This window comes from Buteo buteo, chromosome 22 (assembly GCF_964188355.1).
Source record: "Buteo buteo chromosome 22, bButBut1.hap1.1, whole genome shotgun sequence".
NCBI classification, from domain to species: domain Eukaryota; kingdom Metazoa; phylum Chordata; class Aves; order Accipitriformes; family Accipitridae; genus Buteo; species Buteo buteo.
This window is the reverse complement of record NC_134192.1, coordinates 8,858,318-8,919,265: the sequence shown is the minus strand read 5'-3', so window position 1 is coordinate 8,919,265 and position 60,948 is coordinate 8,858,318. Positions and strand designations below refer to the sequence as shown.

The window sequence follows — 60,948 nt, the reverse complement described above, 5'->3', positions numbered from 1 at the left end:
GCCGGTAGGTACCCCGTCTCCGAGGGGTCGGATCCCACCGACCCCCCCCCCCCCCTCCCCGCCGCCGTTGCCGCGCGGTGGCGCCATCGCACCGGAGAGCGCGCCCGCTGCCCCGCACCGGGCAACCCCCCCCCCGCCTCCCGCCTCCCGCCTCCCGCCCCGCCCCGGGACGGGGACCGAGGTGCGCTCGGTCTGCCGTCGGGGCGGGAGGAGGAGGAGGAGGAGGAGGAGGAGGAGGAGGAGGAGCCCCGGCGGCAGCGGGTAGAGGAGCGCATGGAGGGACCGGGGAGTAACGGGAGCTGCCCGGGTTGCCGGCTGGAGGAAGGTCCGTCGGTGCGGGCGGCTACAGCCCTGGCGGCCGTGCTTATCTTCACCATCGTGGTAGACGTGTTGGGCAACGCGCTGGTCATCCTCTCGGTGCTGAGGAATAAGAAGCTGCGGAACGCCGGTGAGAGCGGGGAGGGAGCGGGGGAGGCGGGGCGGCCGCGCTGGCGACTTGCCGACGGCAAGGAGCGGAGCGGCACCGTACGGTACGGTACGGTACGGTACGGCACGGTACGGTACCGCACCGGGGCTCCGCCGGCCCCGCACGGCAGCGCTCCCCGCCCGCGCCCGGGGGGGAGCCTGCGGGGAGCCAGCGGCGGACGGGCCCGCAGCCCCTCGGCTTGGCCACCGGAGCGGTAAAAGGGCATCTCGGGACCCCCGGGGCCCGGCCCGGCCCGGGTGGAGGGGCGGCGAGTCGCTCGTCTTTTTTCTCCGGTGACCCGAGTCACAGCGCGGGGGTCCCGGCTCGCCGTCCGTCCGTCCCGTCGCGCTGCTTCTGTCCGCCAACTTCTCGGAACTTGTGTCTCCAGCTGGAAATCGAGGAGCTCCCAGCTCGCGTCGCCACTCAGGTAAAACCCACGTTCCTTCCACCGGCAGCGGGCGGGGAGAGCAGGTGCTGAGGAAAACCCCGAGTGTCCGAGAAAGGGGCAGAGGAACACGGCTCCGGGGGCGACACCGGCCCGCTACAACGCCGAGCGCCTGCTTTTATGTCCCAGCCCTGAATGTGGTTCAGCATTTTCATCTCAAAGGTGCTGTGCTTTAGATGACCAACTGGAAGCAGAGCGAAGATTTCCCATGTTTTTTCCGTGGGTCGTTTGAAAGTCTGCTTTGGCACCTTACGTATTGAGCTCCCTAATAAATTAATCTAGGAAAATTCTTGATATTAACCGTCTTTAAGAAGGCTGTGGGGTTTGAGCGTGTAGTTTGGGTTTTTTTGCCTTTGCTGTTAGCAAAGAAATAGCACTGGATATAAATTTTAGTAAAGAAATAGCGCTGGCTATAAATCGCTCTGGAAGGAGTTTCAAGTAGTCTGTGTAGTGCTGCTTAAAACACACCTTAGAGTATGTTTTGCTAAGGACTACACCACTGTCCGCTTTTATAGTGAAAGATGTAAATTGACCTTTAGTTTTATAGCTCGTAAAATGGTTTTAATTAAATATCTCCTGTGTTTATAATGTGTAAGACAAAGTCGTAAGGATTTTGGAGATGCTGATCTCTCTCTGTCTCTCTCGATTTTCTGTAAATATAGAGTAACTCAACAGAGTTCAGTAAAAGCAGCTGATGGCTAAGACTGATGGGACAATTTCCCCCCAGTGCCTTTAACATTCGATTGATTTATTAATGATAGCACAAAAATGGCCATTGGCTTAGGCAGGTGCTGGATGCAGTGACCTCGACCGGTGAGTTGCTCTCTAACCGGTACACGAAACGCAGCCCGCAGTATCCACAATACATGAACATGCTGTACTGGCTTTATGAGAACTTTAATATACTTGGGAAAGGTATTTTCCACTCTCTTCAGCTTTGCTTTAAAATGTGAGCGCTGTGAGCTTGTGATCGGTGGTTCTGGGAAAGAAAAATAGAGACACCCTCCCCTTCGCCCCAAGATAACTAGTGGTTTATGTTATCTGGCTGGTTGGGCAGCAAGCAGATTTGAAACTATTTAGCTGCTTTTATCACCTTTCAAATTGTTAATCGCTTGAATGCATTTCATGTCTTAAGACTGCCTCTGTTATGAATTGAGTTAAAGTTCCTGCGAAAGTGAAAAAGAACAGCTTGCCCTTGAAGTGACCACGGAGGTGTTTTCCAAATCTTAATCCTTGTCAGTAGCCCGTTGTCTGCTCTGCATGCAAGCTATCGGGATGTACGAGTAAAACCAACGCAAGTGAAATCATCGTTAACCACCCTGACTTATGGGGAGGTGCCTTTCATTGCACACAGAACTTGAGGGTGACTGGTGGGGAATCCGGCGTTACACGCTTCGAAGCGGTGGTAGGTATCGAGAGACCCGTCCTGCTCTGTTGACCTGAGCATCGCTCCTCCTTCAGTCAGGAGCCTAAACTGGGAATGCCTTTGCCAAGGCACTAGAGGGGTTCAGCAGCAGGAAAGCGAGGTCATCAGACTGATGGTGATGGTCCGAAGTTCAGTAAGGTAAAACATCTAACCAGCATTTAACTGGTGTCATCTTGTTTGGCTGAAAAGATCATGTGTGTTTAGGACGTTCAGACAATGTCCTGCGTCTGTCCGTGTCGGGAAGCGAGCGGGCTGTCTGCCTCCCTGGACGCAGAATGAGAAGTCGGGGGTCTCGGCTCAGTTTGTGGTCCTCCTGACATGTGAGCAACACCACGAATGAGAGGGGCTCAGCTGGAGCACGGTTGAAGGCCTTTGGACAAAGTTTTTCTGCTCATGTTCAAACCTACCCTCAGTCAGTCCAGTAAGTGAAAAGGACACCCGTTATGGATGTGTCAGCTCTTGCCAAATCCGGGAAGCGCCAAGCCCTCCATTTCTGGAGCAAGCTTACAGGGAAGCTAGCAAGAGCCCAGCTACAAGGTCATCCAGCTGGAGCTAAAACTGCATCGCCAGGGTAGGCTGGATTCAGGCTGGGATGTGAAGCTGGCACTGCTTCAGGAGCTGCGGTGGGTGATCACTCTTGTGGGGATGGGGTTTTTGGTCCATCCCCCTGGCCCTCTCTGCAGCGCTTGGCACACTTCAGCACCTCTGCGCAGCCGGTAGCTGCAAGGGGCAGAGAGGAGGAGTGTGGCTGTCGAGCGGGGTCTCACAAGGGGGACGTACCCTCTCCGGTGTGGTCGGCTGCCTGGAGGACATCAGCAGCTGCCCACAGCTGAACGGGCAGGAGGTGAGTGATGCCTGTGAGCAGAGGAAATCCAGATTCGCTGAAAGCCCCAGGCTTCCTCCACGGTGGACAGTTCACATCCACAGTTGGTTGTTCGATCGGTCATGCTGGAGAACTGCTGGCATTAAGCTTTCCTACAGTAACGTCCAGCTACCCCGACTCTCGGAGCTGCTTGTATGGTCTGAGAGCTCCAAACAAACCTCCAGGCTTTGGTCCATATGTCCACACTGCAGGACATTTAGATGGTTGAGGGCGTGGGGAATAACTCTGCTCCTCTGGCACGAGAGATGTCTGTATGTCTTTATGGGAGGTAGGTCAGAAGGGGTGAACTTTTTTGGCAGCTAAAAGCCTTCACAAACCTGGCCACCCTGCGATCCCTGCACTGGTGGAGATTAAAAGCAAAATACCTGACCTCTAAAACTTACCAAGAGAAATCACTCCACTCCTTTTGCCCTCTGGGAAGGTATAAGATATGTCGGGTCGGTGTTGGTGTGTCCTGTGTTGTTACTGGAAGGTGCTCAGTGCTGAGCACAGCTTAGGACCCACGTAGGAAATAATAGGAGGGAGCCGTGTGTTACGTGGCATGTGCAGGATCGTGTCCAGCCGAAGGCTGCTGGCATGGCTGAGTCTACAGCTTTTCATTTGTGGGTCCCGCTAGCTTTACAAGGGTGAAAATCTGCACTAAAAACAGGCAATATTTTTCAATGAGTTAGCCTGCTTTTTGGGCAGAGGCTCTGGAAATACCCTTCTCTAGATCTCCTGCGCTTGCTGCAGACTTAGGCACACAGCCAAAACGTGCATTCCCTGAAAACCCACGTCTCCCACCAGCGCTGCTGGGAGCTTCGTGTGCAGAGAGCCATTTCTGCCACCTCGTGGGCCCTTTTCCCTCGTGGAAACATCGCCTCTCCGGGGAGCCAAAACCTCCGTGGGGGCAGGCGGCACAGGTATAACTCTAATGAGGTCAGCGGGCTCAACCGGCTTTTAATCCTCTGGATATACACTATACACTGATGTTTGCATAGCACTGGGGATTTTGTTCTTAGACTGTCACACCGGCCAAAGTCAAGCGTCACACACAAGTCTGCATGTATTATGTCAACACAGTTCCCTTTGTCAGCCAAATGTGTACTCTTAGAAGAAATACTAGATCAGTTTGACAAGCCCTCCGACCAGAAAACTCTGTTGACTAGCACTAATGGTGTTTCCGTCTCCGAATACTGGCCGTTCCCTGGCTCCGCTGGGAACTGCAGGCAGGGTAACCAGCCTGCGGTTCCTGGGTCAGGCCATTTGCCCTCTGAAAATATTGGCACGACGCTAAGTTTTTGTTTGCTTGAGTGGAGTTTTTTATTTATTGTTCCAAGACCTCTGGAACTTCCTGGCTGGCCTGGGACATGTTTCTGTTCGTTTTTTGTTTTTTTTTTTTTTTAAGTCAATGTTAGGGATTTGGTGAGCTCCTTATACACTTTGATGTGCAGGTTTTCTAGTTACAAATATGAAAAATAGTTGGCAGACAGTGTTGGGTATCTTCCCAACTTGCTTCTCAGAGAATTTTGTTATAGCTGAGATATACGTCATCCTTATCTGCAAAGATAAAAAGTAATGCTTATCTTTCTATATCTTCTGTACCAGGATAATTTCACTGTACTTTTTTAGCATCAAGCCTGTTGTATTGATAGGTTGTTGCTTTTTTTCCTGATATACCTATTGCCATTGGGTTTTTTGATATCTTTTAGCTTTCCTTATAAAATGTGCTGTTTTCCAGCTACTAATTTTTATAGTGAATTTTCTATTTATTTGTTACATATTTTATTTATTTTTTCATTTGGCTCTTGTCTTAAAAAAAATCTTATTTTAAACCAAATAATCTTTTTTTGAATATAGTATTGGTTTTTTTGGGGGAAAGGAGGGCTCTACTAAGGCATCTTTAAACATCTCCCAATAAGCATTGTGTTTTCTCTCAGTTATTTTTGTGTTTGATTGTTTCTGGTTTTGGGAAACTGACCTTTGAGGGATGTGTTGGACCATGTTCTGCTTCCTCATCTCAGATGCAACTGAGAGCTGTGATTGGTTTTCTTCCAGCTACTGCAGGATTTCCTTGTCCTAGAAAGCTATCTATTATATGTAAGTGAGTTGAGATTACTATTTTTTTTTTAATTTTTTAAATTTCTTTTTTTAGCACCACAAACCCTCCAGCATCTGCCACAAGCCTGAAATTACATCTTTTCTTTCTGTACGTTGTGGGTAGATGCTTCAGGAGCTGCTCATCTGTTCTGCTGATTCATTTGTCTACAGCAAACTCCCACCAGTGCTTCTGCAGCAGGTGTCTTTGCTTTCTGGTGGGCTCTGTGGAGGGAAACGTGCTGTTTGTCGATGAAACAGCGTGAAGGTTGCTGGGACTCTGGAGTTGCACCCACTTCCCCGCTCCCTGGGTCCTCTAATGTGGGAGGGTGACACCCGGCACCCTCTTGCTCTTCGACAGGGATGGGTGCCCGTGACATCAAACGGGTGAGCTGCTGACGAACGGTCTCGCTGTTGCTTCTCCGCCGTTGGTGGGGAGTAATCCACGGCAGTGTTTGCTTTTAGCTTCGTTACTGACTCGCTCAGCTGGACGGCGATGAATTTGCCGTATCAAGCTGACTGCCAGCGATGCTCCCCGTGCCATCCACCGCGGGAACGTTAACTGCGGCGATGGGGCTGCTCCGGAGAATCCTGGCTGGGGCTGGGGCTTTGGCTCGGCGCAGGGATCACCTGGGCTCTACGGTTGGTGCAGAGAAGTTGCTGGAAGCGGTCTGTGGGGTGAGCAGTGGGGGGGTACCCGAGTGCACCCGGTGGGCACGTGTCGGTCCGTGGGCACAGCCCCGTGGCCGAGCTGATTTGGAGATGTCTCTGACAGCATCACCTTCGTGTGCTCCAGCTTCGGGGGGGATTCACGTCGCGTTCCCACCCAGCCCCTTGCCCATCTCTCCTCCCAGCGGGGCCGCGCTGGGCTCCTCCCGGGCTGTGGGAGCAGCGAGGTGCCCAGAGTATGGAGGAGGAGGAGGCTCAGAGCCGCTGTCCCGCTCGGAGCAGCGTTCGCGGCCCCGTGCTGTGCCGCTCCCATGCTGTACTCTGGGAGCTCCGGAGGAAGCGGCAGCTCACTCGGGTGTGAGTAGCTCCTAAGTTTTTTTGGAGTGTGGTAGCTTCAGAAGTATTTCTAAATTCGTCCTTCATACAGCTCCATAGGGGATCCCAAGGGGATTCCATCCCATCAAGTGTGAGAGGTCAAAGCCACCAATTTTTGGTTTTGCTTTTTTTAATTTTTTTTTTTCTATTTTTTTCTGGGAAAAAAACCCTCCTTACGATTCATGTAAATGGGAGTATTTTTAGGAGTGCTGGATCTCAGGAGCCCTTTGTGAAACTTTGCAGAACTACCAGCAGAAATATCTACTTCCCTGTCGTGGTTTAACCCCAGCCAGCAGCTAAGTCCCACGCAGCCGCTTGCTCACTCCCCCCCGGTGGGATGGGGGAGAGAATCAGCAGGGTAAAAGTGAGAAAACTCGTGGGTTGAGATAAAGACAGTTTAATAGGTAAAGCAAAAGACATGCACGCAAGCAAAGCAAAACAAAGAATTCATTCACCGCTTCCCATGGGCAGGCAGGTGTTCAGCCATCACCAAGAAAGCAGGGCTCCAGCACAAGTAACAGCGACTTGGGAAGACAAAACGCCATCACTGTGAATGTCCCCCCCTTCCCTCTTCTTCCCCCAGCTTTATATGGTGAACATGACATTGTATGGTCTGGAATATCCCTTTGGTCAGTCGGGGTCAGCTCTCCCGGCTGTGTCCCCCCCCAACTCCTTGTGCCCCCCCAGCCTCCTCGCTGGTGGGGTGGGGTGAGGAGCAGAAAGGACCTTGGCTCTGGGTAAGCACTGCTCAGCAATAGCTAAATCATCCCTGTGTTATCAACACTGTTTTCAGCACAAATCCAAACCATAGCCACGTACAAGCTAATATGGAAAAAATTAACTCTATCCCAGCTAAAACCAGCACACCCCCCCACTCCAACATGTTGGTTTTTCAGGAAAACCCCGGTTTGGACGAGGACTTGAACACAGCCCCCTAAGTTGTGGATGTGCGGCTGGGGAACAGAGGTAAAATACTGTCAGTCACTCAGTAAGTCAGCAGTGCTCAGCGTGCACTTCAGGTGTACTGCTGGGTTGATAGCCAGGTGATATGTGGTCAAGCAAGTGATTATATTATAAATATATGATTTAAGAGAAATTAAGCAGGTTTCCACTAGAAACGGTAATTCTAGCATTTCTGAACTGGGGAATATTTCTCTTTGCCAAGCGTTCGACAAAGGTTTTGTTACATGTTGGTGCAGGTCTCTATGCACTTACCCTCAAATTAGTTGAAACAAAAATCCTCTGATTAGGAAGATCTGCGTCTTGTATCATGCAAAATAACACCCTGCCTCCCCGGGAGGGCCACCCTATGGGCCTTGCAACAAGAGTTAGCAAGCCAGGTTGAGCCCAGTGCTGAGCTCCCTTTCTCCCTCTCTGAATCCTTCCAACCCCTTTGCCCTTCCTTGCCTCTAGCAAAGGCTTTTCTTTTATTCCTTTCAGCCCCAAACAGCATTACTGCCTCAGGACTTGGTGTTCCTGAAAGATTTGGAGAGCCGAGTACTGGCTTAGATAATAGCAAATAAATAATTACCTTGCAGACAGCTCTTCAACACAAGCTGGAATATGTTTTGGGAAGAGGGAAGGTGGGCATACGTGCTCAAAGTAGCTGCTCTCTGTGTGACTTCTGGAGTGATTAATTAAAAGGCTTAAAAAGACAACTGTCACGTGATGGCCTATAAATAAAATGGAAATTAATTCAGAGATGGTCTTTGTTTGCTTTTTTTTTTCTTTTTGCATTTTCACTGCATTTTGTTTGCTTTTCTTTCTCTGTGCAGAATGTTTAATCCCTTCCAAGTCCGTCCCACAGAGGAGAGCAGGGGCAGAGGAGGACAGGACCGTCCTTTGGGCTGGTTGGCAAGGAGAAGGCTGTGCCACAGTCCCAGGACACTCCGGTCCCTGACAGCCCCGGTCTGATGGGACTGCTCTTTGTGGAAGATGTAGAAGGAAAGCTGTGGCGTAGCTTTCTCATGTTTAACTACTCTCATTCCCAAAAGTTGGAGTGAGGACCAGTGAATCCCTGTGTTCTGAGACTGTTCACTTGATGTCTTCTGTTGAGAGACCTCAGATCTTGCTTTGTTGAACAATCCCCAGCATCACCTTCAGATGTGACGTTGAAAAAACACTGTGATGGCTGTGTGGGACTGAGGTCCAGCAGCCCGGGGTCCGACCTGCCCTGAATCCCTGCTTGTCCTTTGACTTAGATGCAACACTCGTGGGCCTGGGCTTGGTCCTGGATGAATTTCAGGCACAACTGAGCTGGACGCTGGAGCTGCTGGGGAATGAGTGTGTCGCAGCCGTGGATCTGGGGCCAGCATAGAAGGATCCAGGTAGAGACGGGTTCAGCGAGACCTGGGGCAGGAGGATGCGCAGAAGGTGAGGAAGGAGGGGGATAAGTGGGAATGCTGATGGAGTGGTGAGAATTCGGCCACAGCAGGATTTGGCAGGATGTGCCAAACACAGCCAGAGCGAACAAGGGCGGGCAGTAGGATGCTTAGACTAACTGAGCATCTTCCCCATCCCGAGGGGAAAGGTGGGGAGAACTGGCAGCTCTGCCTGTTGCAGACTTTTGTGTTTGATGGTAAGAGTAGGTGGGCTCAAGAGACCCTGAAGTCTTCTGGGAGGGAACGTAGCTGGCCCCGTGGGTGCCGAGCAGGCGGTTCCCGTGGGCTCTACGAGCCGTAAGTTAAATGGAGTCTAACGTATTTCATCTTACTCCCGGCCCTGTGTCTGGCCTTCAGGTCTGAGCTGTGAGTTTTATTTCTGTAGATATTGCAGTAGAAAGTAGAGCAAATTGAATCTTAATGGGGTGGGTGAAATCCACAGTCACATTTGGATGCATTAGGAACCGGAGCCCTGGCCCGTGCTGCCAGCGGGAGGGAGCAGCCTCCCCGCTGTGCCCACAGCACCGATCCTGCAAGGCGCGGGCTGCCCGCGCGGGCCAAAATGGGCGACACGGGGCTCTCCTGTGGCTTTAGCTCTGTCCTACTTGTGCGGAGATTCACAAGGAGGGATTTAGAAAAAGGAGGTGTTCTGCAGGTGGTCCAGGATTTTCCAAGGACTCGTGCAGGGTGACTAATTTGTTTTCCTGCATGCTGCGGGGTGAGGAGGACCTATTGATTGAGGTCACCACGGCAGCTTAAGCCAGCCCTGGGACTTGCATACGAACATGGCGTAGGAGGGATTGTGGAGTGAGCAGGAGGTAGAGAAGGTAAGAGGGAGTAAAAGACTGGTGCATGGGAATGGGTTTGGGCTCTGCTTTTAGGGTGGAACTGCTGGAGATGGGGAGGAGATGATCTGTGCTCAGGACTGGGTCTTCTGTATCTACCCAGTCTACCTACTTATTCTCCTGCTTGTGTCTGCTGGCTGGTTTCAATGGCAGGAGCCATCCCGATCGCACCGTCTTCCCACTTTTTTGGTCCTGAGTCCCATCTGCAGGCTGCTGAAATACTCCTGCCTGGCCTTTTTAGTGTTGTACATTTGTCCTCCCAACATATTCGTCAACACTCAGTTTTGGGGCTTCCTTGGGCCAATGGAGAGTCCCTGGCTCCGAGGAGAGCAGAGTCACACCTCCCATTGGAGGGACTGGGGCTCGTCCGTGTGGCAGGCAAGGGAAAAGGTGATGGGACCTGTGTTTTGAGGCACGCTGACAGAGACGGGAAGGGTTGGGGATGTCAGGAGAGGCGCATGGGGCTCCCACTCATGTCCCCCAGGGAACAGTGAAGGAGGGATGGCAGCGCGGTGGCACTTCCCCCGCGCTGCTGTTGGTTTCCAAGCAAAACCCAGTGTTGTTCTTGGCTGGTTCCTAGGAAAATGGATTATACCATATTCAAAATATTCACTCCTGGATTTAATAATATTGCAAAAATAACTTAAACGTATTTCTTTCAGAATCTTATGGTATTCCATGGAAATGCTGTCTGTTTTTCTGCCGGGGTTGCCAAGCATGTACTCCAAAGCCAACATTCATGCAAGTCATCACTCTTTTAAATAGAAGGGGAGAACAATAGCCTGTGTTGGTAGCTTTGGCCCCATGCTGTCTGAGGACAATGGCTGTACATTGTACCACTCATTACCTTCAGCTTTTCATCAAAGTTTCCTGGGTCATAGCTCTGCGTTGACATCGCTAGAGAGGTGCCTTGGGGAGCAGAGCCAGGGCTGAGTGGATGGGTAGCCTTCCTCTATGACTACACCCTTTCCAGTTAAATTGTTCTTCAGTCTCTGCACCCATAGAGACGGCTCTTCAGTCGTCTTCAGACACATCAAGGTCCTCCCTCCTCATCCTTTACTTTGAGATGCTCTAGAACTTTTTGGCAGTTGCCTCAGTTGTGGAGGAGCTGGGAAGGTGGTGGAGGCTTCTCGACACTGGCCTGGTGTCTTATCTGCAGAGCTGGCATGAGCCAGCCCAAATAAAAGCAAACCCCAGCCCCTGCGATTGATTGCCCAGCCAAGTGAAGGAACCCAGCCTTACAGCACCTCCAGGCCAAGCCTGCGGCTTTTCTGTGTGGTCGGGGAGGAGGTCAGAGCTGAAATTCAGCAATAGTCTGGCCAATGGTGCCATGAGGACATGGGCATAAGGTATGTTAACTTTATCTTGAGCACAGTAAGCACCCTTTCCAGTTCCTGGTACAGAGACTAAAAGCACGGCATGATGATGTAAAATGTCCCTGGAAGAGGCTTCCAGTAGCATTTGGAGTAGTCTGGAGTTGGCAAAATTCATATTCCTGCTTTTCTCTCACTCTCCAACATCCTCTCTCACGCTCCCCTCCCATCTCCACTCTTCTGACTCCTGGTGGAGGGCAGATCATGCTCACACTAACAATACCTGTTAATATCTGACTGAAAATATATCTGTCTCTACCGAGGTTTGCACCATTAGCTTATTTACAAATGGCCAGTATGATCTCAGCATCTCAATAAACAGCAGCAGCAAAGATGAAGAGTTAAAAAGTTAGCTCTTCTCTGCTTTCCACCACTAGTTCTGCCTGTTTTCTTTCTGGCCTTTCAAAAAATATTGGCACCGTCTCTGGACCTTTCAGTGCTCTCCTTTGCAGGGAGAAATTAAGCTAGAATAAAGTATACTGGTCCCTTTTATGTGGAAGTAGATGTTGTCAAGTCAGAGATTAAAACTTGGCTTTTCCAAGGGAAGACTAGAAATGAAAGAAACCTTTTCCACTATACTCAAGATGTGAGTGTTAAGCCAGCGGCAAGCTCTGCCTTTCTGTCTTAGGTCTTATGTCTCAAACGGTCTTTCTACGAATCAAAACTGATTAGGCAAAACTAATTGGACTAAGTAGAAAGCTTGCTGACAAAACCCTTTAAGAGTAGGTGTAGTTGACAGGCACTGAAATGATCAGATCTTGCAGTATGGATTGCAAGCTCTGCCTCTCTTGTGCTCCTCCTTGGGAGTTTCTGTAGGGAAGGCAGAAGTGCAGTGCGAGGACTTGCAGCAAAAAGCACGCGCGACGGGAGAAGCAAGGACTTGTTTAGCGGGAGGCTGTCAAGCTCATCTCTGCCTTCAGACGGGCAGTCCTGCCTGCCGAGAGCTGTCGTGGCCAGCAGTGAGAGCAAAGAGGAGCAGCAGGACTCGCTGCTCTGTGCTGTTGTAGACGAGACGCAAGCTGGCAGCTTCCGCAGGTGATCTCCTTCCATTTCTTGCTGTGATGCAGCTGGGTGCCCGGGGCGCAGAGCGGTGCCTTTCTGCACGTCCAGCTGTGCCCTTGCACGGCGCCCTGTGTTTTTAAGGGATCGACAAGCCCAGGCGGTTGCAAAGCGCCCTCTTTCAGGGCACTTCTCGCCCAGGTTAGGAGTGGACCGAACTTCTAGGCGTATGCAGTGGTCTTCTGGTCCTCCAGAGACACACCAGCTTTATCCTCGTAGGAAAACAGAGAACTTTTTAGGCAATGTACTCATGTTGTTCCTCACAGATGCTGACCGGCCAATTCTTAAAGACCCAAGACCTCACCGGGGACTTCAGAGGGCTCTGCTTTCAGGAGGACAGCTGCAGTGAACAAAACATTCCCCGCCTGGTCTAGATGAGCATTGAAAGGTGAGGTGATGCTGTCTGCCACCACCTAGCTAAGCCCTTCTAAAAGGCAAGTCAGGACAGAGGAGCTGGGAACTGACTTGAGGGAAAACCTAGGTGGGAAAACCAGGGTTTCCCGTGCAAGGCAATGAGGGAGTAAAATTGGCTTGCTTTGCCTAATTAGGACAATAGACTAATTAGCTAATGAGAGAAGCCTTCCCAGTGTAGATGTAACATCGGAAGCCATTAATTAAAAGTCTTGCTAAATCCCAGGCTAGACAAAGCCTTTGGGATTAGTGTGGGAGCAAGAAATAACCACTGGATGAACACCAGCATTGTGTCCCTTAGCAGACACACAGCCTTCTCCGCCTTCTCCGTGGAGTCTTTAAAATAATAAATTTGCTTTGGAATAAATTATACAGATATGGAAACAGAGCAGTGGGCAAGCAACAAACAGGGCTTACAAGGAGCTAGACTGTTTCAGCCTTCCTGTGGTAGCATCTGTTTTTCCTTACTGGTATTTTGACTACAGTTCTCTCTTTTGTTATTTCTTTTTTTGAGAAAAATTTCCCCCAGGAGAGGCTGGATTTCTTCTGATTGATTGTTAGCTTTACAAAAACAGTTGCTGCTGCTGGACCGTTCCCATTGCTTTGATGAACCAGTCTTTCACAGTTTTTTCTTACCTTTGGAAGTGATTCTTTTGCCCATTTACAACAAATGTGGAAAGATACCCACTTTTCCTCCCATGTGGAATGAAGACAAATGATCAAACTGACACTTTTTTCCTGGAATGGGATCCTGGTTTGTAATCAACCCTTGTATTTTCCTCTCCCCTGTTTTTAAATGAGTTTCAATTCCTAGCAATCAACAAAACTGTGCTCCGAAGAGGTGACTCAGATGGCAAATTGTTATCCCCCTCTTCCAGCTCCTATAGTGTTCATAACGTGGGCAGAAGCTTCTCCTGTGAGGGTGCTGCTGAAGGGCATGCCACCCTGGCTCCCGCAAAGGTGGCATGAGTGTGTCAGGTCTCTGCTTACACTGACTTATGCTTCTTTGTAATGGACCCTCTCCCCCGGGTAGATTTTACCCTATGGTTTAATATGCATTACCCTACAGTGGGATGCTCAGTTAATGGGCAGGCACCGTGTATGTATCTCGCTGGTGAGGTTTGCTTGTGAGGTTTTAATGGTTTGTACTCCCAGAAGATAAAAGTTGGCAGGGAGGTGGCTAGCATGAAGGTAGTTTTGATGTTAAGGGAGGGTGGTTGTGCTGCAAAGTTGTTGTGCACTGTGGTCCCGTGCTTGTTGCTGTATGGCTGTGGGACCTGGCTGATACCCCTGGGTTGTAAGGGTCTTTACTGCAAAGCTGGTGAGCTGTTGGGCCAAGCCCTTAGCCACAAGCTGTCCTTAGCTGTGGTAAAATGCCGCCCAAACTGGAGTGGAAGGATACAGCACGTCAATGAAGAGGAATTGCTGAGCAGCCCTTTGTCTGGTTTAGCTTTCTGCTATGGACATCTAAGACAAGTTCATTTTGAAATAGAAAGCTGACTGGTTATTCTGCACTGTGTCACCCAAGAAAAGCACTTATTTTTTTAAAGAAGAGACAGAGAAGCCAATTCCTGAAAGGATTCATTTTGTGCACGTCCTTCCACACACCCTTGCTTCTCTAATTCTGCTGAGACTGCTGTTTTACGGGGGAAACCAGGGAGAGGAAAGGTGCTGTGTCCGGGGCATCTAAACGCGTTTGGTTGCTGACTGCAGGATGAGGATACCAGCGTGGATGGGCTCCTGGCTTTGTATTGCACTTCTATCTTTGGAAACCCAGTGGCCCTTTTTGTTCTGATGGGTCTGTTTTAACTCTTGGACTTCCCTCAAAGCAGGGTTCTCGGCATGTGCTGAATCCTTTTAAAAGTAATCGGGTGGGATTTGAATTGGCAGCCACAAGTAACGTGTGGTGCAGCTGCGTTTGTTGGGGCACCCTGGCCGCAATGCCTTTAGCAGAGCATAAATGTGTTCCTAGTAACGCTGTTAGAGTAAAAGGTGATCCCTGCAACACGTGCGATGTCTGTGGGTTGGATATTGAGTGCCTGGCCTGTTCTCCTGCTGTGCTGTGCGTTCCTGGCAGGGAGGAGAGCCGGGGAAAACAGGGTGGATTCAGGAGAGAGAATGACTCCCTCCCTCCCAGGCATCCTAGAGTTCCAAATACTTGAACATCTCTGCCGTAATGGGAAGATAGATACTTTGCAATCACGCTAAAAAGGTACTGTATAAAAGACTTCTGATTTGGCACCTTTTGTCCTTCTGACTGGTGCTGACTTTAAAGCAGGCGCGGTATCTGCTGGAGTGGCCTTGAAGTGGCACAGGAATAGCAACAGGGGAAACTGGAGTGGAAGTTCCCTGCAAAGTTAGTAAAAGGACAGCCTGAAGCTGAAATGTCATTCAGTTGCAAAAGAGATGAAAGTAGCTTTTGCTTGAATACAGCCCCTTTCTTATACCACCGCCTGTGATCTTTGTGACTATGTGTTTGTCAAAAATGGTTTTCAGTTTCCTGTTGTGGAGGGTGTGAGTAGTTAGAAAGCTCTTGTGCTGGCTGTCTGGGCAGCTGGGAACAAAACCCGATGCTATTGATATCTCTGCCACCAAATTGGGCCTGGCAACTTTTATTCTTATCCTTTGCACTTAGGAAAGTAAGACGGAAGATGTGATTTCTTTAGCATGGGGATGAGCTGTGGACTGTAACAGGAGTGTCCTTTCCAGGGGACTGCTGCTGGACAAATACATTTCAGACCCATGATGTGCTGCTTTCTCTGTCCAAGACAAGGAGATTTAGAGCTGTAGTACCTAGAAGAAGCTAAGACGTGTTTGTGTCCATCCCATCGCCACGTTTACTTTATTTCTGACAGAAGTGCCTAGTTTGCATTTTAACAGATGCATCAGGGATAACGCTTCTTCCCCTTGAGTACTGCTGGTGGTAGGATGAGACCTATAGATCAGCTGTCTGTGCAGCTACAGTTTCACCTCACATTGTATTAGTTTCTCCACCTCATTCCTTCTACCCCCATTTAAAATTATTTTTGCTTTTAAGTGCTTTTCCAAGCTGTGGAAAGCTACTGACATTCCGAAACTCTCAACCTCTACCACAGAGAACACAATTCTTCTGCATTCTCTATCAAGCGTTTTATAATTCATTATTCCAGTAACACCTAAGCTTTCAAACATTTGTGGGTTGTTTAAATGTATTAACTCTATGAATTCTGAATGTACGTGTCTGCTAATGCATCAGATCTATTCCTTGTGCCTCTTGTATTTCTCTGTCTTCCTCAAAATCATGCTGTATTAATTCCTTCGGTGATTAACAGTGTCTGCCTACAATTGTGTTGGAATTATCTTGAGAAGTAAGAAGCCAGCTAAAATTCAAAGCAGGACAAGGCAATCTCGATACGGAATTTGAAAGTGCTGCAAAATTATACCTAAAAGAGATCAAGCACCTCTGTTTCAAAAGCTACTCTGTCCTTTTCCCTTCCTTCTGAGTAGTAAATGATCTGCATTAAAGCAATTTAGGTGAGCAACAAAACACATCTATATGTAAGCAGTAAAAAGACAGAAATAGAGCGAGATGAATCCAAAATTATTTTGTGAAGCAACTTGGAGCCTTCTAACTTAAGATCTGTGCTCTGAATCATTGTGCAGAAAAATAACCCTTTGTCCACGTGAATGGATTTAGATAGGCTTTAAAAGGAAAGGGTGACATGAAGTTGGGTGCTTGGGTTTCCCTTGTGATGAGGACCCTGTCTTTTGGGGTCACCTCTACTGCCATCCTCTCAGTCTCGTCTTTCCCGTGACAATCCCTTGGAATTGGGCCAAGACAGTGTCACACTGGGAAGCGATGTAAAGCCAATGAGTAGGGTTTCATGGCATGGAAAATATTTGCTCTCTTCTGCGAATCGTCTTCCTTTTCCTTAATCTCTGAACATCTCCATGCATAATCTCGCCTATAATTAAACCCACATTGGAACCAAGAGTGTGGCACCTAGTAATTACTTTATTAATTAATATTGTTCATATGACTTTCATTATCTTTCAATTATGTTAAAAATGGATTTTTATTTGCCATTGTTCGAAGTCAAGAATGTAGCGTGTATTTAAAAAGCACACACAAACCCAACCCTTTTTCTGTTGGGGGGTGAAAAAAAAAATCCCACCCACAACCTGTGTTCAAGGCTTCCCAAGTATTTAAGCAAAATTAGTAACTGTCTTTAAGGAGTTAAACTTGTGGAGCTTTAACTGAGAACTACACAACCTTTTTTGGTAGTTGTGGAAAGGAAAGATCTGGGGTGTGTGTCCAGTTTGCAGTCCAGCTTCGGGACGTCTGTTTTACAGAGCTGTAACCGGGGAGGTTTAAGTGGCTGGAAAGATATATATATATAACAGGAGTGACTTTGCATTGCGTTCTTCCCCTGCCCCATATTACCAAAAGTTGCAACTTCTATAAAAAAACCAAATCATTTTATCCGTGACTCTGGCAACCCAGGGATTTGTATGAACAGCTTCCTTAAAGGCTAAAGGGACTGAACAGGGATGCAGGTTTTTACACTGTTGTTCTGAGAGAATGGAGATGAGCCTTCAGAGCTGGCTTGTGCTGGCAGACCCAGCCAACCAAGAGGTTGAAGCTGAACAGTGGACTTTTTGCATGCTAACTGATATCCAGAAGTTTTCTTGAAATGTGCTGGTTAAAGAAAAAAAATTATTGCATCCGTAGGATACCGATACTTCATCCAGTTCATGGCTTTATCTAATTCAACTTTTGATTTAGATTCTAATTTTTCACGCCGTTCAGAAAACTTCCCTGAACAAGGAGCAGGAAAGACTATGGAAAGCTGAGCACTTGTTGACTCTAGTGGCCCAGTCCTCTACAATCTTATTCCTCATCTAATTAGCAAAGCAAGATAACCAGAGGGTAGCATTTTGTGTAAACTCATAGATGCAACCTGCTGTCTTGCAGGGTTACGCAGAGCGGTTGTAAATCAGGTAATGCCTTTTATCTTACAAGTGGCTTCATCTCCTGCTCTGAGTAGATAAAAGGAGTATAATAGGGAGCAAGTATTACTCATGCCAACTTTACGCATACTTGGCTATGATGCTCCTTTTAGGAATGTTTCCTTCTCCAAAGAGCCAAATAAGAAGTGTCATCCTGAAAATGATGACCGATTAACAAACTGCAACATGGAAATACTAGGGGAGGGAACAGCATGTGGCCCATGTAAAGCCCTGTAGCAACTGTGGAGAGCAAAACAACTGGACTTGATTCATGGGTGTATCTTTAAAAATTCAAACATGAAATAACCCAAGAGGAGCTGGTTGTACAGCTCTCTACATCATCAATGGTGTAGTCTGGGTTTGCTCAGCATCCAACACTTTCAAGCCAAAACTTTGGGGGAGTTTCAGTAAGAAAAGTACATTGTAATTACACAGGGTTAAAAATGTATCATTTCTTATTAGAAGTGTATCTGGCCAAATTGTAAGGGTTTTTTCTCTTCTTCCATGGCTAGTTTTGTTTAAGACCTGCTTTGCAACAAAGCTGGTAAAGCCAGGCTTTTTTACTTCAGGGAGCGGAGGAAGTACTGCAGGTTAACCTACAGGCAAGGCTAGAGGTATTTTATTAAGACCACCATGGGGGAAGCCTGATTCTGATTTATTTGTAGAAATTTCACAATTTGGCAGTACCGTCTGGCAGACTTCCTCTTGATTTTTAAATGACTGGATATTTGGATTGGTCTGAGTATAAAGCTTTGTTTGAATGTGAACTTCAACTAGAGATTAACTGAACTTTCTTGAGATCCTAATGGTCCCGTGCCCAATTAGAAGAAACCAGTGGTTACTGATCATTATAGTTAGTGTTTTCATTCACATATCTGTTCTAAATAGAACTTTTCCAAAAACTTCTGTCGAAATTTAAATGGACTGTTTATAGCAACCAGCCAGTAATACAATATACTGAGAAAAATGTGCTGAGCATATGAAACAAGCAGGGTTATTAAGCCATGAATAAATCATTGGTTCAAATCAACTTGCACTAATGATAGTGCCCATTTAAAGAAAATGTACCATGTAATTCAAAGTGTTTCAGAATTAATAACAATAATTATATTCTTAATCACCAGGAGGCAATGTTTCTTTCCTTGCAGCAGAGGAAACCTTAGTAATGCAGGATTTATACTTCTCTAGATGTAAGCCCTAATTTCTCCATAGCAATCGTATCAGACACATGCCATTGTACGGGATTATTCCCCTCTGCTGAATGGGGAAAGTCAAAGAAAGATTGCAAATTTGGCCTTGTATGTTGTTTTAGGAAAAGAATGGCTTTGACTCTTGATTTCTTTTCTATGGGGAATTGCCATGTCCAGATTTTGGTTTTGGTATTTGGAATTGGAACAAAAAGTCAAAATTTCCTGCAGACTGAAGAAGGTTGATTCTAGCTTGTCAAAACACTTTTTTACTGCTGAAACATGAAGACATTTAAATGTGCATATAAGGTAAAACTGAATATTTGCATTCAGATAAGTTGAGATGAAGTAAGCTGAAGCATGTTTGCCTACCAAGCTAATTCATTTAGTCATTTGCTACTGAAAACTCTGTCCAACTATCAGCATGTTTCCCGTGAAGATTTTGGATTTTGGTGCAGCAATGTTTTCTTTACTTGACAGAGGACACTGCCTTAGAAAACAAGTGTTCCTAACAGCTCTGCCGAGTTGGGAAGAGGACCTGGGTGTTCAGCCCCCAGCTCTGTCCATGGGGCCACAGCTCCTTCAGCCCGTAGGCAGCCGTGCCTCAGGGATGCAAAGCTCACCCGTGGGAGAAACACCGAGGTGACCTTTTTTCCTTGTGTAACGTCTTGTACAATGAATCATTCCATAAATTGCGGAGGCTTTACTTACAAGAAGTGCGTCTCATTTGGGTAACCAGGTCGTCTTCAGGTGTGGGTGGCTTCTTCCACCAGTTGTGCTGTTTGTCACCTGCGGGAGCTTCGTGCCCGGTGGAGCTCTCACCCAGACAGCAGGGTTATGGCTTTCTTGGAGATCGCCGAGCTAACTGGGAAGTTAGGCTTAAATGATGCAGGCTTATCTTGGAGGACACTTGTAAAGATCTGTCAGATTTGCAAGCATGCATTTTCTGTGAATATGTCCTAAAACTTTTCTGGCCATTTTTCAACCGTGGGCTCCTATAGCATCAGCTCGTGCCAGGCACAGCATCTTTCCTCCCTGCTTAGCCTTAGCCATTTCTTTCTGGCACATTTTCTTCTCCAGTTAGGTAACTTGTTAAGTGAAAGCTTTGTGCATCAACTGTCTTGTAAGATTTTCTTACAGATTCACTGTAGTGGTGTTTAAAAATGAACTCTCTTATTAGAAAAACTGGTGTTTTATTAATATTATATACAACTCTGGTGTGTTTGGCTGTGTGTCAGGGAGGAGCGCTCTCTTAAGGCACATTATCTCCCTGTTGCCCAATATGTATTTCCTTGAACTTTTCTGTGAGGCAGCTCCTTCTGGCAGCTGTTGGCAATGGGGCTGTTCTCATGCTGAGAGCCTTCATCAACCCTTTGGTCTCCATGAGGTATGAGAAATTGTTACCTTAACAGACCTCTGTGGAATAATTCAATATGTGGTAAATATTGATCTTATTTACCTGGCTTTCTAAACTGGCTTTCTGCTTCTAGTGGCACTAAAAAGTCCAAGAAGTTATTTACATAGAGAGCTGAAAACATGGGGAACTGAAGCAAAAGAAAAACAATCAAAATCTAGGATTTCTGCAGTTTGCCCAAGACACCATGTATTGCAACCCCTTGCCTTAGTGCTCTATGTAATTTCTGGGGAAGCCTGTTATTTATTATATTGGAAATAACTATTTGAATTCATCCATTGTAGATGTATACAAGTATGTTCCCAACCAAGAGGAAGAATTTCAAGTTATTTTTTGAGCAAGTACTTTCTGCAGGGTTTTTTTTTTATGGTGCTTGATGCTCTTTAGCCTCCTAAAACTTGAAAACAGGACAGTTTGTGCCTTGGGATGGGATGAGGTGGAGTTTGAAGAATAGAAAAGCACCAGAAACAACTTCTTAACTTGTAACATTACCTACAAACCCGTTAAATACATCTTTCAAAACCATTTTTTAAAGTGATGCTCCTGATGTTGTTGCCACAGAAGCAGTGAGAGCATTCACGCTCACTTCAGTACACCAGCATCAGCCCTGTTGGGAATGTCCCAAGTAGCAAAAAAAGGTGAAAGAGAGGTTTTACCCTTGAGACTTGTCAGTACTGAGAAGAGAACTACCGAGTGGATGGGTTTGCCTACAGCAGTATCAGGTGTGCCACCACACTTGCTTTTCCTTGTCCTTTGCTGAAAAATAGAAGAAAGCACCAAGGGAGTGGGATAGAAATGAGAAGAGAGAATGGTAAGGACATGGAGGGATGAACTCCTAGGCTGTGGGATGTAGATTTATGGGTCTCATAATAGAACTTGTGTTTGCAAATGTTTTTCTGCTTTTCCTAGTGAGAGGCAGTAGTCCAATTCTGTTCTCTTTAAGAGAAGGATCATTTATGCTCTCAGCATGGATGTTATTTCCAATTTTCCACATCTTTCAGTGCCTCAACAATCTCTTGTGAAGATAAAGTATGTTTATTGTTTTGGGTTTTTTTCCACATGAGGTACTGTGGTGTCCTTCATTAAGGCCTCTGTGACTGTGTATCTCTGGGAAATGAGTGCAGATAGGTAATCATTCGCATGATATCATGTGCCAGAGTCAAGATCTGTGTAATTATCTAAAAGACTGCATACCCCGTGAGCTACAGAGTTGAAGAAATTTGTGGCTTCTAACCTGGACTTTATCTAATATCTAGTTTTGTCTTGGATATTGTGTGGGTAATTCACATTATGTCATTCAAGTTTCCAAAATACATCTCCAGAGTATTGGTAAATTCTGAATTCTATTTTGCCCTGTATTAGGGATTGGAAGAGTTCTTGGATGATTTGTAATGAACATTAATCATAATTATAGGCATGTCATTTTTGGAGCTTTTGAATTTGTGTCCTCTCAATGTTTGTGTGACTGTTGCAGCAGGTGCAAATATTGATGTAAACACAAGACCACATCCATGAAAACAAATCTGTAAATGGTCAGAAGACTGATGCATACTGAAGTAGGGCTTTCCTTCCCTGGGCTTTAAATAGCATCAGCAGAACCGTTACCTTCCCAACATGTTTTCACTTTTGTTCATAATACAGAGAAGAGCCAGCTTTGACTTCCTTTACAACAAAAACCTGTAATGGATAATAATCCCACTAAATCCCGATAACATCTTTTAAAACCATTTGCACATTGCAGGAGATTGTGTAAGTGAGGGAGGGTAAATATTTAGAGAAGAAAAATGTACTCTCATAGCCTGAAGCTAGTGGGTGTGTGATATGGACACATCACCCACAAACGTGTTGTAGGATGCACTGTGGTGAGGTAAGGCATAAACCATTTTTCTCATCGTGTGCCCAAGGGCGCTGGACCTGACACTTCCAAGAAACAGCAAACTTGAGTTTGTTTTCGGAAGGCTTGTTCCCACGCAGTCTTTAGCATGCTACACTGGCTCAGGGCTGTGTGTTGTGAACAGAGCATTTTACTTTCCAGCTCGGCCTATGGGGAAATGAAGTAGCCTATGTTTTAAGACCTGCTACTTCTCCTTGCAGAGGTCACACTGATTCAGTGAGAACTGGCTTTGGCTTCCTATGACACTGCAATCTGAGGGGAAAAAAATCTGTGAATCCTGGCTTAAATGGATAAAGTGAAATGCAGATGTGTCATTCTGCCTTGCCCTGACGTTCGCAGGGGCAGGGCTGAGCCTTCTGCTGCTGCTGACATGCATCTTGCATTGTTCCTTGAAAATATCAACAGTGGGAAGCAAGCTGCACTTTTTGGGTCCCTAGAGGGAGTGTGCAGTGCCTCAACCCTCCGACTTCCCCAGCGTTCCCTCTGTCTTTGTTGCCTTCCTCACTCACAACCTGTCTCCTGGTTTTGCTTTTCCTTCAGACCAATCCTACATGCAAACGGGGAGAGAAATGGGAGGGGGTATCGTTTTCCTTCTTCCAGCTCTGCAGGCTGGAGCCATCCCAGTAGGGTGGGAGCACCGTGCTCCTGCTGTCACATCCATCACAGAATGAATTTGAGGGTGGCTTCTGAATTTAAAATGAACTAGCAGCAGTTCTAAGCATTGTCCTGCACGTCCTGCTCTTGCTCCTGATTTTTCTCTATTCGTTGAACGCAACCTCATGTCAGAGAGGGAATTGTCTTGCTGGCTTTGCAGCAGGAAGGCAGTAGAGTAGGAGGGGATGCTTTACTCATCAGCTCCCATTGCTTTCATCTGTGATCCCAGCCTTTGCAGTCACATCCGAGTACCACAAGAGAGTAGGAAATCCACTCAGACAGTTGTATTGCTGTAGGTGTGTAGTGCATCCTAGCAGTAGTGTTTTCCTCAGGCTTTTTCTCACTTAAACCCCTTATGTCGTCTTCCTGTTATTCTTGAACGTGTTTCCTCCTGCCCTACTTCATCTCCCAAGAATGAAAAAGTTAAAAATCAGCAGTAAGTGTAACAGATAACTGCTTATTTCTATTATTTCCTGCAGGCAGAGCTCAAAGGTCGAGAGGAAAGATGCACCAAACTGCAGTTCTGTCTGAGAGGGCTTCCTTCTTCATGGAGCATTCTGGCTCCAGCCAATTCTTTAGCCAAATTTTCTTTCTCAGCCTTAATTTCAGAATATGAGCAATTAATACTGGAAGAAAACATGGCCTTCAGTTCTTACTCTTAGGTTTTCCCCTCTTGGCTTTTAAACCGGTGAGACTTCTGAAATGTTAGATGCAGGTGTTTATGTGTTTCCTTCCAGGGAGTGGGCAATGGCAGGACTGCACGTCCTCAAATGAGCACAAACCAGTAATGTTTTACAGTAGAAACCCTTGTTGGTGAAAAGTCATCCGTTTCCTAGATTAGTTTTGCAAAAACACAATTACTTTGTGTTATGAGGAAGAATAAAATAGTGGTTTTGATATCTTCAGAAAAGAAGGTTTCCATGTAAAACTTTCTTGGAAAATAAACCACTTCAGTTTTATGAAGAAAGTAAAAGAGCTTGAAATCACAGTGAAATATTCTGCTCTCATTTTGTACATTCAGAAATTTCTTCTTGGTTGATGCCCTGGAAGTTACATTTTCTGAAGTACTGAAGAACAAATTGTGTTGTAGCAGGAGCCAAATGCTCTTGTTCCAAACAAAAGGTTGTTTGTACAACCTGTGTACTGGAGTGTGCCAAGCAGCCAGAAAGCATGTGAGAAAAGAGCAGTGAGACTCCAGACGCGACACTTCGCCAATCCTCCCATTTTCAGTTTTTTTTGAATTACAAAGTTTTTCTTGTTTCTTGGATGGAATAACACAGATCCAGATCCAACAAGCAGTCTGCCTTCAGTGGCCTGATAAATTGTTCTTAATTTTCTGGAATAGGTTAATTTCATTTAGGTAAGTGAAGGCAAAAAACCCAGGCTTTTCGGGGCACTGCCAAATAAGAAGATTAACTCAGCATCAAATCCATTAGTGAACCAATTTATCTATCTTGGTGAACAGCATTTCAGCCTCTTTGTCTTGCTCTTTTTTTTTTTCTTGGGTGGCAATTTAGGTAACCACCAATCTCGCTGCTTTACATGTATTGCAGCATTACATGGTGGTTGCTCTGCTTAAAACTAGGTTTACTGCCTTCTTAAGCAGTTTTAGTTTAGTTTTATTTTTTTTTATGGCAACTTTTTCTTTTTCTGCGAATGTACCATTTCTTTGAAAACTCATGGGACTTCGCTTCTGGGAATATGCAGTCCTAATTGTTGTAGGCTACTGCAGAACATGCCTGCAATGAAGAAGTTGCCTCTCTTAATTGCACATGTATATGTGTCCATTATTATTCAGTGTCAGCTCTGAGCTTTCTTTCGGGAGACCTGTTCCTGATCTCCATGGTGGGCCTGCTTATAATTGTCTTGCCAGTCTTTGTCTTCCTCATTTTAGTTTCTTACTGATTGGAGGATTGGAGCCTCATGGACAGAGGTTCTGATATCAGTTGAAGTCTAGCCTCTGATGGAGACTTTCTCCACCTTTGGGATATTTATAAAGTGTCTGTCTTTTGTGGATTCTTTTCTAATTTCTTGGTCTTGGATTTTGCAGATTCTACCAAGAAACATGTATGCCAACTATTATCCCCGCCTTTGTTAGTCTTGATGAAGCAGTCAGGACTTCAGGGAAAAGTCTTGGTTTAGAGGAGACTTCTGCTAATAACTCCTTGCTCACAATGAGCTATTCAGTCTTCCTCTTCAAGGCTGAGACATGGAAGATGAATTAGTTTGACTTGAAGCCAGCAGCAACCTCTCAATGGTATTGTGATGTTACCTCTGATTTTCTTGGTCTTTAGCATCATTCGTACAGAAGATGAGTTAAATGTTGAGCATCAAAATGAAGCCAATTTTCCCATAGGCTGGTTCTGTGTTGTGTGAGTATGAACTCGACTGAAACCAGTCCCTGTCTGTGGTTTTGTAACAACTGCATTACCTGGTTTCCTGGAAAAACTTGAGGTCACCCTATACCTTTTTTAATAAGTGCGATCACTCACAATACCTCTGTTCTGCTGGGGACCAGTTTCCATTGTGTAGAAACTTTTTTTTTTTCAAATGAGTCATCCAATCTTCTATAAAATGTGAATGAAGTTGGCCTTTGGGAACAAAAATTACCGGGGAAAGGAAGGCAGTGTGATCAGGCACACTTCATTTCTGCAGGAAACCAGGGTGAAAAACAGAGATGAGCAGCACTGATATTCTGGGGTTTATACCTATGAAGGAAGAGTGCATTCATGTCCAGCTGTTGTTGGTAGGTCCTTTTACTGTGAAAGCCATCTTCATGTGTTGGGAATATTTGTAATTTATGGTTTAGATAGTAATGATGTAGCAGCAACTTCATGTCTACCTCAACACAGGGCCTTTTGGGGTACAGTCAGGGTGTTTTTTTGGAGGTTTGGGATAGTTTACTCCTTGAGCCCATGAGAACAGCTTGTTGGTGTCTGGAGTCTCCAAGGCGTGCATCTTTGTTCTTGATATTTCCCTGTTTCCCAAGGAGGAAGGCAACAGCCCTGTTTTATGTGATTCTGTGATTACCAGAATTGACTTGCGGGAAGCTGACGTTGTTGTAAATTCTGCCATTATCCCAAAGCAGCCTCTGCATATGCTTCAGCCCGTGCCTGTCTTTCAGGCAGTCTGAGAAACTTGTAGCATTTACCATAACGATGATTCGCAGTGCCCCGTCTTCCATAATTACCAGACCATCTGAGGATTGTGCAGGAAGATAAAGAAACCCAAATAATAAAGTGGAGTAAAGAGAATAGGTGTGTTCCTGTCAAAGAACACTCCAAGATCCATAGTACAGCAGCTGCTCCTGGTGCAAAGGCTTCTTCACAGACGCTTCAGTAGGTGTTGCTTTCACGCAGCCACATCACTTTTGAATCTCTGTCACATGTGCTTAAATGTTTCCACGCTGGGCCCAGGGAATGGGGTCCTGCAGTGCGTTGTGCTGTGCATGTGTATCAGGAGGCACAGGGGGCATTTTGTTCTTTTAATGAAATTTTCATTGCTTTTGCTCTTAGTACTTCAATGTCCTTTGCGTATTCCTTTCCTGAGTAGATGTTGCGCTCATCTAGCAACGTATTGTACAGTTGCCGAAGTTTTAGCTGCTTCAGTCTTCTTGGCTATTACGTAGCGCTATTGTTATGGCCAGGGTTACAAAGCCATGCTGTTGTACATAAACAGCAAAGCTCTTTTTCCTGGCATGTGAGCAAGTGTTCGGTTTTGGGAAGCCAGGAGGTATGTGTGAGCTTTTTGTTAAGTGAGACCCACTGGGAGATGTGCAAGCAGCAGGAGCCTGAAGGTGAAACCAAGGCTGGACCTCAGTTCCTGAGGCCATGGTCTCTGGGAACAGGAATTGGCTTTGGGCTCCAGTTACAAAGAGGGAATTGTCTGCAAGCTGTGTGTGACCACCTCTGTTCCAAAACAGGCATAAATTAAAGAAGCAACACTCATAGTCGACCCATGAGCCGCATCACTGCTTTCTCGGATGCTGTCCTGCGAGGCCATAGGCAGCTTCTACACTGTGCCAGAAGGACAACAGTGTGTTTGTTCTCCTGCAGCGTGATTTACAATGGACCTTTCCTATTATCCCCTAGAAATCAGCTGGTGAAGTTTCTCTGGAAGAGATCTTCAGCCACTTTGCAAACGGACACAGGCTGCAAGCATGGAAGCGTTGACAGTCCAGGAATGGACCATGAGAGTATTCAGTTGCATCCTGCTTAGAGCATGAAAGATTTCCAAGTCAAGTGGAAGCTGCAGGATAACTGCTGGATGCAGCAGACCAAGTTAGGAGTTAGTCAAAGGCTCTTCTGATTCAGACCGCTATTGTTATGAATCCTCAGCGATGTTTGTTAACCCAGCTAGCTCTGTCCTTTGCCAGGGCCAGCAGCTCCAGTCACAGAACCCCTAGCAGGAAAATGTGCTTCTGGTATTATGGTGGGGTAAGAACCCCATCTAGTTGCATGGGAAGAGTGTTGCCTACTCAATTGACAGTTGCATGTGCTGCAGTTCAGCATTTCTCATCTAACCCCCTCCTGATTTGGGGGATTGAGGGGAATGCCAGGACAGGTAAATAGAGCTGTGCTTCTGCTGGTTTTATCCTGCTTCTTTCAGTTGTTCTTGCATGTTGCAGGCTCCTGAGACTGCTCTGCACAGGGCTGTTCAAAATGAAGTGTTCAATTTGGCAGAACTGCCCAAGAACCAAAAGGTGAGCACGTCAGAATTATTTTAATTTCTATTTCTATTCTGCCTTCCACTGAACGACATCCTTGTACTTTTAAACGTCAGTGAATGCAAGGAAGGCAGATCTTCTGCTGGCAGAGCAGGAAGCTGAAACACGCAGAGACAGTGGTTTGCTCAAGGCTACATGACAATTAACTGGGAAAATCCTTGCTCGAAACAAGAATGGGTCTCTTGTTTCTTTACAGTCGGTCCTCCAATATGAGACTAGCTCTGACTAATTAAATGCAGAATTACACGGTGCGATCACCTCCTGCCCTCTAAAGAAATACAGAACAAAACCTGTCAGTGCTGCACCCTCACACTGTGGGATCATCTGGGGCTGGCTGGCTGGTTACATACTTAAATCTATTTGGTTTTTTTTCGATGTTTATTTTGGGCCTGATTGAAGCAGAATCATCCCATCCCCTTTGGAAATCAGCATCCTTCAGGCAAAATGTATAGCTTGGCTTGCAGGATACTTTTCAGTCCCGAGCATTTTTCAGTGGCTGCTGTGGTACTTCTACAAAATCAACTTCAGATGTGACTTGTGTAAGCCTTGTGCACTCCTGCTCCCTCCTGGCAATCCCAGCAGCCTTCATGGGTGAAACCAGTGCCTGGTGGTGTAGAGAATTTGGGAGTGCTGATACTCGAGGACAGGTATGGCCTCAACTTACCTGGGAAGAAGGAAACCTGTGGTCTGGTCCAGGACGGCATTGGTCTTGATGCTACAGACCCATCAGCATCCTTCATGTTGAATGCTTGCATATTTTTAAGGACTATTGTAACACCAAGTGAATAACAGTAAAATTCAGTCTGGTAAGATTAATTACTTTAATATTGGAGGGTTCCAGCTGATGCCAGATTAACATATTCATAGGGTTTTAGGAACCGCTTGGGTATTAACAGTTACCTTTTAATCTGAAATCTTTGCAAGAGTCTTGTGTCACTTCTGCGCTAATGATTCAGCCTGTCTTTATAAGAGGTTGAATTTCTTTACATGGTGTTTTGAGACTAAATATGAAAGAGGGAAAATGGCCCTTAATTTTAACAAGTTCCCATTTGGTTTAACAGCTGCTGTGAGTTCTGTCTTGTCTTTTCGGCTGAATTTGCCACTTTGGCAGTGTGTTTCTGGCTGTCAGAGTCTTACAGAGTTCTAATGAAGTACGACACTTTTTTCTTTTCCCCACAGCTGTTATTTGTCATTTGATATAAATCTGCCTTGTTAGAGTTTTATTCCTGAATAAATGATAAAAGGACAGTTAGTATCAGAAGGCGGTGCTGGCATGAGAGTTTCTGCTTTGTTGCTAACGTAGAAGAAGCCATTGCTCTCCTTTTAAAGGATGTGTTATGTAGCTGAATTTGGGAAAGACTTTGAACTCCCGCGGGAAGCAAAGCCGGCCTCTTCCCCTGTTCTGCCCTTTGCTACTGCCTTGTCCTAATTAGCAGTTAAACTCCATGCCCCGCACTCCTGGTGCTGAGATGCTGGCTTCTGGCAATCGCTCTGGGTCTGGTTTTCATTGTGGTGCAGTCAACACTGCGTGTTTCCCCGCTGTGCTCCCAAATGAAGGCTGCTCCATCTGCTGAGTTAGCAGTTAGCTCTTTGGGGAGCATCTTCCCCACCCCGGAGCCGGGGGGATGTGACGGCCGGTGCTGGGGGATGTGAGAGCCTGGGCACGGTGTGTCCCTGGGGGGGTTCTTGGGTGCCTCAGCCTGGAGAGGTTGCTGCGAGAGCTGGTCACCGTTATTTTGTGTAACTCTGTTACTGAAGCTGCAAATCCTGGTTCCTTCTAGCTCTGACGTTACAAATAACTCCCTGGATTCCCTAGAATATATACAGATACTTGACCGAGCTATTTGAGTCTGTTAAACACTTCACGTGGTTGTGCAAGGGCGGTCCTGCTGGGCTGAAGATTACCTCCTTGCTCTCAGAGGTGTTTCTTGAGCTGCCTAAATGAATGTACAGCCAATGTTGATGCGTTCACATGCCTGACAGGGAAATGTACACCGTATCACGCCGTGCTGCCAGCTCTGCTCAGAAAGCAGAGAGCATTTGCTGGACTCCACTCAATTTCTCGTTAATGCGCAAAGCTCTCATCCATCTCCGGCAATGCGCCAAGCAAATCTTTTGACAGAATTTCTGCAAAGCTTTTTGTAGTGCACGCTAAGCTCGCCTTAGATCTCCCTGTCCTGTCTGTGTTTCTAACAGCTTGCCTTTGGGGCTCCCTATGAAGAAGGAGGTGGGCAACATGCTGTGAGTTTTTGTTGCCTACCTTGATACGCCTGTGTTACACTCCTGCTGAGGACTAGAAATTCTTGTCCTTTCTAACCCTGTCAAATCAACCCCTTTTCAGGAAGGTATTTTTAATGATATGTGATATTGCAAAAACCCTTAAGATTTCACGATGAATGTATGACATTGGTGTTTGCATTTGGGCACAAGGGCTTCTCACTACAAGACTCTGTATTAAGCACATGCTTCATTTCATTCTTAAATCTTCTGTTACTTTGGAGTTTGTTGATAAAAATACTTCATTGGGGACAGATAACAACATGGGATTTCAGCAATTAAATGAAAAATATCAGTGAATCCAACTAAGGAGAGGAAATGGAGGGTCACAAATGGTTCTGAAGAGACTGGGAGGCAGGAAGTAGTATCTTATGCTTAATGAATGGCAGCTCTTTAAAAAATGCTGCTGTTAGATAAAGAAAGCCTAGGAGTGGAGAAGAGGGCTTTTCAGAAATTGCATAGAGTGAGTGAGGTTTTTCTTGTAGAAATTTAGGAATCTTGACCATTTCTCTTGTCTTTGGAAAGGATGGCAAATGAAAGCGTGTCCTCTAAAACTGATAGAAATCCCAGCACTTCAGGAGCAAAAGGCAGTGTGAAAAGCTGTAGCTCTTCCTCTATTTTGCCCCTGCCTGGGGGGAGGTCATCCTGACTTAAATGTGCTGTTGAGTTATTCCTTTGTTTCTGAGCTTGCTCAACCAGCACATGCCTAAAACCTTCATTTTTAGCAAGCAGGGTGGAGAGCAGCTTGGATTTGACTAAGGGCAATGTCAATCTAGAAACACTCCTTCTTGTCAGTAATTTTTAGGAGGAGATGCTGTGCCTGAGGGGGATGGTCAACTGACCTCCCAGGGTCCCTTCCAGCCCTATGGTCGCTGATGGATTTCATAGTCATACCCTTGGCCATACAAACACCGAAGGGGGAGCAGAGTCTCCCTTACCAACCACCAACTGGCTTAAAATGTCCACTCGGGGTTAGCGTTTAAAGGGTTGTGTGCAGCCCTTGCTAAGCCTCCCTGGCTCGGAATGGGAGTCATAAGGCTCACATTACCACTTTGAAGTATCCTGGTATGGATGGTAAGTAGCTTCAGAGAGAAGAAATCTCTGTGATTTATTTGTTGCTGAGAAAAGTTCAATAGAGATAAAAAGGGAAAGGGAGGGAAAAGTTTAAGGGGACACTAAAAGCACCATCACTTGATGGGGATTATACAACTCTAAAAGTAGGCTTGCCCTTATCACTACACATGAGAAAGTAGGACTCGGGGGTATTTCAGGATTAGGCAATTGAACTAAGTAACTCAGGGTTTCTTTGGCTTACGTGGATGGCTTTTTTTTCAGCATCTTTTATTCTTTCTTGTGGTTTTTTGCTGAGGGCAAAACATTGTGTAAGAGCAGAATCCAGTGATGCTCTTGTACTGGAAGCCGTTGATGGCAGAAGTGTCTGCCAGCATTGTCAGTTATGACCCACAAGTGCAAGATCTCCCTCTTAATGTGTGTACTGCTGCCTACAAGTATGGCTACTTACTTCAAGAGGTTCCTCCAGTAATTTAGGTGTCAGTCCCATGAAATCTTATTCTCCTTCAAGCCAGTTGGATATTAGCCACCATTAGACTCCCTCTTGAGATCAGTGTTAGAGCACACCCATTTGAACCATTTGTTCAAATGGGCTCATGTCAGAACATGTTTACTGTGGACTTTACTGCAAAAACATCTTGTCTCTTTCAATATACCCACCCATTGCACCTCGAAGATGATTAAGTTTCATAAGTCATTAGGAAAAAAACAGAAGCAGATGCCTTCCAGCAATACATTTGGGACTCCCTAGTCCAAGTTTCTCATATCATCCATCGTTTCTTGTTGCCCATCCTGTACTCAGCCTTGACATGAGTCCTGTAAACCCTGTGGAATATCTGGAGTGAAGCTTTTGCTGATGTTCTGGGAAACACTGTTTTTGGACTCATTTCTGGGAAAATGGAAAAGGTCCTTTAGGGCATGCATTATTTTTTTGAGGTAATTTTTTCCAGTATCATTACTATTCTTATTGAATCAACTTTAACTGTTTGCATTGGACTTTTGCCGATGCAGTTGTATCAGAGTCCCTGAAGCATTCCCAGGTGAAAGAAACTCTCCATTTCCAATGGGATTAGTAAATAGTTGTGAATGAACCAGGTGGTCTAGAATAGATTTTCAGTTACAGTTCACATAGTCTTGATGAAGCCATCAAACCTTGGGTCTCTTTCTTTCCCCGTCTGTAATGTAAGGAATATTACTCCTCTTCCTAGCAGATTGTGAAGGCTGGATGAACAGTTCAGGTATGAATTGGATGAAATTCAGGTAGCTCAACCTCTTTCCTTGCCATGGGGCTGGATGCTGGGTTTGGAGGACTGACTAAGCACAGGAATGTAAGTAGCTTCCCCCAGATATGCTCCTTTTCTGTCTCTCACGGTATCATTTCTCTTCCAGCCTCATCCTCACTGCACACGTGTACTGTGGCAATACCTGCTTCATTGCCAGGTCCAGTGTGAGGCCACAGGAGAAAACAGTGTGAGCTGGAAGGAATGTCCATGGAGTGGACTAAATCTACCCCATGGTTTTTTTTTTTATAACTTGCTTTTATAACTTTGGCCACAAAATGTTTGGAAAAAGTGCATTAAGGTCATCAGAAGAAAAGCCAATCGGTTACAGTGCGGCACTGTAAGGCATACCAGGACCATGCTGTAGCCTACAATGAGGCTATCACCTTGGAGATAAATGGGATCCCAATTATGTTTCTTTTTCCTAACCAGTGGCAACTGCTGTGCAAAAGCAGAATAAAGATCCTACCCTGATCATCCTGCTACTGCTTTAACACCTGAGCCTTCATTTAGGTAACCTCTATTCAGTTCAGTACTTAACTGGTAGACCCTCTCTTTTCAGTGCTAAAAAGATGAGCAGAAAGGAGCTGGTTTGTTACAGTGATTGGCGAAAAGGCCATTTAAGAGAAAACTGGTATGTGCTCAGCCTGTCACCATTGACAGCAGGGCGTGCTAGCCCGTGCCCATGAGTCATTGTCGGTGAGGTCTTTGCTTGGCCAGTGAATTCCTCTACCCCAAGCCCAAATCGAGGAGGGTCTTTAGAAGGCCAGCTTTGGTTTAGGAAGGCATCCAGCCTTTGACTGATCAGATCATGGGTGTCAGGGTACAAACTTGGTGCGTCAGACAGGAAGCCCCAAGTAGGTTAAGTCCGGAGAATATCTAAGAGCGCCAAGGGGAGAGTAAAGATGGAGAGAAACAGCCCTGCTTTCCCTCCATCTCCTGCCAGCCATGTTTTCAGCATGTTTACTCAACGCATTGTTTATAGCAAGAGGAGGAGGATGCTGTGTAATTACAGTGAGGACAGATTTAACAGATAAGGTAAATTAAATACAGCTCTGTTACAGCGGACTGCAGTGTTCGTTTGCCTGTGAGTAAGTCTGCTTTCCCCCTGCAAGTTCTGCATCTTGCAGCTCCCTGCATGATGGCTCTCTTCCTTACATCCCTGCGTTCCCCTCTCTTTGGACTTTGACACCTGCTTGCAGGATGGTTTTTCTTAATTAATAAACCTAAGATTTGCCCTGTAATACTGTAAGAAAAGTGCAGGCTGGTACAACTTCAATTTCATGCTTTTCAAGACAGCTTGCAGAGGTAGCAGGTTGACAAGCCCACTTGCACTGGGTTTGTTTCAGATTTGCCCTACCTATCTGAGATCAGATTCTGGTTCAAGGAATGGCAATTCCTTACCCTCTCCAAAACAGATGAGAAAGGAATTTCAGCTAAATAGTCTGTATGGCACAGACTAATCTGTCTTGGCAGTGGAGAACAGGAATTCATGAACTTCCTGAGGAGGCAAGATTTGCTGGGAAGGGAAACAGCCCTCCTTAGACCAACCCAGAGTGGGAAAAGCGGATAAACTTCCTCGGGGCACACAAGCCCATCTCACCGTCCCTGAGCTGAGGACGCTCAGAGCACAGCTGCTCTAGCTTAGCCTGTGTACCCAGCATCACTCTGTTCTGTTAGCTCAACTCTTCTATTACTATTCCTCTAATTATTGATTTAGGCTTAGTTATTTCATATGTTGATTACTTTTTTGTCTAAAAATGGCCTCTATCTTTATATGGCAACTGACTTTTTTTAATGTTAGTCTTGTTCTTGTTGGACAGGGTGCTAGAGAGGGTACTGATGCCAGGATCAGTATGTGTTAGAGATCTGTCCTAAGCCTCCATTAGAAAGTGAGGCTGGATTTGGGACAGCATTTTGTGTTGTGCTGGTCTGTGTCCAGACTGGCTATGGTCTGAGCTCACCTTGCTCTGTCCTGAAGTTAGGTACTGTACAATACTAATTTGTTTCAAGTCTGAATCTTTAAAAAGGATGTTAAGGTGCATCTTGAACAGAGCATCTGAATTTGGTATCACAGCATCTAATGCAGCCCCAAAGTGAAGCTGTATGTGTGCCCAAACAACCCTTATAAAAAGCATCTTTAAGTCTTCATAGGAAAGCTGTCTGCTTTGAGTCTCCACCTCTTTGCCTCGGAGAGTCCTCACCTCACACAACTTCTTTGGTCTGTCCTAAGGCTTAACCAACAGACCAACCACAATCTGAAAAGGTGTTGCCTGTAGCAGACTTGGACAAGATTTGGTCCAGAATAAGTTAAAACATAAATGTTCTTCACTGATGGAAACATTTTTGTGTGGTGATTTATTTTATTTTTTTTTAATAGCTTCATCATTTCCATATACAACTCAAAAGAGTTACAAGGGAAAAAATTGCCTCCGATCCCCACCAACTAACCAGAAAGAGCTGGGACTGGAGAGAGACTCATCCCCGGGATTGCGAGGCTGGGAGGCCAAAATAAGCTGTTAGCTCTGGCAGGGTAATATCTGCTCCTTGCAGTGGAGGTCCATGAGTGTAGCCACTGGTGCTGTCACTAAGGTTTAGTCGACAAACTGCTGGTGAAGCACAAGGACGAGCAGCAGCCAGCTCCTGGGCTCAGCTGCGTTGGTTCAGCAGGGCTCACCAGGGCAGTCAGACACGATTTTTATCGCTAAAATCAGCTGTATGTTCAGATCTGACTATACGCTCTGCCTGACAGCTGCCTAGGAATCGGTTGCTTGCACATAGCTCCTTTCCAGGCCAGAAACACACTTTGACCAGCATCAATAGCAAAAGAGCATTATTAAGTCTATTAAGCCTGAGTTCACAGATTTTATTCTAGAGTAGTAACAGATGGCAAATGGTGGCGATACAGCTGCTGGGACTGGGAGAGCATGGTTGCTGGTTTGTCATTTCAATGGATGCTGGCAATAATTCACATTTACGTTTATACAGGGCCTTTCCTGTTTCAGAGCACTTTACAAACCAGTTGATAAATAATGGGCTTGGAGTTAACATGGGCTGGTAGAGCTGGTCTCTGTGTTCGTGTGGCCAGTGTGTGAGGGTAAACATAAGGCCATCAGCCTTCACTCCCTACACAGCCTGGATGGGAATTAGGCAGCTGCTTAAAATCACATAGTACCACTCAGCAGGGATTTCAGGCAGAAAAGGCTGGTAAACAGCTGGAATTCAGAGGGTGGCACTGGTAGCCAGGGTGTCAAGTGGGAGTTTGGGTACCTGGACTCGCTCTGCTATAGCTGCAAGAGGTTTTGTTTAGACCCTTCCCAAAGACCTGCCGTCTCCCCCAAGAAGCTGCCGTAGGGAATAGGTAGCCATCAGCCACGCTGTCCTTGCAGAGTCAGACACTGCAGCCGGCTGGCACTGACGGAGGTGCTGAGGCTTCTTCTTGCTCAGTGCAAATTGGAGGGTGGCCCCAAGGACCTCCTGCCTCTGACACTAGCTCTCCATCAGCCTTGCTGGGATGTGCTGTGAAGGCAGGCGGTGTTTCCGAGCCCATCTTTATCCCAAGCATTTGGAAGTGATACAGGGAGCAACTGAGTTTTTAAGTTGATCGGCTTGCTATCTCGTAGCCTTACTGCAGGCTATGAGTTTCATGGTCGTAACAGTTAAATGACAGGAGTCCTGGGCACATAACCAGAAGGGGTAATTTTTTAGCACTTTTTTTGTGTATATTAAGAGCTAGATCAAGACCACCACTTATTTGTCTTCCATTACTAGCAGATCCAGTTGCCGTAATTGCATCCAGGAGAAACATCACACTAACAAGAGCTAAGTTTAGAAATCCAGAAGAATTGCAGCATCGTGGTTTTCCCTCTTGTGAAGGGTCAGAACTTCCAGGAAAACACAGGAAGAAGTCATTAAAAGGCACATAAATGAACAGAAAATAGCATTTTTAAAAAGTTGAAAATTGTTGGAGGTAGGTAAAATGTCAGCTTTACGTAGTTTCCCCTTTCTTTATAGTATCTTCAGATCATCTTTTCGGGAAGGTGTGCCTAAGCTGAGCAGGAGGTGTTAGGATTAATGTGGAGTAACAGGGGGAAGCTCTCCAAACAGTGTTTCTCTGAGGTGGTCTAAAATTTCTTTTTGTTTTTAAAATATCTGAAACTCTGAAAATGGGGAAGTTGCTCTGCACTGGTACTGAAAGAGGGCTGACCCCTTTTTAAAGGTCTAGAAGAAGACGTAATTAAAATCATTTTTATTCAGTCGAGTCAATGTCCACCAAGGGAAAAATCACCTCCTTACATTGTTTCTAATGTAATGGTAAGTGATATAAGGAAAGATATGAAATCATGCGAGCAGGGCTGGTCTCTAGTTTCCAGCCCATTTCCACAAACTTCTGAGCTCAGATATGACTGAATCTGGCTGGCCTTAGCCAAATGAAAGTTATGAATCTCTGGGGTGTAAATACTGCAAATGATTGCCCTTCGCTGCATTCAATTAGAGTAGCTGAAGGCATGGCTCAAATATGTTTTTGACAGCAATACAATTAAAAGGTCATGACCTAAAAGCAAGTCTAAAATCCTGTAATCCAGTCCTCCAGCTGGCGGTGTAAGAAATTCCTTTCTTTAACCATCAGCCAAACTAATACATGGCGCATAACAAAATAAATGTAATTGAAGTGCTGGGCACCTGGTCCTTCCTACTTCAGTAAATACCATGAGGTTTTTCTCCTCCTCCTGGAAGCAGGTCCAGAGGGAAAGGCAGCTTTCACGCAACCGTGGCGATATACTGATGAGATGGCTAATGAAGTTGCAGTTGTGATGCTGAAACGTCTGGTCATGGAAGGGTGCAGGAGGAGGCTGAGAGTTCTTTTTGCTGTCTGCCTCCTGCTCTGCCTTGGCCTTGCTCCTGTGCGGATGCAGGGCTGGCACAAGGCAGGGAGCAGCACTAAGTGCCCACAGTTTTCCCATAGGGAATGATGCCAGTAAACCAGGTAACGGTTGGTAGCTCAGAGCATACTGCTGGTCTCTGGCTGCACGATTGTGCTGAGAGATCTCAAAGGACTTTTGCCAGGAAAAAGTTAAATTATCCTGGAGTTTTATGCTTTTGTCTAGGACCTTCATGGTGTCCTTAAATTGGATATTTCCATGTTTTCTAACCTTACGCCCTAAGGATGCTGTGGGCTGGCGATACCTCCTGTCCTGTCTGTTCATTACCCTCTGTATCGTTTTATGCAGCACAGTCAGAATTTGAGACCAGCTGGCAGCCCAACTGCATTGTCTGTTTAACTGCAGGAAACAGGCTTTATCCCCCTCTGAATCCTGATGGAGTAATGATAACAGATAATTGATTGAATGCTTTTTCCTTTCTTTTGTTTATTCCTCTCTTTGAACAGATTCCCTAAATACACAAATAAAATCCTCAATTAAAGTTTGTGGATGAATGAATTGAACAACAGATTATTTTTTTTTTTCTTCTTGGTTGGATCTCAGGGAGAGTTTCTCTGATTTTCACTTGTGCTCCCCTGTCAAACATTTTCAGTTGTCAAAATGGTTAAGTACACGCTGGGCTGTTGCACAGGCACGTCAGATGCATCACTGCTTATCAGAATGCTGAAAAGAGATAACAATTAACAGTCTGGGATTTCTCATGTGCCATTTTGTTGCTGCGTGTGAGGTGTTCAGAGTGCCCTGGAAGCCAAGCACTTGCATGGAGCAGTGACATGGGTCGTAGTCCCTTATAGAAGGATGGTTCTTAATTCCCTTTGATGGGGTAAACACTGTCTTCCTGGGAGTGATCCTTTAGAGTTTGGGATGTAAGAAATGCCTGTCAGAGTGAGGCCTGCAAGATCAGGATCCCCAAACACCACAGGGTTATTATCTGTCTAAATTACAGCAGTATATGGTCAATATGATTGCACATGCTCAACGGTATCTTTATATTATAAAAAGAAAAGAATTGGTCTGAAAGCATATTCTATGAACTACCACTTAGCTTGCAGAACAGAGCACGCGCTTCATGTCTGCAGATTGGAGGTTAGTGAAATACAAGCAAACACACAGTGAGTGGCAGGTAAAAACAAACAAGAAAAGAAGGCTATCAAAGCTAATAAAGAGTCTTGTTGCATGCTGAATAAAGCTTTTATGACTTCATCCTTTTGCTTGGGGCAAACAGTACATTTTGTTTCTGTTTTGCAGTGAGCATAAGCTTTGGAAGGTTAAATAGAGAGTATTAGGTTATGGTAAGTGGTCATCAGAGGCTGGCTTTACAGTCATGGCCCGTTAAATTGTTTACTGAACCTTATTATATATATCTCTCTGAGGCTGATGTGAGTCTTCATTCCAGTTTATCTCGTTGTAGACATGAGTCTGTTGAGTTTTTCATAAAACCTGAAAGGACAAACATAAAGTTTAAGATGCTTTTTATTATAAGCCACAAATAGTAAGGTGTCACCACAAACATACCAGTCACCCCAATAAACTTTTAGCATTATGTCATTGTGTATCTTAGCACTTTTTTTCTCAACATAGGTTTTTATACATGCTGTTCCACAACTCTCAGTTATTCTGGCTGCAGCCGGACAGACGCCAGGTCTGACCTCACTGCTGGGAAGAGATTGGGACAGCGTGGGGACTGGTCATGCACTGAGCTCCCAAGGCACTCATGTCCATCATGCTCATGGGTCAGCTTCTCACCTGCTGGCCTTGAGGCTGTTGTATGTAGTTTCGTTTGCCTCAAAATGCTGTGATGGGCACCAGCTATTTGGGAGAAACTTGGATGCCTGCAAGGTGGTTGACAGGAAGGGGCAACCTGGACGGCAAAGCCCTCTTTCCTCTTTAGTTGGAGGTGGACTCTGCCAGGCGAACAGCAGTTGATCTGTAAAACTGTCTCTTTGCTTTGGTACAACTCCTGTCACTCAGGACATTTCAATTTGAGCATTGGGTTTACAGGTAACAGCGTTAACTTCAGGCTGCATTGAGCATCTGTATCTTGTTAACCTGAAGCAAACAGTTCTGTAATATTTCAGCAAGAGAGCTTTATAGGGATAACAGAGAACAAGAGTTTGGGGTGCTTGCTTTGGACATTTTGAGATGTAGAAAAATAGCCAATTTTCAGAAAAATATTTTACCTCCTGTACCCCCTTTTAACCCTGCTTCTAGGTTCAGGGTACCTAAAACACAGCCCATGTATGCTGAAGGCCAGCCCACAGCTGCTGTGTGGGAACAGCAGGGAGAGGCTAGATCTCTGCAACTGGAGCTTGTGCACCCAGGGATTTCCACCAGCCTCTTCAGGCAGGCAGGGCCAACGACCCTTGTATTTGTACAGCGATGCTCAGTTAATCTCTGTAGAAGAATGATGTCCTTTTGTATGAATGTCAGGTGCTGCTCAGGCAGCCTGCCACTGAAGACCTTTACAGATGTGCTTTATTGATTTGCAGAACTCATTGTGGTATTTCCACGTTTCCTAGCACCAGGACTTGACAGTAAGTCCTCGGATAACCTGTGTTGTTGGGCAACCCGGGCAAAATGAAAGGCAGAGCAGGGAACTTCTGGAATACAGCAGCAGGCTGTTGGAGTGAGCAGAAACAGAGATTAGAGAAGTATGGGAGGGAGGAGGGGAGCTCAAAGGCAGCAGTACTAGGGCAGAAGATGTTCTGGGATAAATTGCCTTTTGTATTACTTGCTCATGCTTATAATCTGCTCTGCTGCTGGGAGTCAGGTTGTTTTGTGGTTTTTTTTTTTCCCCCAAACAATTTGTGTGTCATACCTCTGTAATGTATAGCTTTGTGTTGGACCTCTGTAATGTAAAAAGATTTAGTTTCTCTGAAAAGGTGGCTGGGTCCGTATTACCAGTATGCTTGTGACAGACTTGCCTTTCTCCACCATTCATGCTTCTTCATGTATAACTCCATAACTGGGGGACAGAGCACAGTGGCACTCAAACCAATTTATACTAAGTAGAAGTTAAAAGAAGGACGGAAAATGTGAAAGCTAATAAGGAAATATAGTCACATGCCAACAAAAAGAAAAAGATACATCTGAAAATAGTGTCACAGAAGCAGATAATTTTAAATTTGAGATAAAGTCCTGCTGGTATTATTTATGGACAGGACTCCTTTAGTTTATAGTGGAAAAATGTAAAAAAAATACAGTAGTGAAGATCATTGGCAGGAGACTGTTCTTTACCTTCCCTAAAAGCCACATTAGATGGCTTCCCATTCTGCAATGTTTTTGGGAGTGAGGGTCCGATATCATCCTACAGAGGACAGGGACATGAACCTTTGGCCACAGGGCTCACTACACAGTGGTTTCATAGCAAACTAGGCTATGCGAGGCTGAAGCAATGTTTAACTCAAGTTACTCTTATTTTAATAATTAGCCAGCAGCCAGTTCCCATACTTTGAAGGGCATGTTCTGCTTTGGAGGCATGCAATGTGCCTCCTCTTTTCAGTATTCAGTTGTTAAAAATGCACTGATTTTCAGGACTGACATGCAAGTGGCTATTATATGGGTCTGACCTTCATGTTCGTCTCACCAGAACAAAAATATGAAGTTGATCACATTGCCAAATAAAATGGAAGATAGGGTTGGTTTTTTTTCTGTGAAATAGTACTGAGTGAACTTTTCTGACCTTATTTTCAGGGACCCGACACCCTGCTGGGGTGATAGGCCTTCTAGCTGATAGGAGAGCCAAGACTGCAAGGTGAAATCACAGAGCAGAGGATGGCAGGTTTGCTCTCCAAGTAAAGGAGGAGATTACTCTTGTCTTGATAAAACCATCTCATTTTCTCACTGCTGGAGCAATATGCAATGAAGTGGTGTCAAAATAATACACACAATACTGTGCTCTTGGACTGAATCTAAACTACTAAGTCCATCCTGTGAATATTATTTTTACAGATTTTTTTTCCCCTCTATTTTTACTTCCTCCCAACTATTCAAGTTAGTGAAGAAAGACTGACAGAGACTGCTCATTTCTCCCAGCAGCTGGCAGTGATGTGAGGCTAATAATTTTCCCTATGATTTTGCTAAGCTTTGGATTAAATCCACTGATGTGCTGTCTTAAGGAGGGACTATCCAGCTTTGTTCTGCTTTGCCTGATTCAGAACTGGGTGTTGAACGTGGCTGTCTTTCATCCCCAGGAAATGCAGAGGCTTGCTCTCCAACCGCCTGTGTATATAAATGTGTATCCAAGCGGGACAGGTCCAGTGAAGAGGGAGGGTTGTAATCCCATCAGTGGAGTCTGCCTCCAGCATTCTCTGGAAGTCTCCTAAATTGGGTTGCTGATACTTCTCTGTCTCTGTTCTGCTGTCTTGAAAATTGTTTTGGAAAACCTTTCTAAAAGGAAATTCTGGTGCTGGGGACAAATGTTGGTTTTTGTTGAAGTGTGTATTTTTGATTGAATGAATAGAAGGTTTGCTGCAGAAGAGCATTCCCTCTCTAGGGTGCCTGCGTGAGCACTAAGCCTGACCATGGGTGGTTCTGCCCTTGACAATGGGCATAAATAGAGTTAATTATATGGGGACCAGGTTCAGTGACTGCATTTTAAAATGCTCTAAGTAAGATATTAAATCAGCAAAAAAGCAGCACTGAAGCAGAGCAGCCACAGAAGTTGTGTGCTGTGGTAAACCTGTATATGTGAAATCTCTCTCTTAAAAGATTTCAGCACTTCACATGACCTTTGCTAATACTTATTTTTAAATGACGCTTTGTGTCAGCTCTCTCAGCTCCACACTGCCATGGGCTATTCTCAAGTCTGGACTGTTTTCCAGTCAGCGTGAAGTGGACTCTGCTGCCTGATACGAACTGTTGACTTGTCCTGATAGTTTTTGTTGGCAACAAGCATAGTGATGAGCCAACTGCAATGGCAATGTGGCTGTGATTTCTGCCAGCCCTTGGGTGTATTTTCCAAACACTGAAACCAGTGACCTAGCTGAGATCTTGGAGGGTCCTTTCATGGATACTACAGAAAAAGACCTCTTTTTAGTGTTTTTTTCATATAATCTGGTAGACAGCAGGATATGAGGGTTTGAAGACAAGGTGCAGGTGTGATCAGCTGGCTGGGATGTTGCCTGTAACACATAGGGGCATAGGTGTTAACACCTTAAACGTGTTAAGCATAGCCTCTACTGGTACTCTAGTAATATTGTCCTTCCTGACACTGCAGATATACCTGAAGGTAGTAGAGTTAGGAAAAACAACTACTTTTTCTAGAGTGCTGTCCTCTAACTGCAATGTTGAGCTCCTGAAATGACAATTTGTCTAGTCATCAAAAGCTGAATATTGACAGATGTCCTTTTCATCATTATAGCTGGTCCTGTAGTTACACCAGTTCCCAGAAGACCTCAAGGTCCTTTTCTTAATGCACTCCTCTACTCTGACTGGCAAACTGAACAGCAAGGCTTTTGCCTACCTAAAAATACACCCCTCATAAAATGAGCAGTAACGGCTGTTAGGAAGTCACTGGTTGCTCAGGTCATTGGCGGCTTCTCCACACAGTGGAGTTGACAGGTGTTGTCCCATACAATGTGCCATTTTCAATCCAGCAAGGCTGAAATTATTTTATATTTGCACAGACTCTCAAGTCTCTTTGTTTTAGAGCCTAAATGAACAACCTGCAGCACATACTCTGCAGAGGTGGCTGACAGCAGCTTATTAATCATATTTCCTGCCCAGGCCCAGACAGTGTAGGAGTGACTGACCTTTCATATTTCATTGGACAACTTTAATATTAAAGGAACAGGAAAACATACCAAATAAGATAAGCACATAAAGGCTGGCTGCACCATGGCTCCTGGAAGAACACACGCTCCTTAGCATGAAGACTGCAGAAATTCTGGTGAAAATATACCTGTTCACATGCAAAAGACCAAAAAAGACCTTTCCCGTGCAACTGCTGTCAGTGCAGTGAATAAACCACTGAAAACTTAACCTGCCTGCTCCAGTTCTTTGGCCCGTGATGGACAGGTTTTATGTAAAGTGTCACTATGTGATGTTATAGAAAGTATTGTGTACTATAGAGTATTTAAAGGAGTGAAGTTCTCTGCAGGATAGCGAATCCTGGGTGGGTGCCTGGTGACTACAGTCGTGCCGGCTGATTAACAAGGAGCGCAAATTCCTTCTCTCCTACACAACTTAGAGGAATGCAGGAACCTGACCCACAGCTATAGCTGAGTTAAGGGTAGCGCTTCCAGTTTAGAAATTTCTTAAGAAGGAATATGCAGGTTAATCATGCCTAGTTACTCTCCATTGCTGTCACTAGTAGAGCAAAGTCTTATTTTCCAGGGTTTCAAATTCTAAACCGAGCGTAGAGTGAAGCCTGTGAGAAGAGTTAGGCCTAAAGAGGAGTTCTGAGTTGCAAGTTGTCTATCTGGACCCACGCTAACCTCTCACAGTCTCTTCTCCTTTTTTGTAGGCAACATCTTTGTCGTCAGTTTGTCTGTCGCAGACCTTGTAGTTGCAGTTTATCCATACCCTCTGATCCTGAGTGCCATTTTCCATAATGGATGGACCATGGGAAATGTTCATTGCCAGATAAGCGGGTTCCTGATGGGCTTAAGCGTCATCGGGTCCATTTTCAACATCACGGCGATTGCGATCAACCGCTACTGCTACATCTGCCACAGCCTTCGGTATGACAAGCTCTTCAACCTGAAGAACACCTGCTGCTATCTTTGCCTGACCTGGATACTCACAGTGGTGGCAATTGTGCCAAACTTCTTCGTTGGCTCCTTGCAGTACGATCCCCGGATTTACTCCTGCACCTTTGCCCAGACGGTGAGTACATCATACACCATCACAGTGGTGGTGGTTCACTTTATTGTCCCACTGTCCATCGTGACATTTTGCTACCTACGGATCTGGATTTTGGTGATTCAAGTCAAACAGCGGGTGAGACAAGACTGCAAGCAGAAGCTCAGAGCAGCTGACATTCGGAATTTCTTGACTATGTTTGTGGTTTTTGTCCTTTTTGCTGTGTGCTGGGGACCGTTAAACTTTATTGGCCTTGCTGTTTCAATTAATCCTTCAAAAGTGCAGCCACACATTCCAGAATGGCTTTTTGTCCTAAGCTATTTTATGGCCTATTTTAACAGCTGCCTCAATGCTGTGATCTATGGGCTTCTTAACCAGAATTTCCGGAAGGAGTACAAAAGGATACTGCTGACACTCCGGACTCCCAGGCTGCTGTTCATCGATGTGTCCAAGGGTGGGACAGAAGGGATGAAAAGCAAGCCATCCCCAGCTGTAACAAACAACAACAACCAAGCTGAAATACACTTATGAGTCAGAACAGTACTATTTATTCTGGATTACAGTTGTAAATATAATATATAAGAGCCTTTCTATGTGTGCATTTCACAGCTGGTGTTGCTGGGCCCCTCACTGAAGGAAGGAGTCTGCTTCTCACCCAAGGAAGGAGTCTGCTACCTTTCATGCTTAGCTTATGGCTGCGACATCAAGGCTTTGAGTAAGGATTTTCAGAATGGAAATGACTGATCTTTATCCTTTTTTTTTCACATGCCATCTTTCACCATGTGCCTAATTAATAGGTTTGGTTGTTTTTGCCACAAGCATGCCAATACCCTCGAAAAGGGAAGTGTTCAGAGTGCATGGAGAAATGCAGTTATGCTCGAAATGCAACCTCCAAGAGCTGGCAAAATTGCCATGTATTACAAACAAACCTTTCTCCCCTCCCTCTGAATTCTATTTTTTTAGCATTAACATAACCCAAACTATAGCAAACGAAGTGTAAACTGCATGAATTTTACCTTTTCGGTTAGGTAACAGTATTAGCCAGCAGGCATACATATGGGCATGATGACTTCCACTGTGTGTGGTTTCTTTTTTCTTTTCTCTTAAGGTTTAGAAGCTAGCCTGGGCTAGATGTGAGGCAGGCAAAAGCCAGACCTAGTGAGTGTCTGATGCACTCATTTTAATTGAATATCTACAGATATTAATATCCTTGCACTCTCCTTCCCAGGCCATGAGTAAGAGTATAACGTATGACATAATCTAATTGCAGGAAGATACTTGGAGCCTGATTCTAATTTAGGCAGTATCCTGTCATGGCCAGCATTCATTCCAAATGTCTTTCAGAAGTCCCTGCCACATGAACATCATAAAAAAGATGAACATAGCAGAGTCCCATCTGTTTAATGCAGATGCCGGCTTTTAAGTTCCAGTAATATTTACACTTGCAGACGAAGGGAGAAGGGGAAGGAAGTCTTTGTTCCAAACACCTGTCCTTTTGCCCACCACATAACATGAATTTGTTGGCGGGTGCGGGGGAAGTGGAGAATTTTCTTCCATTTTATTCCTCTACAAAGCTGTAATTAATTCATAGAGCTAGGAGAGGAGAGCTACTTCAGCATATTCACGCATCAGTTCTCAGTTAAAGCCTGAACTCTTGTTATCTGTGTCATTGGAAACAATGTCCTGAAGTGCCGGGAAGGCCAGGATCACAGTAGAAACAAGCACATGGGCAGTGATAAGAGTGTTCCTTTAATGGAGTGAGGGGGGGCGTGATGGCAGCTGTCTGTAAATATGACTTCTTCTTTTTTTCCTTAGCTTCATTGTGAATTCATCTCCTTATGGTTTTAAATGTGCGGATCCTGCTTTGAAACAGTCCTAGAAAATCAACAGGTAAAACTCCCCTGGTGCAACTCTACCTTCAAGCTAGCAAAGCTGGCTTGATGCCGGTGTACCGAGAGGCACAGCGGGAGCTGTGTGGTGGAGAGGAGCAGGTCTGAGCCCCGTGGGTCTAATCAGGACAGCAGTCAGCCCCGCGCCTGATCAAAGAGTGCAGTCTTCTCTCTTTGGTCATAGCCAAAGCAGGACTAGTTCTCAGGGCTGAACCCTGAAACACTGAGAACCAGACTTTGCAATAGCATGTAGGTGCCCAGGGATGGAGGTACGTAGGATTTACAAAAACCCTGAGCAGGCTAAGTGCCTAACTCTTAGTGAAGTTAACAAGCCATTTGTGCATTGCTTGCTGAAAGCAACTTGTTGCTGAATGTCCCTTCTGCTGATTTTGGGGGAGAAGAGGAGTTGAGAGAAATTAAGCCCCTTTATGAAGTGGGCCAAGAAACATTGCATGGTGCATTGCTTCAGTGAAGACTGCAGTATGCGTGCTGCCACATGGTGAAGGTTGCTGCAATGCAAGGGGGGTCTCTGCATTTATAGGGCACCCTGGCACTTCGTGAAGTTTCAGACTTGAACATCTCAGCCACTTCAGATTATTTTTGTTTTAAAATGCACCGCAGCCAGCCTCCCATAATAGGAATCAAACTGAGTTTTGTTTTGGCCTCTTGATCTGCCTGAGCATGGCCAAATAAAGGTATCTTGACCCTCAGAAATAATGTGGTCCGTTTGCCTTCCAGCAAAACCAGTCTGGATGAATTCACACCATTCCATGCAAGCAAAATCATTTTGAGTGAAACTCGGATAAGAAAAGCACCAAGGAATCCATAACTGCAGGGAGTGTTTGTCCCGTCGCGCCAAGGAGATGTCCCGTGTTCTGTGACTAGTCTTCAAAGTCATTTGCAATTAGCCAAAACAGTGTTAGAATCACATTAGCAAATAATTTTAAGCATCTAGCGGCAAGCCAAATACAGTCTTTTAAGATAATCATGAAGAATCTTGTACAGGTTTGCCAAATATCTCAAATACCCCACAACTGGGGTTTCATCTTAAGGATCCTTGTCTTTTTAACTGAATGTTCAGTGAAGGCAGTGTGGTATTTTTTTTTCTTTAAGCTTGTATTTGCACTATTTCTTATTCAGGCTCCAAAGTAACAACCAGGGAGCATTTGAACCAAACCAAGTAAGCCAAAGAGATCCTGAATAGGCAAGCTGTGGGAGTCTCTGCTAGCACCTTGTAGGACGGGGAGCAGCAGGAGCATGATAGGGCATCTCCCCAGGACTCGCAGAGAGCCACTGCTGAACCAAACTATGCAAAATGATAAGGGGATCTGCTCGTCTTCTGCTGTAGGGTCTGAGCCCAACTCCTGCCCAGGTCTTTGCAGGGAACAGGCTAAGTACCTGCTGCACAGAGGTGGGTCCTGAGCAGCTCCCTGCATGTGCAGACCCTGCCACCACCCCACAGGGTGGGGATGGGTCTGTGATCAGCACCGTCCATCTAACAGCAGAGAGCTTGTCCTAGCACGACCCGTTCAGAAGTGCTTTGGCTGTCCCGGTGTAAGTGAGGACTGCCCAGGAGTGAGCCTGGAGCTGGGCTGATTCAGCTGCCACGGTTGGAGTCCTGAGCTCAGTCTTGCTGGAGCTGAAGTCTGCCATACGAGACATGACAAGCAGGGAACATGGCTTCAAACAGAAAACACTGTGCCATTTGCTAGCACTTTGATACAGAGACAGTACTTAGGATAGGATAGATTTTTATACTGACTTATTTTAAAACTATCCAAGCAGCTCTTATTTTTATGTTAAGAAATGGTTAACAGGGTACAGAAAGTTTATTTTGTTAACACTTGTTTACAGAAAAAGGGAAGTGTATCTTAAACTGGGAATCCTGAGCAGTGTCAGAGTTTCCTTGTGGGAATCTAGCTTTAATCCAAATTTGAGCTTTCAAGGAGATCCCACAGCTTAAATCATGCTCTGCCAATTCCACCTATTGCATACCTGGCCTTAAGTCTCAGAAATGACACCCAGATCTCCTATAAACTAGCTTTAAATCACTTGCTCTGGATTTGATTTGGTGCTGCTGAATACCTATTCTAGCCCCAAACTCTAAAATTGTCATGGGGGTCAGAAACTTATGGAGAGGCAGTATTGTTGTGAAGGAAGATGAATCTCCTGCCACAAAGAAATACTTTTGGATGTTGCTGATGAATGTTGTTTATTCTATTTAAGAAGAATGTAACCAATATATTTATATATAAATATATATTGCATATGCTGTTTCCATTTTATCATTTGATTAAGAATCCTTCAGTATCCTTTCCTACTGCTATTTTTGTTCATAAAGTAGATTCATTCCCTTTACCTGTTAAAACTGTAATAAATCTGCCATTGGACTGCTTATTGATTTTTTTTTCAACTTGCAGTTATTTTTTAATAAATATTTGGAACAACAGCTTGGGTTTTGTTGACTCCCACAAAGCAGATTGAATTGACAAATATAATTGAGTTCAGGCATACCTCAGCTGCCCAGCTCAGACCTGGAAGAGAGTGACCCAGTACATCTGGGGCAGCTTGGATTCACGTGTTTTTCTTCCAGCTGCCTGTGAGCCAGCTGCCTGGTGCACTGTGGCCTTCCTCACCAGGGAAGAAACTTTCTCCATACTTCCATTGGTCTCATCGCTGTGTGTCCCTCCAAGGCCTTTTGCCTTTCTTGTGTCTATGTCTATTCATTGCGTGCTATGGAAGCAAAGACTGTGCCACATCCATTTCCTTGCCCTACAAACTGCGTTGCAGCTGGGAAGGAAAGCACAGCCAAGCTGTGAATGGGAGGGCGAGGGAGTCGGGGTGGTCGCAAGTCAGGGCGCAAGGTGGCATTTGGGTTGTAGCGGAGGGTTGGGGACAGAGGGAGTCCCCCTGGGTTGGAGGCACAGTGAGGGCTGCCACACACTTGGTCTCCATCGAGGCGCTTTGTGAGGATGAGGACTGCTGTATCCAAGACTCCCCCCTCCCCCTTCCTACTGTTTTGGAGCAGATTTTGCTGTATTCATGCAGTTCTTCGGACAATAGGTTCTGTCCATAGGCTGCAGCAATTATATTTCCATACTGGCTTGACTGGAGCTGTTTTCTGGGGAGTCTCAATGCCACTTCTGAAGCAGGGGTGATGGGGGTATGGAGGGTGGTCCAGTTGTAACTGCAACTTGAGCTGTCTATTTGATTTTTTACATGGCCCAAGTGCCTTGTTCCTGTTTACTAACCAGATGCCATGTGTAATCACAGTGTTAAGGTAGTAAAGGCTGAGATTATCCATTAAAACAAAAAATTGCTGAACAGCCATGGAGCAGACATGTTGAATGAACAAGCACTGTTCATTCAATGACATCCTAGAGCACTACTGCTACTTTTTTTGCTAATCTTTTCCAACAGGCAGTGGACTTCATCTGCTGCTTCCACAGTAAAGCCTGCAATGCTCAGTGATGTGATGATGAAAGCAGTGTTTATGATGGTTGTAGATTCCAAAATGTCTGTCCGAGTAGAGCTGCTAGAAAACCCTTGCATGGACTCATACCTGCTATTTCCACCACGTGGAACTGAATGAATTGAACTGTCAGAAGTGAGGCGGTGTTATTTATTTACTTACTTGCCACAAGTATAGTAACTGGGAGATAAGATACAGCTATAAAAGACAAGAGGTGTGATAATTCAACATGAGGATAAAATCTCAGTCATGGTGACTAGAAATCAATATTTGTCCTAATGTATTTACTTCCAAGCTTATAATTTATAACATGAAGTCAGTCAGTAAAGAGCTGCTGCATATATATTTAGAATTTTATTGGAAAAATGTAAATTACTGGGCCTAATGCAGTATTTCTTACCATAAAAGCCCTGAGATAAGAAATGCGGAATGGGTTCTTGCAAGAAGTCCATGATGGGATATGCAAATTTTTTCATTGGTGATAAGAGCCATAAAATTTGTATCACTCATGAACTACATTTGTGAATGGAAACTCCATAATATTGTTAACCGAATTTTCATTTTGTAATGCTTGTTTATAATATCCATCATTCATATGTACAGTAGTGCACTGTACAGCAGAGATAGAATTTACAGTATGGGGTCAGTTTCCAGAGGAAACAAGGTGGGGCTGAACCATTAACTGAAATATGTTTCCATGTTTTCTCCCAAGCATGGTCTCCCAGTAAGGTTTTTAGCTCAAATAATAGCTTCTAAGAAGCCAGGGAAACTTTGATGTCCTTTAGTTTAGTGGCAAGGCTGGGCAGTCATGGCTTGCTTAGATTACCTCTTAAGTAGACTCAGCCATCAAACCATTTTATAATCTGTCCAGTTAAAGCACATAATTTTTTTTGTATGTAGAATATTTTATAGGTAACACATTTAATAAATGGTGATGTCTTTCCTTCTGCATCGTGCTCCTCCTGTGAGCAAAACTTCTGAATTTCCCTGGAACTAGGATGCAAAATTGTTTCTTCAACTGTAAGCAGGTTGCTTTGCCTCAAGGTAGGTTTCCAGTGGTTTTGATAAGCGTGTAGGATAGAGGTATTAATGTGGCATCAAAATACAACCATCTCCTGGGTGAAAAGTGACAGCTGTTTTGCAGTTTATAAAAAAAAAAAAAAGGGCATGGAAAAAAGTGCAAAAGCATTTGCAGGAAAGAAATTGAAAAAGACATTTGTGGCTGAAATAAGAGAGGAATATTTGCAGGGATTGTACTTACTCAAACTGGGACCTGGCCAGGATAATGAAGTTAATGAACCAGTTAATATAAAAAGTGACCCAGGGATTTTTATGGCGCTGGGGCGCACAGCTGGTGCAGAGCCAGGTGTCTTGGTTGTGGGAGCCCCTGTGGCACAAGCAGAGAAAAAGGCAATACAGTAGGTAAAACTAAAGAAACCTAGAGAAAACCAGAGTGCACTTCTGAAAATACTAAATGCACAAATGTATTGGTAGTTAATATAAAAGTTTAGTAAGATTTTGCTCTTTGTTTTTTTAATTTTTTTTTTAATGAAAAAACAAATTTCCCTTCCTAACATTTTTGAAATATTACAAAACGGTCAGTCAACTTGAACACTCGTTTTTTATTGGTATTTGTCCTGCTGTCATTGCAGCACCCCGGCTCCCCGCAACATTGGCCCGGCACAGCTAGAGACAAGTAATTTCCTCCAAGCTTCTCCTGCAAGAGGAAACGGGTTGAAAAAAGCGTTTGAGGACGCCGGGGCACGCACAGCACCACATCGGCTTGTGCTGGAGGCCGGGCCCAGGCCAGGCTTGTGCTGCTGGCCTGGCTCTTCACACAGGCCGGGGAGGCGGCCGCCATCACAGGAGCCCTTGGTGGGATCACCTGAGGAGACCATGCCTCGAGGAGACAGGGGCTCTGCCAGTAATTCACAGCCAGATCTCGAAGAAAATCTTTTCCCTCTTTCCCCCGCAGCTGTGATTTAGTTGTAAATAAGACAAACCGGTGACTGTCACACGCTCCCGAAGGACCGTTTTGGTTTGGTTCAGCGGTGGCTTTGGAGGGCCCTGAGCTGCCGGAATGGCGGCCTGGGCACAGCTGGGCCGGGCAGGGCCGGGATGGGGCTGAAGAGCTGCCCCTGGGCAGGGCAGTGTCACACCCAACCCCACAGGCCTAAATTGCCTGGCAGAGTATTGCTGGAAGAGGATCACACCCAACCCCACAGGCCTAAATTGCCCTGGGGAGAGGGTGTCCCTTCCCTGGCAGAGTACGGCTGGAAGAGGATCACACCCAACCCCACAGGCCTAAATTGCCCTGGGGAGAGGGTCTCCCTTCCCTGGCAGAGTACGGCTGGAAGAGGAGGAAGGTGGTGTGCTGTGGGCACCATGTCTGCCCTAGCTGCCAGAGGGGCCGCTGGGGCACTGCGGGGCTTCAGCGCTCAGGGACGGTGCGAAACTGGGCCCGTTTCCAGTTACAATGGGGACTGGTGAGACTGAACCATGAGAGGTGCCTCGCTGAGGTAGGAGGGGGCCATGCAGGAGCAGGGGGTGCTGAGGGAGGTGAGGGTTGCTTTCTTGGTACAATGCTCTTTTTGCTGGAAAGTCAAAACGTGTTTTGGAAAGCAGATGTCTCCTGTGGAAAAACAGAGCTGCTCTGTTCTGGTAGCTTATGGTTTTCCCCACCCTGCTGGTGGCAATGCAGGAATTAAGGCTACAACAAGGGGCTTTTTTCACTAGCAAAACCTGTCCTGCGTTGGCGGTGCCCACCACACAGCCTGCCTCCAGCCTGCGGGTATCTGGCCCTGCAGAGCTGCTGTGTTCGTGATTGTGCTAGTGATACCGAGCCCTAATACACGCAGCTCAGCCTGGGATGTGTGAGAAACAATAAATACTTAGGCAATGAGCCAGGTTAAACCCAACTGGGGCCAGTCATAACCAAGCCATGCATGAAAGTGGTAGCAGGGCCAGAAGAAGCCCTTATCTGCAAACCTTGAGGGCAATTTCTTCTGTGAGACTCTCTCCTGCTATGTTCTAGACCAGAAATTAACCTCTTCCTTCCCTCTCCATTGCTACTGCTGTGTCTTCCAAGCAACACTGAGGACTCATCCATAGTAGCTGTGGTCAGCAGGCCCTTGCCTGCAGGCCAATGCTGAAACAGAAGAACAGACGTGAGGGGAAAAAGACCTGCACCTTGGCTTGAAGCCCTTTGGATTCCACAATAGATCTTATTTATACCACTCTCCTCATTGTATAGAAACATATATATATATATACACACACACATACACGCAGCTTGGGTTTTCCTAAAGGAATCAATACCAATCATAACTTACAAAGTATTGACTATATAAAAGTTCTGATTTTTCTCCTGGGTACTTCAGAAGCAGATGGAAAATGCAGCAGGTGCTGATAATGTTTTTCTGCCCTTGGGAAAACTTGTCACAGTTACCTCTTTATCTTGTTTATTTTGACATTTTACTGCCTGAAACTGCTCTGTAACATAAAAGCACGTGCAGGGCAGTTAGAGGTGAAGTCCTACAGATTCACTTATACTTGAACAACTGAAAATTAATAAGCTACAACCAACAAAGAAAAATGTCTTTTTTTTGTGTGTGTGCATGCAGAGGAAGGCTGCTATTTTTATTTTTACTGAGGAAATATCAGGGAATGCAGGGGTTTGCACTTTGTGTATTAGTGACTGGAGAGTGTAAAATGAGCTTTGCTTTAGCTGCCATGTATGCGCTTTTCCTTTGCTTTTTCGATAGGCGATGGAAACCTCAGTTTATTTTTGGCATGTTCTTAGGACTGCACAGAAGAAGAATTTGAGGGTTGGTAGCACAGACACTGAAGGGTTCCTGTGCTCAGCATGTTTAAAAAAGTGAAGTCTGTAGAAGATGAAAAGCAAGGCAAGTCCTGCTGGCTGGTCTGCATGAGTCCAACTCTGCAGCAGGAATAGGCCTTGCTCGGCGCCTTTGCGCGCCTGGCTCTGTAAGAGCTCAAAAATGGGGATGTTTCTGCCATGATGATCCCATCTGTAGACTGGAAAGATTTGGGCAGGCTTTATTCCAAGAAGGAAATAAAGAGTTTGTTTGTAACTGTGGGTCCTCGGGCTGACAGACCATGTTGTTCCAGATACCAGACCTTTCCCGTGCTCTGTTCTCTGATGCTGAAATTTTGGAAAGCAAAGAGTAGTTTTTACAGTTCCCACCCTAAGAGGCAGCATCTTGCAAGTGCTTGTAGCTGGTTGCTTGCCTTAGAGCGTGTTCATGGGTATTGTTGTTTGAGGAATTACTGTTACATACAAGTGACCTCTTTGAAAGGGCACTGAGCTTGGTTGGAACAGCATAGTCGGTGATAATAGCTGGGATGGTAATTGCACAATCTCTCAATCTTCTTGCTTTGTGGAGTATGGTAATCAGGCTTTTGGGTAAGGAACGAATTGCACCTCTCAAACTGCACTGTCAACTGGTGCTGCAGCACAGAGTACTTATTGTAGATTGGGATGGACATGGGATGGCCTTCTTGTAGCAATTTCTATAGGTCTTTTCAGTTCTGAATGTTCATCTCTCGATTCGGTCACAATTAGGACTTCGTCACTGCATAGTTTCATCTGAAATTCACATCTGAGCCGTTGAAGTAAAATGAATCCCAGACAACTGTCTGAATTCAGAGCTTTCAGCTGAGAAAGGTATGGCTTGCTGTTTAACAGAAATTAATATTGGCCATTAAACCTCTTAGAAATAATCCATTTAATTAGCAGCTATGTTATGTGTAAATCCATCCATATTTTCACTTTGCAGCCAGATAGAATTTCATTAAGGCACTTAAGTAGCTGTAAAGGGATAGCAGCAGCTAGCATTTTGGGGTATTTAGGGTTTAGTGAATTATATCACTATCTTGTACTGATTACTAAATACTTTAATGACATGCCTAGTAGAATTTATTTTTGTTTTGGCAAGCACATTAGGATGATAAATAGCTCAGCAAAGAAGAGTAAATTACAGCTGAGCTCAGAGGTGGTGCTTGAATCTTTAAGTCCATAGTTGCTGTAGTTATTACAAGGATATGTAAAAAGAGCTACATAACTTTGTAGACAAGTCTATTTGTCAAACGTATTGCATATCAAACACTGATTTAAACTGCAGTTCCTTTATACGATCAATGCGGAAAGGCTCCCTTTTCCTAGCCTCTGTTCTCATAGCTTTTTAGTTAGTAGCTGGCATTGACTTTGGTCTTCTGTGTTTTGTGTCAACTCGAAGAGTGGATGCTACCTAGTGGTTGAAGCAGGGGATGTGTAGAGGTGACAAGTCGGGAGATCTTGCCTCTTCTTGCCTCTTTCTCACTTGTTTCGTGACCTTGAAATAAAGCATGCTACAGTTTTTACCTTTGGTACAGAGATATAATGAATTACATTGCAAAGCACTGAGGATGGGACAATTAACATTTATCTAAGGGAACTGCACAATGATTAAGCTTTAATTTGCTATATGATTTTTTTCTTTCTCATTAACCCAGCTGAAGCAGGACCTTTGAAAAGAAAATCAAGGGTGAACATCATTCTTAGAAGTGTAGAGGACTAAGCCAGCTGCAACAAGGCTTTGCAGACCCCTTTGGTTTATATTGGCCTGGGACAAAACCCAGGTCTTGGTTACTGGGTAACAAGTTATTACACTGCTGTACTCCCCTGATTTTTTTTTTTTTCCACTGATGTGCTTCTGTGTGTGTGTATGAGGGGGAGAGAGAAGAAAAAGAAAAAATCAAACCCAAACAGCATGTGGCAGAAAACCACTGACAACAAGGAAACAAAGCCAGCTGAGTTTTGATCTGGCCTTCTAGCTCATGATTTCCCCCCGAGCGTGGTGTATGAAAGGCAGGAACATATGCACTGTACTGTTTGTGCTTCATGTGTAGGTTGGATATGGGTTTTCTTAGGAGGATAACAACTTGTCAACAGCAGCTGTGACAACAGGGGGGAGTTATCTTAGCAGGACACTTGGATGTCAAACACTGTGGCCAGAAACATCCCCAAGTACCCAAATGGGCTTGTGATCTGCTCAGCCTTGAAAAGAGTAGGATTCTTTTGTCTGTAGCAGAGCCAGTGTTGTGAGAACAGTCAAAAACAGTGGGGGAAAGACAGACCAGATCTGCATGCCATGTTTAATTTGATTCAATGTGTAATTATCAGTAACACATTAGAGTCCAGTCGAGCTAATTCCTAATTTGCCTTGTGCTATTTGTTGAGTTGTTTTAATGCAGATATAGGAGTGATTTTCTTTTGGTTTATTTGGTGTTCATACCAATATGTACTGTCTAATTCTGGTGTATGCAGGTGTTGTGATATCTTAAATGAGCCAGCTTTCTTGGTGAAAATGATTAGCAGTAATGAAACATTATCAGATTTTCTGCAGTACTATTTAGCCATACTAAGTAATTCTCCCTCCAGAGCTTGGGTCATGCATATGTATTTGGGGATTAAACTTCTACTCTAAGTGTAGTAGGGAGAAAACAGTAGGACTGACCTTTTTTCTTTGTTTCCCAGCGGAGCGAACAAGATTAATTTCACTGAAAGCTGTGGTTATGCTAATGTAACACTAGTGTAGGAAGAGAACTGGGCCCAACCCAGTATGATATTTTTTTTAATCAGGAGTTTTTCTAAGTTATATTAATGGCAACAAAAAATGAAAGTGAGAAGTGATTTAATTATACAAGTATAAACAGATTAAAAAAACAATCTTAGATTGCTCCAGGAGTTCATGTGCAGGCAAAATTAACAATATCCATGATGTTTGGGGGGGTGGGAAAGTAACATGTTCAGCTGGCATGGGGCTAGGGCTTTAGCTGGAGTTGGCTGGAGGTCAGTCTGTCTCACTATACTGATTCCTTCTGGTATTAAAAATTCATTTCTGTCCTCTACAAAACTACATAATGTCTGAATTGAATATCCTTAAATCTAATGGATTACTATTAGGAGAGAAAAAGCAGATACTGCATTAATATATGTAAACACACGCAGGTAATATTGTTACTGTTGGAGTCTTTAAATTTGAAGAAAAGTACCAGATTGTTGTGTGAAGTAGTGATACATTCATGTAGAAAATATGCATTTTAAGCTAGAGTGTAAGCCTGTCAAAAGTGACGTATAATAACTTGTGTTCTCCATAAGAATGTTTTATCACTTAGAATAGAATCATTTAAGTTGGAAAAGACCTTTAAGATCATTAAGTCCAACCGTTAACCTAGCATTGCCAAGTCCACCACTAAACCATGTCCCTAAGTGCCACATCTACATGTGTTTTAAATACCTCCAGGGATGGTGACACAACCACTTCCCTGGGCAACCTGTTCCAGTGCTTGGCAACCCTTTTAGTGAAAAAATTTCTCCTAATATCCAATCTAAGCCTCCCCTGGTGCAACTTGAGGCCATTTCCTCTCATCCTATCACTTGTTACTTGATAGAAGAGACCAGCACCCACCTCACTACAACCTCCTTTCAGGTAGTTTTAGAGAGCGATAAGGTCTCCTCTCAACCTCCTTTTCTCCAGGCTAAACAGCCCCAGTTCCCTCAGCTGCTCCTCCTAAGACTTGTGCTCTAGACCCTCCACCAGCTCCGTTGCCCTTCTCTGGGCACACTCCAGCTCCTCAATGTCTTTCCTGTAGTGAGGGACCCAAAACTGAACACAGTATTCGAGGTGCAGCCTAACCAATGCTGAGTACAGGGGACAATCACTTCCCTGCTCCTGCTGGCCACACTATTTCTGATACAAGCCAAGATGCCATTGACTTTCTTGGCCACCTGGGCACACTGCTGGCTCATATTCAGCTGGCTGTCAACGAACACCCCCAGGTCCTTTTCTGCCGGGCAGCTTTCCAGCCACTCTTCCCCAAGCCTGTAGCGCTGCGTGAGGTTGTTGTGACCCAAGTGCAGGACCCGGCACTTGGCCTTGTTGAATCTCATACAGTTGGCCTCAGGCCATCGATCCAACCTATCCAGATCCCTCTGTGTTGCAGGTGGAGTCATGCTGTTCACTTTAAGAGAAGCAACAATATACTTTATTGATATAAAGTAGTGAGTTAAAGTTCAATGGTAAATGCAACAGTGGTTTAAGATTCAATGGCAAGGTACACTTGATTATTTACTGCATAGAGGACAGGGTTAGACAAAACTGTTAGGGAGACCCTCCTGTTCAGTAAGGAGGTTCAGAAAGGACCCCCTCGTGTTCTAAACTCCTTCTCAGAGAGGAGTCTAGCTGCGGCTGGATCCAGACTAAGTCCCAGACTTGGTCAATGGTTCATGTCTAAAGGATTACATATGCACAATCAATCCTTTATATCTCTTAGCTAAGATTTCAGAGTTTAGCATACTATTAATCACTTCCTTGCTGCAACAGATTCTCAGTAATCTCTCAAGCTCAAGGAGTAACCTTGAAAGGCATCCCTACTGAAGGGGAGATCCTAGCATGCAGCCCACTGCCACGCAGGAGAGTTTAAGGGGCCCTGGGCAGTCTACTATTTACAAAGTAAGATCATTGACTTGCATTTGCATGCCAGCAAGATGTCTGAGTCACTGTTCCAGACAGCCCTTGGCTACCATGTTGCCATCCATCCCCCAAAGTCTAGAGTAAGATGGATGCAGCGGTCACAACCCCCACTGGTGGTTATGGCTAAAGCGGGGTGGGGGGAACCATGCCGCCCCACTCTGTAGAGCCTTCCTACCCTCGAGCAGATCAACACTCCCACCCAACTCAGTGTTGCTTCCCGCCCAACTTAGTGTTGTCTGCAAACTTACTGAGCATGCACTTGATCCCCTCTTCCAGATCATTGATAAAGATATTAAACAGAACTGGCCCCAGCAGGATTTGTCACAATTAATTGTAAAATTGGATCCACTTCTCCAGTTTGTCAGCTAGACCAAGTTCCTACTGCCTATAATTCTCTTGAGATGGATTTTGTGTCAATGGGACGGAACGCATGAGGGGTAAATGTTTCGCAGAGTAGTTCACAGCTACTGTGAAATTAAAAATTATATTACCTGTTGGGCTTCATTATTGAGAAAGATACTTAGAGCATTTGTAACCATCCTTTCTTAAATGATTTAACTGCTTTTAGGACCATAGTCAGCTGTGTGAAATTCTACCTAAATCCCTGTGCCTGGTCTTTATTAGTGCCAGGTTCAGGCAAGCAGCTCGTGCAGTGACTTCCCTGGTTCTTTGCCATGTGCCTTAGATACCTGCTTCTCTCCATTGCTGTCACTGGGGCATGGGTGATTTCAGTGCTCCAATATGGTCCTAAAAGGATATATTCCAATGGCGTTAGGAAAGAATCCTGAGAAACATGGGTCTGAATTAAGAGACCACCTCAGCACTTGCCTAGGCTGGGCATATGGGGATCTTTGAGCACCTGCCTGGCTCCCACTGGACTGCCTTTGGCTCTAGCTGTGCGATATCAGTATGTTACTGTTATGCCAGTAAACAATAATTAACATGATATTTCTTTCTGTAAAGGGAAGTGCAATCACTTCTTCATTTGACTTATTTCTAATAGCAAGCTGGTTAAATCAGCTATTAAATCAGGTGAAATGAAGGTATTCCATTTTATGCCCTCTATTTTGTTAACAGTGGAGGGTATAAGTCAAAAGGGAAAAGTAACACCAATAATGCCTGCAAAGCTGAAGATGAACAGTGATTGCTCTGAGGGCTCCCTGGTCATGGAATCTATGTGCTCGGTCAGTCCAGAGCTCTGCAGTTGTTTATTCCAGGAGCACCACCACCCTGGCTTGGGACTGATGGCTTGGCCTGAGGGATGCACTTCTGCCACGGAGTCCTTCGCAGTGCACAGCGCTGCTTGGGAAAGTCCGTGGAAAAGGCTTTGGTAGCCAGCCAAACCCTGGTTAGTGCTCATCCAATGTTTATTTTTAGGTCTTTTCTTGTCAGGGAAAAATATGCTTGGGAGTCTAGTGATAGGAAATGGGGACTAAGGAGTCTGGAGGGAAGACTGAAACGTGCCAGGATTACTGCTCCAGTCTTTCCTCGCCTCCACTTCTGTCCCATTGGCTGTATTTGGCTAGTTCCAGACTGAGGGGGTACCTGGAGCATCAGTGACCAGGTGGCTCACTGTTGTGGGACTCCAGCAAAGCTGAGTGTGAGAAAAGTTAAGAAATACCAAGTAGGTATTTGCAGTGAGGAGGTGAAAAATGGCATTTATTGATTACTTTTCAGGGTGAATCGATCTTAAAAAGAAGAGCCAAAAAGACTGTTTTTATTATAACATTATTAAGACTTAACTTGGGCAGACTGCCATTATAGCAATTACTGTACTTTGGTGTTCTTAAGGTTGCCTATTAGACAGGGTTAAGAGGTGAAACCATTTGTTATTTCCTCTACTATCCAAATAATATAAATTATATGTCCTGTAATATTCAGTAAGGCTAGACTCTTCAAAGAGATCAGAAGCTCAATTATTCATGCTCTATTTTAACATCAATATTTCATGGTGAAGAATAAGCATTTATGGGAGCCTGGTGAGATTTTTTTAAGCCTCCTTTATTTTGTGTTGATTTAGGGAAAGACTTTAACTCTGGAAACAGGCCTATAGACTGATAGCATGGACTTGATTCGTGAGGAAGTTATTCTGAACAGTTAGAGCTTTAAAACAAGATGATGGGACCATGCTGTGCTTGATCCTCATCACGGTGCAGATTCCTCTTGTAAGTATGACATGGGACATGGAGCTCTTGAGACATGATGGGAAGTCTTGCTGTTAACTTAGCAGGAAGCTGGAGCAGATCCCATGCTGGGTGATATTCAACTTGGCACCTCAGTTTTGAGGTATTTGTGCACACAACTACAAATAATGTAGGTGCCCAGAGGCAAGCTTCACTGAAATACAGGTCACAGAGCAGTGTTATTCAGAGGCCTTGCCTCGTTCATCTTTGCGGTCTAATCTTGGAGGGTCGCAGGATCCCATCTGACAAATAAGATGGAGGTGGTTGCTCTGGCCATGTGCAAAAGATGCCTAATGGTCCCCATCTTGGCTCTACTCTGTTCAAGCTTATAAGCCTATATTTGAATTTGAGTAGTTTATTCTAACTCTGGGGAGGAGAGGTTCAAGTCCCTGGAGCAGCTTGAATTCCTCTGTTGGTGAGCACCATAATCAAATCTAGATAAAGGGAAAGAGCATTTCAGAAAAGGCAGGAGGTGTAAAATCTGGTGATTTCTATGGGGCAAGGCCCACTGAGGTAGGCAGAGAGCTTTCACTGAAGGAATTGTGGTGTTTTAGCCCTGCAATGTCATTGAGTATGGCTTCCCTCTGGCATGCCCTGGTCCTAGCACAGTGGGATGTTCAGGGGAGAGGTTGTGGAAGAAGAGGAAGATGCATCAAAACACTTTGTCTCTTCCACTGAAACACTCTAGCCTGTCTATTAAGCCAAATACATCAATTTTTTGTGTTACCTTTCTTGTCTGCACTCTTCTTCCTGTTGTATTAAGAAAAAAAAAATTGCTTTTTGGTTAATCTGAGTCTGATCAGGTCACAGGTATTCAAAAAACAAAACCCAAACAAAACAAATCCCCTTTCTGAAATTTTCTCTTTGTGGCATGGTTCAGCTTTGTTTTTGGTGATTTATTAGAGCAGCAGTGTTCACACTGCTGTAATCAAAGGACAGTTGGTACTTCAATACAAACCTTTATTCCCAAAAGTCTTGTAACTTGCCTGTAAAACAAGTAAATAGCTGTTGTCCTGTTAAACTGAGGAATTGTCTCAAAAAATATTTGTGCCTTCTCCTCCCTCTTCCTCTCCCTTCCCCCCAAGCCCTCCCCCAACACTCCTTCCAAAATTTATGCATACTGCAGGCAAGCAAACAGTTGATGTTGGCAGGAGGAATGTACAAGAAGCCGCCCTTGTCATGGAGGATCCTGTCTGTGTCCCCACCACTCATAATTGCA

The 60,948-nt window shown here is 45.0% G+C and overlaps 1 protein-coding gene across 1 annotated transcript; it reads left to right on the top strand.

The window, feature by feature from the left end:
• Nucleotides 1-239: 239 nt before the first annotated feature.
• Nucleotides 240-47,986, top strand: GPR50 (G protein-coupled receptor 50). The gene is made up of 3 exons (XM_075054152.1): nt 240-448; nt 43,311-44,363; nt 45,464-47,986. Exons 1-2 carry the CDS (start codon nt 274-276, stop codon nt 44,177-44,179), a joined length of 1,044 nt encoding a protein of 347 aa, XP_074910253.1. The 5' UTR covers nt 240-273; the 3' UTR covers nt 44,180-44,363; nt 45,464-47,986.
• Nucleotides 47,987-60,948: the final 12,962 nt, after the last annotated feature.

Coding starts and splice junctions, on each gene's coding strand:
- GPR50 (XM_075054152.1), top strand. CDS start 274: ATGGAGGGACCGGGGAGTAACGGGAGCTGCCCGGGTTGCCGGCTGGAG. Junction 449..43,310: donor TAAGAAGCTGCGGAACGCCG/GTGAGAGCGGGG, acceptor CCTTTTTTGTAG/GCAACATCTTTGTCGTCAGT.